The sequence below is a fragment of the Nuphar pumila genome, chromosome 2, assembly GCF_984573655.1.
Source record: "Nuphar pumila chromosome 2, dmNupPumi1.hap1.1, whole genome shotgun sequence".
NCBI lineage: Eukaryota > Viridiplantae > Streptophyta > Magnoliopsida > Nymphaeales > Nymphaeaceae > Nuphar > Nuphar pumila.
Genome location: NC_143250.1, coordinates 8,540,357 through 8,612,445, shown reverse-complemented (window position 1 = coordinate 8,612,445; position 72,089 = coordinate 8,540,357). Strand labels below are relative to the sequence as shown.

At 37.7% G+C, this 72,089-nt stretch overlaps 3 protein-coding genes and 1 long non-coding RNA gene across 4 annotated transcripts in view; 2 read left to right on the top strand and 2 right to left on the bottom strand.

Moving 5' to 3' along the window:
* LOC149844662 (uncharacterized) overlaps positions 1 to 3,412 on the top strand; it is a 3,445-nt gene extending 33 nt beyond the window's left edge. The window contains exons 1-3 of the long non-coding RNA XR_016429943.1: positions 1 to 166; positions 2,890 to 3,167; positions 3,267 to 3,412. The exon at positions 1 to 166 is cut by the window's left edge and continues 33 nt beyond it. This is a non-coding gene — a long non-coding RNA (uncharacterized LOC149844662). The remainder of the gene's footprint in view (positions 167 to 2,889; positions 3,168 to 3,266) is intronic.
* Positions 3,413 to 26,441: 23,029 nt separating this feature from the next.
* Positions 26,442 to 27,026, bottom strand: LOC149844661 (cysteine-rich repeat secretory protein 38-like). Its single transcript, XM_089985765.1, has one exon. It carries the CDS (start codon positions 27,024 to 27,026, stop codon positions 26,442 to 26,444), a length of 585 nt encoding a protein of 194 aa, XP_089841891.1.
* Positions 27,027 to 31,921: 4,895 nt separating this feature from the next.
* Positions 31,922 to 56,557, top strand: LOC149844660 (uncharacterized). Its single transcript, XM_089995023.1, has 12 exons — positions 31,922 to 32,223; positions 32,464 to 32,723; positions 34,572 to 34,647; positions 51,186 to 51,282; positions 53,351 to 53,453; positions 53,575 to 53,708; positions 53,788 to 53,965; positions 54,043 to 54,197; positions 55,257 to 55,466; positions 55,540 to 55,887; positions 56,010 to 56,136; positions 56,211 to 56,557. The coding sequence occupies exons 2-12, from the start codon at positions 32,480 to 32,482 to the stop codon at positions 56,360 to 56,362; spliced, it is 1,824 nt and encodes a 607-aa protein (XP_089851149.1). The 5' UTR covers positions 31,922 to 32,223; positions 32,464 to 32,479; the 3' UTR covers positions 56,363 to 56,557.
* A 13,614-nt stretch (positions 56,558 to 70,171) lies between these two features.
* The window catches only part of LOC149844659 (ADP/ATP translocase-like), a 5,856-nt gene continuing 3,938 nt past the window's right edge, over positions 70,172 to 72,089 (bottom strand). Inside the window, exons 2-4 of the mRNA XM_089995018.1 lie at positions 71,458 to 71,982; positions 70,932 to 71,306; positions 70,172 to 70,820 (exon numbers count right to left, since the gene is read on the bottom strand). Coding sequence (XP_089851144.1) covers positions 70,521 to 70,820; positions 70,932 to 71,306; positions 71,458 to 71,964 — 1,182 coding nt within the window. The 5' untranslated portion in view covers positions 71,965 to 71,982 and the 3' untranslated portion in view covers positions 70,172 to 70,520. The remainder of the gene's footprint in view (positions 70,821 to 70,931; positions 71,307 to 71,457; positions 71,983 to 72,089) is intronic.

The window sequence follows — 72,089 nt, the reverse complement described above, 5'->3', positions numbered from 1 at the left end:
CGGCATCCAAAGCCGTCGCTGATCCTCTATGTGAAAACCGAAGGGTTAAAGCCTGCGTGCGGCACGCTCTATTTTTCCTCTCCCACTGCTCTTGTCGCCCCTCTCTCCCTTCCGACGGTTCGAGATTGCATTGAAGTGAACGGCATCTGAGAAGCTTGCGTTGAAGGTCTCTCTCTCTCTCTCTCTCAATAATGTTTTCGTAGAGGTTTGGGTTGAATAGAAATAATAAAAAACAGGTTGCAGCCATGATACAATTTGTTGTGTTGTCGTGCTAATTCGGTGCATTCATCCGGAGGCTTTGGGTGGTATATATGGGTTTTAATCTTAGATTGCGAAAGTGGGGTTTGGTTGCTTTAGTAGTGGTGGTGGTTCTGGGTTTTAGTGGTCACATGACTTCCCTCTTGTGTTCATGTTGCACATGGGTATCGCATGATTCCCATGAGCCGTGCTTATGTGGATACATGCATCCTTATTCAGAAGGAAAGACTCAACTTTGGGGATCCAACCCATTTGCAGCGAAGCCCTTGGTTCTCAAAATCTCACTGTTCAAAATACAATTCTCCTACTAGTTTTTACTTCAGTGCCCATATCCCTTTCATGGCTCAAGTTGCATCCTATATTGGTTTTCCTTAAGTAACACCCTAACTAGGATAACTAGCCTTTACTCTGTCATTTTGCCCTGCCTGATCCCCTTCGTGTCTATCTTAGATGTAGAGGAATTAATGCTCCCTTGATGCGGAGCACACCCTTTGCTGTCATATTTCACTAACTCCTGACCTTCATGCTTGCTTTTGTACTCAAACTAGCATTCCTGGCATTGCCATTTGCCCCTTGTTGTACCAACTTGAACACATTCATTTTCCTCCTCATATACATGATTTGTACTGGCTCTTGTCCAACAACTTGGTGTAATCAGATACTTCTCAACAGTACAAAAGGAGTCTTAAGACAACTGAAATAAAAATAGAGGTCCAACAATGCCCACAAATCACCCAAGAACTTAGATATGAGTGGATCAATGTTCCCAAGAAGTCCATGACATAACTTCAGTGGGTTTTTTTTTCCCCTTTTCTTAGTGACATTCTATGATGATTTCCTGCTAAAAGATGAAGAATTCAAAATACCATTTCAGTTATGTCTATTTCTGTATAGATATTCAGTGTAGCTAGTCAGTCTCAATTGTTATCCTTCACACCATAGTTGCTAATTGTCACTTTTTTCTCTGAGTGCTCCAGTGCAATTTGGTAGTCTGAAATAGACATTTAGATTCTGACAGATTTTGACAAATAGAATGAAAGAACAGGAACCGTCACATAATCAGCATCTCTCATTTTCCAATAGACTGCTGTGTGGTCCTTAACTTAAATTGGACTGGTAGTTCTGTTGTCAGTGTAATTGATCCTCAGTTCCTATATCATACACATTGTTTCTAAAAATTTGTAAGGAAATGATTATTGCAAAAAAGGATTTGCATGTGGTTCTCTAGCAGATGACACCTAATTTATGTTGTTATGTTCCTAATTGTTTGCCTCGTTTAGATAATTGAATCTATGCGGTCTTGCCAAACCTATAAATGTATTTGCTTTTTGACATCTGTTTGATAGTGAAGCCTGGCGGAATTTAAATGAAAGACACTTCCATTTAGGTGGTGTAACTGAAATTCTGTTTATGTTCGAATTGGTTGGAATCAGAACTTTTGAAAAATTTGGCTGAACCAAGCACCAACTGCAATATTGTATCATTACTGCAGTGGTATGAATTACCTTGAAGTTGAGCCCTAATCCCATATTCTTTAAGCTCCACTCTATACATGATGTACCATTCCACCCAAGCTTCGACAACTATGTTGAAGGTTGATTTTGTTAAGCTCACTACTACAGCTATATGCGAAGAGGATTTTTACATGTAAACTTTGTCAAGGTTTTTGCAACAAGATTTGAACCTACGAGCTTCATATTTCAGATGAACACTTGGCAATAATGATATGAGTTTTCTTGACTCTCTATATATATCATAACCTAAGGCTGAAGCATAGTAACAAATATCACTGAGATTTGAAACTCTTGCGATATTATCACAAAATATTCGTAAAACGCAATAGATCTGATAATTTTGTGAGATTTTCAAAACCTTGCCTACTTTGAATAGATCACGATATTATAGTGATTTTTTTTTCGCGACTTCTCAAAGGACGAACACACATAGGAAAATAAACTTAAAGGACGGCATAATAGTAACTCACCTTTTAATATTTCAAAAGGTGCTGGCCACGTTTTGTCATCCGACATGGTCACCACCATTTTAATTTATTACCCTTAAAGCATGGAAATGCCCTATAAATAAAGGAGGGAGGGGGTGCTCCTTCCCCCTCAGCTTCGATATGGGACTAATTTTATACCACCCACACAAGACGCATCCATTTCCCCCTGGTGTTATTCCTAAGTTCTACATTAAAGGAATATTTTGTAACTTATTTTCGTAAGTTTTTATATTATATGTTTATAAATTTTATTTTTTGAAAAACTGTTTTTTTTTTTGAGATTTTCTCGAGAGAACAAAAAATTTTAAAATCTCCCAAGAAATTCCATCACCAAGAACGAATTTTGTGACTATGGGCCAAAGTCACTATTTTCTTTATACATTTATTTATATTATTTTTCTTATATTTGTAACTATGGATATTCTATGGAATAATAGACATGCTCTTTCCATAAATATATTTTGGTTATTGTTATTCATAATCCAATCTTTTTACTTTTAGTTAGAGGTTACAATTTTCATTACTATTTCCTGTAGAATTTGTTATGTTTAGTATATTTGCCCTTAGTAATTTAAATGAGCTACTCCTCCTATTGGCATCAAAGCTAAACATAAATAATGCATATGCAGCTACTCCTATGGGTATCACAGATCCACGTGGGCGTGTATGCACATATGGTTTAGGTCCCAATTCTAAAGATGTTTATGGAGAATTGTGCAGTCGTACTAAAGCTGCACGAGTAGCTGCGGAGTTAACAAGAAGAATTGAAATTGTTGAAGAAAGATTTGCACGCCTGCAGGATGATGTGATAGCATTGCAGCGTGCAAATGAAGAATTGAGAGAGCAAATGAGAGTGATCATGGGTTTAGTGCTTTCCAGACAAAATGGCAACCATCCTGCATCTTAGGTACACTAGATTATACCTTTTTATTTTTTAAAAACAACCAAAGGAAAGATGACTAGATCCTAAAACGTCTCATTTACGTGAATTGTTTATTTCTTGTAGGTTTTGGAGGACTTTGGTGTTGCTGGGAACCCTTGATGTTAGTGGAGTCACTTTTAATACATCTTTAAAGAGAGTAGATGTTTTTGTGTCTCATTTGGATTCACTTTTTGTAAATACTATCTATTTTTTATTTTGTGGACTTTCTATCTTTTGATTTTGTGGACTTGCTTTGTTATCTATCTTTTGATTTTATGGACTTGCTTTTTTTTGAGATGCAATGTAGGATTTGTTTGGTTCCTATATCATCTGGTTGCCATTTTGTAGAAATGTCTTCCTCTTTTATATATCTTTGTATGTGGACCAATGCTTTTATTGTCACGGGTATGTCTTCTTCTCTCTAGTTGTCTTTTGTTAGGAGTAAAGAAGGCTGCTATGGTTAATGTGTGGCTGGTTTAGAGCCAACGGCAACTGTGTATATTTTGAAAAACCTTATTTTATTGTTGAAGGATAGCCCTATAATGAGGTATGTCCACTGTTATCGTAGCTACAGTGAGTGACCAACAACTTTTGGAAATTTAATTTTCATTTATATATTTTTTTGTAAATAGTCATTTTTTCTTGTGCTTGCTATGCAGTCACCATGTAATCAGCTGTGCTGTATATGCAGTCACGATGTGGGCAATGGAGGTACAGAGAAGAATTGCAGCTCTTCTAACAGTTTCTAGTAAGTACATTATGAAGGTTACTGTTCATATTCGTTTTATAGGTGGTTCAGTTTATTTGTTGGTGTGGTTACAGGGAAGAATATGTGTTGCTGCCATACCGTGTGATGAAGCAAATTATAATACCTTTCTAATATATGTGGTTCAGATTCTTCTTCTTCATCTTCTTGTTGGTGGTGATGGTGGTTGGAGATGATATGAGCAGTAGGAAATTTGAGCAGTGCTCATGCCAACTCAATAGGACGAAAATGGCTGAACCTGCATCTGTTCATGGATCAATTTATGCATGATTACTTTTTAAAGAATTATAACAAGGACTGTTTAAAAAACCCATCCTAGCATCAACAATTCTCTTGTTTTTTGATGTATAAATTATGAAACTGATTTTAGAATGATTTTCTCTAGAAACATGCAGCCTTTCTTTGTTTTTACACAAAAAAAACAGTTGCTACACTAGGAAACTTCAGTACAGCCTCACAAAGACTAGCTTAATTTGATAGCTGGCACATGTGTTAAATTGTATAGTCACTTTATATACATACATATGTATATATATTAAGATGTATATTCTCTTAGGGTTCCCATGAATTTTTCTTTGTTTTGTATTTGTAATAAGTCATGCCCATTAGGGCATTTTTGTCTTTTTCTTTTATTGTAATAGGTTATGCCCTATGTCACATGGGTGCGGGTGCGACACAGGTGCTGCGCAATTTCAAAATTTTTGGACATGGGGACTCGGCTATATATATGTATATATATATTTTTAAATATATATATATAAAACTCGGTCAAAGGTGTGCTCATTAGGTGACACGTGATGAGTTGTGGAGCCTGATTCTGAGTTTTTTCCCTTACAAGAAGGGGGGTCCGGGGGTTCCCCCCGTCGCAGGTCCCACTGCACGGTTAGCGGGCAGGGGTCCAGGGGGGGCGCCCCTGGCGGGGGGCTCGGGGGCAGCGCCCCCCCCCCCCCCCCTGGACCAATTTTTTTCTTGGGCTCATGTTTGAGACCCGATTTCTTATGGATCATACCCGACTTATCCATAAGACTTGGCTATATATATATTTTAAAATAAATATCTTTTTTTTTTTTGCCTTAAAAATGGATAAAAATAGATTCGATCAAAGTTGACTGAGTCCAAAATATGGATGAGCTCGACCCCGGTGCGTTGACCGAGTTCGACTCTTCATTGACCGAGTCCGAGCCGTGTCCGCACCCGTGTCGACGCAGGTGCGATGCCTCCCTAGCCGAGTCCGTGTGACATAGGTTATGCCCATTATGGGCATTTTTGTATTTTTTTGTTTTCTTTCTGGCCATTGGGACTAGCCCAACGGCTAGTTAAGCTCATAGTCACCTGTATCGTTAAAGGTAATTTCTCGACGAGGGTATTTCTGGGTGAAATTTTCAAATAAACCTCGGAAAAATCTTGGGAGTTTAAAAAATTGAAAAAAATATAAATAACAACAAAAAAACTAAGAAAATAATAAGTTTGGCATTATTTTTCTTTCAAAAATATAAAAAACATGTCTTAAAGGTTTTAAAATTTAACAACAACTACATCTTCATCCCAAAATAATTGGGGTCGGCGATATGAACCAAAAAAGAAAATCATTATGGGTCTTCCACATGAATCCTTCTCCTCCAATCATTTCTATCCAATGCCATGTCCTTGGTGAGGTTCAAAGCATTCATATCCTTTCCTATCACCTCCATCCATGTCTTCCTAGGCCTACCCCGACCTCTTTTAACTAATATATTTTTCCATTTCTCCATCCTTCTAACTGGAGCATCATTAGGCCTTCGCCGAATATGTCCAAACCACCGTAAACGATTCTCTCTCATCTTATTTTCAATGGGTGCAACGCCTACCTTCTTACGTATCTCCTCGTTCCGAATCTTATCTTTTATTGTATTTCCACACATCCATCTCAGCATACGCATCTCAGCTACACTCATTTTTTGAATATGATGTCTCTTGGCAGCCCAACATTCCGTACCATATAGTAAAGCATGCCTAATAGTCGTCCTATAAAACTTTTCCTTCAACCGCAATGGCATTTTACGATCGCACAACACTCCAGTTGCACTTTTCCATATTATTGACTACCTTGAAATAGTTGATAATATCACAATATTTTCAAAATATTGGCAATATCAGTGACAATGGTTAGGCTAGCCTCCCTTTGTTCTCTCTCTCTCTCTCTCTCTATATATATATATATATATATATGATCTCTCCCATATTTCTTTTTGTGCTTTTCTTAAGCTATTAACAGTGAATAAAATATTATTTTTTATATTGTTTGTGCTATTGTGAGTGTGCCTTAATGGCCTTGTGTTTGCCCATTAGTGGTTAGTGTTTTGCCTTTGTGGGCTTGTGCTTAAGCACTTACTTGTATGCTCTTAGTGGTATTGTGAGTGTTCTTTTGATTGTGATTTCATTATGTGGCGAGGCTCTTAGTTGAGGTATAGGAAGAGGACTTCTTCAAGTGTTGCTTGTAGCTCTCTCCTCCAAAGATGGTCGAGAAGGAACCACATTTAAGCTCAACAATTTCAACTACCTTATGTGGGCCGCCACCATGTTAAATCATCTCAAAAGAAAGAAGCTTTGGGGGTATGTGAGTGACACTCATGAGCCACAACTCATAGTCACAAAGAAAGATGGTTATCAAATTAAAGCACTTGATGATGATAAATGAGAGAAGGCTCTTAAAGAATATCATGTCAAAATTGAGGATTGAGAGGCCGAGAATGCTCAAATTTTGTCTTGGTTTTTGAATAACATAGAACTTTAGATAGCCTCAAATATTGTCAAATTTAAAAAGGCATGTGATGCTTCGATCTGTGACATTTAGCATGACAATACTTTCTCCAAGAGAAGATTCAGACTACGAGACAAGGAGACAAGAGCGTGAGGGACTATTATGGAACCCTCTCCCCTTTATGGGATAAGTTGGCCTTATTTGAACCCAAGTGGGAAGGCCCGACCATTGAGATGAGGCAAAAGCAATTAGAGAAAGAACATTTATTCACTCTTCTCTTCAGGTTAAGACCCAAATTTGAACAAGTTAGGCCCTCTATATTATATAGGACCATGACTACTTCTCTTGATGAAGCACTAGCCGAGGTATACCACACAAAAACATGGCTTGTCATGTCCAAAGAAGAAGAGGAAGTTCTTGTTGTATCATGGCTCGACAATAACATTAGAACATACAAGCCCCATCACTTTGGAAGAAAGAACAATGGTAGAGGAAGAAGAATCATGTCATTTTTGCAATGAACTATGACATATCAAACCAAAATGTCCTGAACTTAAGAAGGAGGAGATCTTAAGGATATGTTCATCAACCAACTTGCGGAGGCCCTTCAACAATTTCTTAAGTCATCTTCAACTCATACTTTCGGAGCTACAGTCTCCTCATCTTCCCTCTCGGTATGTGCTCTTGGATACTTGATTTTGGTGTCTTCTTTCATATGACACCCTTAGAGTCCCTTCTATCTAAGTGCACTAAACCTTCTTATAACTCTTGTGTTTCTACCGCGGATGACCATTTTAGAAATTAAAATCGTTGGGACTTTTAAAAATATTTCAAAAGAATTTCAAGTTCCTAAAGTTAGAGTTATTCTCAAACTTAATTTAAACTTATTTTCTGTCTCTCAAATTTTGGATCAGGATCCCCAGTTAGGGAAACTGATTGGGAAGACCATCGAAAGAGAGATCTCTACTACATGATTTTTTTTCACATTTCCAAAGAATCTCTTTGTAATTTTGTAAAGGAAAAGGATATTGATTTACGACACAAAAGATTAGGTCATTTGAATGTATGTAAAACAATTCTCTTTCCTTTTTTAAAGGATTCTTGCATTGAAAAAGAATTTGTGTGTAATGATTGTATTCTTGGGAAAATGAAATCCATTCTTTTTGGTTCTAAAACCCTTGTCTCTTAAAAACCTTTTGAACTTGTGCATTTGGATGCATGGGGACTCACTCCACTTGTATTAAAAGGTGGGTTTTTTTATTATGTTGTGTTTATTGATGATTATACTCTATGTACTTTGATTTATTTTCTTAGACTTAAATCTGAAGTGTTCTCATGTTTTAAAGAATTTCATAGGCTTGTAAAAAATCAATTTGAAACAAATATTATTATTTTTTGAACTGATTCAGGAGGAGAGTATTTGTCCAATGATTTTAAAACTATTTGAAAGAAAATATAATTACCCATTAAAGATCTTGTCCAAAAACTCTACAACAAAATGATTTGGTTAAAAGAAAACATCGTCATATCATTGAAACCACAAGAACTTTACTTATTTCTAAAAATGTTCCAAAGAACTTTTGGGCTGAAGGTGCACTTACCGTGATATACCTTATAAACAAAATGTCTTCATCTTCTTTACAAAATATTTCTGCAATTAAAAAACTCTACCAAACCACTCCTGATTTAAGTAGACTAAGAGTTTTTTGATATAAATGTTTTGTACTTATTGAAGGAAAAGATAAGCTCTCTCCTAAAACCATTGAATATGTGTTTCTTTGATTTCAAAATATCAATTCAAGTTGAATTGCAAGTTCAAAATTCGAATTCAATTTAAAGCCCAACTTAAATTAAAATTCAAGTTTTGATTCTAACTTAAAATTGAAATTCAAATCTGAATTTGAATTAAAGATCAATATGTAGTGAAATGTTGGCTCGAGTGCTACTCTATTGAAAGCTGGTCAATCCCCCTAACCCTTCCTCTCATTTCAACATTGTTACTGGCCATCCAACAACTCATTGTGATGACCTATGCTCAGGTTCTACACAAAACCCCTAAGCCTCGCAATTAGTATAGAATCCCAAGCACCCAACATCGAATTATGTATTTGAATTCAAAAAATAAATTTCAATTTGCATACTTAAATTCAAATTTAACATCAAAGATCAAATTTAAATTAAAATGTAACTTGGATATTTCAAATCAAATTAGAATTTCAAATTAAAGTTCAAAGCTGAAATTGAATTATAAACTCATATTTAAAACCAAATTAAATCCTCAAACCTAGAGTTGAATTCAACATGCAAACTCAAAATTAAATTCAAATTTGGTTCCAAAGTGAAATTTAAAGTGAAAAAATCAATGATGAATTTTGAATTAAGATTTGAATTCAAGCTTGGATTTTGAGTTTGAATTCCTGTTGAAATTCAAATTCAAATTCAAATTTCATCCAAGCTTAATTCAAGCCCCAAGTTAGTTCAAATAAATGTTGTAAGTATCGTATTGTACACTATGTATTGTTACTATGAGGAATATCGATAATACGAGTGTGTATCGTATTTGCATCGTACGATATAGCCTTGTATCATATCATATTGTACGATACAATGTCGTCGCACTTAAAAAGGGCTGAATCATAATTTTTCATTTTTGAGTTTTAAAGGCCTCTTGAGGGCCGACTCTCTCATTTGTGTAGAAGCCATTAGAGAGATATCCACGCATCTTAAGACTCGTGAGAGCGATTTGGGAGTTTATCCATGCGCAAGGGAGATGTCTTTTGCAGTTTATTCAAGAGTGCATTTAAACAATTTTTTCGCTCAAGAAAGTGGGTTAAGGTAAAAAAACCCTATTCTTTGCTTCTTATTGAATTTTTTTTGGGAAGATGGCATCCAATGATTCGGCATAACAATGAGGCACTCAAGTAATGAGTGGAAACTGATTGAAAATTGAGTGCAACTATTGCCATATTGTTTTTTCAGATGGTATCTCTCGGTTGAAGCAACATTTAACCGGGACACATCTCAATGTTGTGGCCTGCACGTCAAGGAAATTGTCAGATGTTGTGAAATGACAATGTCAGCAGTTATTTACTGATATGAGAGAAATAAACAAGAAAAATAGATGAGTGAGGCAAAAATGGGGTATGTGCAACCCTGAAATGAGCTTCACTACTTCTGGTTCTATAAGCCTTAGCATAGCATCAAAAGTAGGAAGTTCTGCAGTAAATGAGAAAGGTGTAGTTGATGCTAGTAGTAGTAGTGTCGCGAACACAAAAAGAGGAGGAGAAAGAGGAGTATGAGGGAGTTCTTCTAAATGAGGTAGAGCTATAGGCTCTATTAGGGGTTTTTTCCCTCTTAAGATTGCCTCTGAGGCGCAATCCGACATTCGTACCGCTATGACTCCTTAACATTTAGTTGAGCAGGCGAATATCGTAGTTGGAAGATGGTTCTATGATTCATATATTCCTTCCAATTGTGGTAAATTCTTTTCATTATTGAAACCATAAATAAAGAAATAGATTGAAGCACAAAAGGCTCAATAACCTCGTCTACGTTCGCTACAACTTACAGTTAAGGGAAAGGTATATAAATTTATAAAGTTTATTTATCATTTTTGTGTGTTTATTTAAAGTTTTTTATATCATACAAAACTCAATTAATTTTAATTTTTTCATGTCATCTTTTAGGCAACTAGAAAAATTATCATCAAGTAGACACAAAGAGCAATTTTATCCCATTAGTTTGAAAAAATTTGATGTATTAGATGCATGGGTTCAAGAAGCAAACATTCTAAATGAAGAGGACATTCAGTGGATAAACGTGAAATGAGTTCATGACATAGATGATGATGAACCCATGTCGAAGGAGGAGGAGAAGAAGAAGATTGTGTCTTAAATGCTTCATATATGATTTTATAATTGTATTTTGTGTAATTCATCATTGTTTCATGTATTATGATTTTTTTAGAATTTTTGCTAATTTTTAATAAATTTTTTGGATTTTTTAGAAAAAAAATTATTAAAAATCTATGATTTTTTATGATACATATCTTATTATCTTATTTTGAACCCGACCGATATGGGTAACGATACGATACTTACAACCTTGGTTTAAATCCCATATCCGAGATCTAGTTCAATTTTGAACTCAAACTTAATATTAAAATTTATGTTTATGTTAATTGAAACTGAATTTCAAATTTGATGTTAATGAAAACTGAAAAAGGATATAGATGCTTGAAATGAAGTAATAACAAAAACAATAGAATGCCACCAAGCGCTACACGAGAGCACAAATACATGAAGACCACTAATGGGTCAAATACAATCTCACTATGGAGACAATCACCAAGTACAAATCTCATGAGAGACACAATGTAAAAAATATATCCTTTATAAATCTCAAATATGCTTGCAAAAAGCTTAGTTTACAAACAAGAAGAATGGCCCTATTTATAGAGAGAGCAAAGGGAGGCAGTCCATCCAGTAGTTGGACTGACAGCATTTTTTCTGGCTTGTGCCGAGACCTTTGCCTGAAAAACTCTGCAGTCTAACCTCGCCTGAAGGAAGGAATTTGATCTCCGTTACCGTCCTGAAGTGGATGATTTAGATCTTCTTGAGTGGATGTTAAGTGGGCATCTCATATATCTAGTCGGGACTCTGAGCGGATCAAAGAGAGTGATCACGATCATTATGGATGATGACAAAGAAAAAAATATTAGATTGCCCTAACAAAAGTCAGTCAAGGGGGGGGGGGGGCTGAAGATTGGGTTCCCGCTTCTGACATCAGTTGAATTATCTTCTCCAATGGGTCCACCATGAAATCAAGAAGGATATGCATAATGATGACTACTTCATGTTCACTTCCATCATAAAAATCTTGTATCCATTGAAAGGGTTCGTATTGCTCCTTGCCTTACACAGTTTGTTATTTTGGTGAACTTGGCTTATTTTATCTGCATTATGGGCAATCCAATGCTGTCAAGTCTTGTATAGAGTGACCCTTCGAAATTGTTCCAAATTTAACCTTGTTGGATCTACAACAAATGAAAATGGATTTGGATTTAGTCTCAGATCAGATATTTGCCCATTCAAATACATGTTGCATTTGATAAAATTCAGATTTGGGTTCCTCTTTAAGCACTTGTAAAAAATGCTATTGGTTCAACCTGTGGGGATCTAAAATCAAATCAAATCTTAGAAAAGTTTGTTTCTAGACAAACTCACCATATTATAACATAAAATGAACATGACAAACTTGACCATGTCTTATTTCATATTTTAGAAATATAAACAATAATTCATAAGATCCTAGATAATGGGATTCACTTTTCATATGTATTTACTTCCATTTGTGTAAAAGGAATTCTTTTTTCCAAAATTTTCCATAAATGACTGATTTGGCTGGGTTATGTTTGCAGTTTAAATGGAAGGGACTTCAAATGAAAGGCCAAGGGGGAATTTAAAAAAGAAAATCACAACTTTATATCTCTCCATGTGAAAACTATAAATTTAATCTTTACAATTCAAGGTGGGTTAATGGAAACCTAGTTGAATAAAACTTGTATATATTGATCAACACAGAAACATTAAGCACTTTCTTGGCAATTTGAAAACCTTAATTAGGTGAGTTTATTATTTTATAGTCAATTGATTTCCTTTTTATTAATGTTAAAAGTGTGGAGAAAAAAGTTTTTCAATTATCCAAAAAAAACACTTCTCAATTAGTGCAATTATATGCACTAGCCCAAGACTCGATCAACCAAACCACAAGAAGCAAAATACAAAATGGAAAGCAAAATAGAAGCTACTAATTTATTTCTTCTTCAAAAAGCTCAGGGTATAACATAACTGCTACGGCTAAACTCCACTTACCTTTGGACACACAAGTTAAAGAGAGCTAACGCTTGCACCCTCAAGAGGCATAAAACCTCTATAAGATAACTAGGGACCAGTGTTATAAAAAATGCGCCTTGAGGCGTGGCCCTCTGTGCCTCAAGGCGCAAGCCTGAGGAGCAAAAAAAAATTTTTTTTTTTGCTTTCCAACAAGAATTCTGAGACATAACCAGCAAAGTTTTTGTAGGTTAATCTCATATATTTTTCAGTTATTTCAGTTATGTAATAAATTTCTTAGTATATTACTATATTTTAACTTTTGTTGGTTAATCTCGTATATTTTTCAGTTATTTCAGTCATGTAACTAGTTTCTTAATATATTTTAACTTTTGTTGGTTAATCTCATATATTTTTCAGCTATGTAATCAGTTTTTTATATGTTAATCTCATATTTTTTAGAATAATCTCATATATTTTAACTTTTGTAGGTTAATCTCATATATTTTTCAGTTTTTTCAGTTATGTAATCAGTTTCTTAGTATATTTTAACTTTTGTTGGTTAATCTCATATATTTTCCAGTTATGTAATCAGTTTTTAGTTACTTTTATATGTTAATCCACCATTTTTTAGAATAATCTCATAGATTTTAACTTTTGTAGGTTAATCTCATATATTTTTCAATTTTTTCAGTTATGTAATCAGTTTCTTAGTATATTTTAACTTTTGTTGGTTAATCTCATATATTTTTCAGTTATTTTATCAGTTTTTATTTACTTTTATATGTTAATCTCATATGTTTTAGAATAATCTCATATATTTTAACTTTTGTAGGTTAATCTTATATATTTTGCAGTTATTTCAGTTATGTAATCAGTTTCTTAGTATATTTTAACTTTTTTTTGGTTAATCTCATATATTTTCCAGTTATGTAATCAGTTTTTTAGTTACTTTTATATGTTAATCTCATATTTTTTAGAATAATCTCATATATTTTAACTTTTGATGGTTAATCTCATATATTTTCTAGTTATGTAATCTGTTTCTTAGTATATTTTATCTTTTGTTGGTTAATCTCGTATATTTTCCAGTTATGTAATCATTTTTTAGTTGCTTTTATATGTTAATCTCATATTTTTTAGAATAATCTCATATATTTTAACTTTTGTAGGTTAATCTCATATATTTTCCAGTTATTTCAGTTATGTAATCAGTTTCTTAGTATATTTTAACCTTTTTTGGTTAATTTCATATATTTTTCAGTTATATAATCAGTTTTTAGTTACTTTTATATGTTAATCTCATATTTTTTAGTACTTATTTGAGATTTTCTATTTCTTATTGGTTGTTATTTCATCAATAAAGCATTCCTTTATTTATTTGTATTTATATATATATATTTTATAATGTTTTTAAAGTTTACAACAACAACTACGCCTTCATCCCAAAACAATTGGGGTCGGCGATATGAACCAACAAAGAAAATCATTCTGGGTCTTCCACATGAATCCTTCTCCTCCATTCATTTCTATCCAATGCCATGTCCTTGGTGAGGTTCAAAGCATTCATATCCTTTCCTATCACCTCCATCCATGTCTTCCTAGGCCTACCTCGACCTCTTTTAACTAATATATTTTCCCATTTCTCCATCCTTCTAACTGGAGCATCATTAGGCCTTCGTCGAATATGTTCAAACCACCGTAAACGATTCTCTCTCATCTTATTTTCAATGGGTGCAACACCTACCTTCTTACGTATCTCCTCGTTCTGAATCTTATCTTTTATTGTATTTCCACACATCCATCTCAGCATACGCATCTCAGCTACACTCATTTTTTGAATATGATGTCTCTTGGCAGCCCAACATGCCGTACTATATAGTAAAGCGGGCCTAATAGTCGTCCTATAAAACTTTTCCTTCAACCGCAATGGCATTCTACGATCGCAAAACACTCCAGTTGCATTCTTCCATTTCATCCACCCAACCTTTATCCTATGATTTACATCTCCATCAATTTTTCCATACTTTTGAATGATAGATCCCAAATATTTGAAAGAATCATCAACCCGTATTTCTTGCTCACCAAGCTTCATTACACTCCCATCACTACTTCGTTGCTTACTAAATCGACATTCCATGTATTCTGTCTTACTCTTACTCAACTTAAAACCTCTTGCTTCCAATGTCTGTCTCCATAATTCTAACTTAGCATTAACCCCAACTCTAGACTCATCAATCAAAACAATATCATCAGCAAACAACATACACCACACCACATTTTCTTGAATTGATCTCGTAAGCTTATCCATCACTATAGCAAATAGGAAAGGGCTTAAAGCAGATCCTTGATGTAACCCAACCAACAACAAACAACAACAACAACTACGCCTTCATCCCAAAACAATTGGGGTCGGCGATATGAACCAACAAAGAAAATCATTCTGGGTCTTCCACATGAATCCTTCTCCTCCATTCATTTCTATCCAATGCCATGTCCTCGGTGAGGTTCAAAGCATTCATATCCTTTCCTATCACCTCCATCCATGTCTTCCTAGGCCTACCCGACCTTTTTTAACTAATATATTTTCCCATTTCTCCATCCTTCTAACTGGAGCATCATTAGGCCTTCGTCAAATATGGTTGTCACCCCTCCACAGGTGCGGACATTGGTTACTACTCCTACATACATATCTTTAATTATACTAATGTACTTGAGAGAAACACCTTTCTTCGTCATTGTCCACCAGAGAACGTCCCTAGGTACTCTATCGTAAGTCTTCTCCAAATTAATAAAAACCATATGCAAATCTTTGTTCCTCTCTCTATTTCTCTCAATAAGTTGTCTAAGAAGATGTATAGCTTCCATAGTTGATCTTTCAGGCATAAAACCAAATTGATTCTCCGATATCATGACAACCAACCTAGACTCAATCATCCTCTCCCAAAGCTTCATAGTATGACTTATGAGTTTTATACCACGATAGTTTGTGCAATCTTGTATATCACCCTTATTCTTATATAGAGGCACCAAAGTACTCTTCCTTCACTCATTAGGCATCTTATTTGTCTGCCAAATCTTATTAAAAAGATTTGTCAACTATTCTAAATCTTTCTCTCCCAAGCATTTTCAAGCCTTGATAGGTATACCATCTAGGCCAACTGCCCTTCTTGATTTCATTTTCTTTAAAGCCTCTGCAATTTCTTTCTTTTGAATCTTGCGCATGAAGTCACGATTCATCTCATGAAAAGAAGTGGAAAAGTCTTCAAGATCCTGAACATGACTTTCATTAAATAGCTTATCAAAATAATCTTTCCATTTCTCCTTAATCTCCTCATCTTTGACTAAAACCCTTTGCGTTTCATCTTTGATACATCTATCCATACCCAGATCCCTCGATTTTCTATCTCTCATCTTTGCAAGCCTATAAATATCCTTCTCGCCCTCTTTGGTATCCAACTTGTCATAAACCTCCTTATATACCTTATCCCTCGCGTTCCGAACTACTTTTTTAGCTTCCTTCTTTGCTATCATATACTTCTCCAAATTCTCATTATCACGACTTTTACTTAGATTTGTATAATACTCTCTTTTAACCTTAATAGCTAATTTGACATCCTCGTTCCACCACGATGTATCCTTACCTAGCGGTGCACCGCCTTTAGACTCACCCAATACCTCCTTAGCCATCTTTCTCATGCCACCCGCTATCTTATTCCATATAGATTCTGAATCCTCCTCGAGACACCAATCAACTTCCTTAACTACCTGCTCTACAAACATTCCTTGTTTAGCTCATTTCAGTGCCCACCACTTAATTCTAGGATTTATTCTATGTCTATCCCTTTTGCGGCATTGTCTAATTCTAAGATCTAAAATTAAGACTATGTTGTGTAACTACACTTTCTCCCGATATAACCTTACAATCGATGCAACAACCCCTGTCTCTCTTTCTAAGTAGGAAAAAATTTATCTGACTCGTATTAACCCCACTTTTAAATGTTACTAGGTGAGACTCCCTCTTCCTAAACCAAGTGTTTGCTAAGATCATATCATAGGACAAACCAAAATCTAAAATCCTTTCTCCACTTTCGTTTCTTTCTCCTATACCATAGCCTCTATGGATACTCTCAAATTCATCCCTACTAATGCCTACATGCCCATTAAGGTCACCACCGATGAAAATCCTTTCTCCATGAGATATCCCTTGTACTACTTCATCTAAATCTTCCCAAAATTAACGCTTAATGGAATCATCTAAACCTACTTGAGGTGCATAAACACTAATAATATTAATAATATCCGTACCTAATACTAATTTAATAAGTAAAATCCTATCACCCTTCCTACGGACCTCAACTACATTATCTATAAACTCACGACTCATAACAATCCCTACTCCATTCCTATTCCTATTTATTTTTGTATACCAAATCTTATATCCCCAAGGTTCTATCACTTTTGCTTTCTCACCTACCCATTTGGTCTCTTGTAGACATAAAATATCAATCTTTCTCCTACACATAACATCTATTAACTCTACCAACTTACCAGTTACAGATCCTATGTTCCAAGTGGCTAACCTAAATTTATGGTCTTGGACTAACTTCTTTACCCTCACCCGTCCAACAAAGTGAGGGAACCCTTGCCTATTCGACACCACACCCGGGCGCCGGTGTGAAGCGTCGCTTCCGGGCGACGACCAAGCAACCCTTGCCCATTTATCACTGCCTCCGGGCCTATAGAGTACAGCGCGTCGCTCAGTAGGGAACGCCCCAACGAAATTCTCATATTGGTTCATATTCATAGGGTATGACTAAGTTTTTATGTTGGCTGTCACAGGCCTACCGCAACCCTCCTCCTTTATCCGGGCTTGGGACCGACAGTGTATAACTAAACAGTTATACACAGGCGGAGTTATTAAAGTTAAAAAAAAAATTGAGGCTTACGCTTTACACCTCGAGGCTTACGCCTCGCCTCGGTTTTTGATGGAGCGTCTCGCTACGCCTCAACGCTTTTCACAACACTGCTAGGGGCTCTTATAGGAAGGGATACTTAACTCTCACACGAAAAGAAATTTAGACCCTCTAGAATAGGAAGGGACTCCTTGTGAAGAACGTATGGGAAGGACATACTTTTGGTTGGAGGGGAATGGGTATTTATAGGGAAGGGTTGAGCATGAATTTGAATAAAATATGATAAGGTAGGTTTGGGAAGGGAAGTAGTTGTGGGTTGAAGCATGTTCAAAAGGATAGTGGGTTGGTGGAAATAACAGAGTAAAAAAAAGAGGGAGATGGTTTTGGACGGTAGAAAGGATTAGTCAAGGAAGGAGGGTGATATCTTTTTGGTGTGTCAGCGAAGCCTACTAACAATACATTCAATAAAATAAAATAAAATTACAAGATTATGCTCACTACAATCACTCAAATAAAAAAATAAATGTCACCTAACCAAAATCTAGTAAAACCTATGTCACACGGACTCGGCTAGGGGGTCCACGCACTCGCGTCGACACGCCTCGACACGGGTGCAGCTTTGGACACGGGGCAGACTCGCTCAACGAAGAGTCAGACTCGGTCAACGCACCGGGTTCGAGTTCGTCCATATTTTGGACTCGGTCAACTTTGACCAATTCTATTTTCGTTTATTTTAGGGCAACAACAACTATGCCTTCATCCCAAAACAATTGGGGTCGGCGATATGAACCAAATAAAAAAATCATTCTGGGTCTTCCATATGAATCCTTCTCCAATCATTTCTATCCAATGCCATGTCCTCGGTGAGGTTCAAAGCATTCATATCCTTTCCTATCATCTCCATCCAAGTCTTCTTAGGCCTACCCCGACCTCTTTTAACTAATATATTTTCCCATTTCTCCATCATTCTAACTGGAGCATCATTAGGCCTTCGCCGAATAAGTCCAAACCACCGTAAACGATTCTCTCTCATCTTATTTTCAATGGATGCAATGCCTACCTTCTTACGTATTTTAGGGCAAAAAACTAAAAAAAATCAATTTTTTATATATGTTTATATATATATATATATATATATATATATCATAGTTTGAAAACTCGTCGGGTCAACCTGCTGGCTCGGATCGTTCATGTACTAGGTTAAAAACCAGTACAACTCGCCCACAAAACTCGACCGAGTCATGGGTTGACTAGGCCGAGTCATGGCCGAGTCAGCCAAGTTTTAGCATGACTAAGCCGAGTTTGCCTATGACTCTGCCGAGTCATGCATATATATATACATATATGATATATTATAAACATAATTGCTTATATTATATGAAATATAATATAAATACTATGTATATTACATATAAAAATATAGTTATACATGCATTAATAATATTATATACTATGTCACATGGGTACGGGTGCGGGAGCGGGTGCGAGTGCGGGGATTCGGCACTTCCAAAAAACCCGGGTGCGGGGGTGCGGCAGGGGCAAAAATGTAAAAAAAAAAAATTATATATATATATATATATATATAATTTTGAAGTTTTAACAGTTTAACATTTAACAGTAACATAAACTCATAATATGATTCATCATGCATGCAGTATATCAACCTAAATATCAAATTATCAATCAAATAAGTAAAGCAATTACATAAATCGACCTAAATATCAATCAAATAAGTATTGCATAAAAGAACTAAATTACATACCAAAGTATATCCTGATGAAGTAATGGATGCTAATAATTTTCTTCTTCATCATCAAATGCATCATTAGAAGGAATACTGGGCTCAGCTAAATCCATGTTTGTTACGTTGAATTCATGTTCTCCCTCGAAGTCACACTCTTTTCGGTTTACATCACAAAATTTGGATGTTCCTTGTCTGCATTATAAACCCAATTTGAAAATGATAAATACAATACAAGTATATTTAAATGAAAACTAAGAAATAATCAAATAACTAAGAGAGCAAATTAGTACCTGTATTCATCATTGCTTCGCGAAAGTAATCGAAGATTTGAATGAACATATACTAAATCCTCTGTACGCTTGCTGTTGAGTTTATTTCTATTCATGTTGTGGATTTGAGAATATGTGCTCCAATTTCTTTCACAACAAGATGAACTAGCAGGCTGCGATAACAATCTTAATGCAAGACGTTGCAGAAGAGGTGTTTCTGATCCAAATGTTGACCACCATGTGATAGGATCTATATTATTTTCTTCTCTCGCGAATAATGCCGGTGCATATAATCTCGAAGATGAAAATTTTCCAAACTTTTGTGTGACTTGACGTAGAAGATATGCTTCTGGAAAAAGTCTTGTCATACACATATTTCTATGTCTTGATAGCTCTGGGTCTAAATTTGGAAGGACACGACCAATACCACCAGCCCGCCACTTATTTGCATAATATTTTGGATTAAGAGAATATGCCATGCAATGCAAAGGAGTGTTGCTCTTATCCCATCTTCTGACTAAAATTGAATGAATATGATTAAAAAAATCTGAATCATCCAATGCAGGATTTTTTTCTTCATGCATGAAAACTATAACTTGTATTTTTTCAATCATATTATCCCACATTTCATAAACTCTGTGAAGCATGGGTTCATCCTTATCAACTTCTCTTAACATTTCCCAAATAGGTTGCGTAAATTGAAGGAAGTATACCACTCTGTCCCAAAACTCATCATCAAGAATGAATTTCTTAATTTCTTGAGCCTTCATATCATCATCAACACGATAGAATGTCCAATTTTCATCAGTCACCATGTTAATCAAAGCATTCTTCACTCTTTTAATCCTCTTTATCATCACAATGATGGACGCAAAACGTGTTTCAGCGACCTTCAACAATTTCAATTCAGAATGCCTGTTAAATATAGCATTAGCACGATGGTGGTTAACAACAAAATTCCTAATGCTTTTGACATTTCTTTCTAAATCTTCAATCCATGAACATAAAGCATATGCTTGTGAATTTTCTTCTTCTTTGGGGTTGCATATGCTCTTTAGGGCTAGATTTAAGTTGTGTGCTACACAGGGAGTTCAAAAAATATGAGGGTACTCACTCTCCAAACTCAACGTTGCACTTTTACAAACCGGAGCGTTGTCTGTAATGATTTGTACCACTTTCTGATCACCCACTTCTTTTATCACTTTTATAAACAATCCCTTCAAATACTCTGCATTTTTATATTCCCCAGATGCATCAACTGCTTTCAAGAATATTGGGCCACTAAGCGAACAAGCAATGAAATTGATTAATGGACGCCTTTGAATATCTGTCCATCCATCAGACACAATGAAAACTCCATTTTGCTCCCATGAATATTTTTTAATTTCTAGCAACCTCTCCACGTTTGCCCTCTCTTCTGCAAGAAGTGTGGTTCGTATTTTTTCTGAACTTGGAGGCACATAACCACTCAAATTACAATTTGCCAAGGATATTACTAAATCCTTCCAATAAGGATTTCTAGCCGCATTAAATGAGAGTGAACCAGAATAAAAATACCTCCCAACTTTTCTATCTAATTCTTCTCTTCCATATGTATTGAATGCTGCTTGTATCGTTCCTCTACCTCCTAGATTGACTTTTCTTTTTTTTTCAGCATCTTCTTGGTGGCTTGCAAATGGCACACTGACTGCAGAAGAATCAACCATTGCCTTTCTCTTCTCATATTCTTCTTGTATTGCCTTCGCATTGCCTCATCAACTTTTCTGCAAGCTGAAATGCTATGTCCTGGTATCTTCAACAAATGAGCCATCACTCTTGTGTAAGACCCAACAAAATCTCTTTCGCAGAGCTTGCATCGAAATCTTTTGTTTCCACCACCTCTTTCTTCAGTTTTTGCAAATTTATCTACATGTATCCATAGTGGCCCCACATCATCAATCCCACTGCAACTATCAACAATACTAGCAGCAGAACTCACATGTTGGGATGAGGATGACGCAAGTCCTTTCTCTTTATCCGTCATTTTTATCTTGAAAACACAAAAAAAAATACATTACAATTTTCAAATCAATTCGAAAACACAGGGAGAAGGGGGGCTCAGCCCCTCCCCTGCCAACCCAACAAGAGAGCGAGAGCGAGAGCGAGGGGGGCTCGGCCCCTACCCTGTCGACCCAAAAAAAAAAACAGATGGGGGAGGGCCCCCCTGTCAACCCAAAGAAAAAAAACAGATGGGGCTCGGCCCCTCCCCCGTCGACAAAAAAAAAAAGACAGATGGGCCCCTCCTCTGTCGACCCAAAGAAAAAAACAAACAGATGGGGGAGGGGCTCGGCCCCTCCCCTGTCGACCCAAAGAAAAAAACAGATGGGGGAGGGGCTCGGCCCCTCCCCTGTCGACCCAAAGAAAAAAACATATGGGGGAAGGGCTCGGCCCCTCCCCTGTCGACCCAAAAAAAAAAAAAAAAACAGATGGGGGAGGGGCTCGACCCCTCCCCTGTCAACCCAAAGAAAAAAAAAACAGATGGGGGAGGGGCTCGGCCCCTCCCCTGTCGACTCAAAAACGAAAAACATAAAGGGGAGGGGCTCGACCCCTCCCCTGTCGACCCAAAAAAGAAAAACATAAAGGGGAGGGGCTCGGCCCCTCCCCTGTCGACCCAAAAACGAAAAACATAAAGGGGAGGGGCTCGGCCCCTCCCCTGTCGACCCAAAAAAGAAAAACATAAAGGGGAGGGGCCTGTCGACCCAAAAACGAAAAACATAAAGGGGAGGGGCTCGGCCCCTCCCCTGTCGACCCAAAAACGAAAAACATAAAGGGGAGGGGCTCTGCTCCTCCCCTGTCGACCCAAAAAAGAAAAACATAAAGGGGAGGGGCTCGGCCCCGCCTCTTGTGCCGAAAAACGAGGGAGCAGGGGAGGCTCAGCCCCTCCCCTGCCGACCCAACAAGAGACCGAGAGAGGGGGGGGGGGTGCTCGACCCCTCCCCAGCCGACCCAAGAAGAGAGTGAGAGACATACCTGCGAAAGGAAAGGAGGAGCTGGGGGCGGCGGAGCTGGGGCGGCAATGGGAGAGCTCGAGCTCAGGGGGAGAGAGAGGAGAAATTAGGGCAAAAAAAATTTTTTTGCCCTAATTCTCCTCCTTTTCATCGGGGGGAATTTTTTTTTTCGCCCAAAATTGTGGACAAAAATGACCCTGGGTGCGTTGATTGCACCCAAGGTCGTGTTGACCGCACCCGGTGCCGCACCTGCACGCGATCCCGCATCGCGTCGGGTGCGGCATCTGTTTTGCCGAGTCCCTGTGACATAGATTATATATTAAAATGTTATAAAAAATATCATATAGTGCATATAATATATAATATATTGATAACATACTATAAAATATACATAGTATATATACATATTTATATATTTTATATAAAATATAAACTTAACATGAGTGACGAGTCAGTGGGGTTTTAAAACCATGATATATATAACCCGCGTTGGGGGGAACCGCCCTCCTGTAAGGAAAAAAACTCTAAATCAAGCTCCACAACTCATCACGTGTCCCCTAATGGGCACAACTTTGACAGAGTCTTATATATATATATATATATATATATATATATATATATATATATATATATATATATATATATATATATATATATATATATATATATATATATATATATATTAGCCGAGTCCCCGTGTCCAAAATTTTTGAAATTACGCCGCCCCCGCGTCGCACCCGCACCATTACCCATGTGACATAGAGTAAAACACTTAAGTTTTTAACAAAAAGTAGGGTTCTTTTTAGGCTGTGTTTGGGAGCGTGTCGTCGAAGGAGATGGGATGGCATCGGAGGTAGTTAGTTGAGCTGGGCTACCCCCGATGTAGTGGAGGCTTATTGGGATAAGGATCTGTGGGAAGCGTGAATTACGCCTGGTAATCTGCCAGCTCCAATTCCCCAATATTTCAAATATCAACTCCCCTTGTAATGAGGAGGTATTTAGGACTCCTTGAGTCACAGGGAATCTGGTGGGTCCCTAAAATTCTGATAGTTCACACTTTTTTACTGCATTTACCTGAGTAAATCCCATTTTGAACATTGAAACAATTTTTTTATCTATATATGTTGACGCTCCTCCATGTTGCTCACTGAAAACTGCTGCAACATTGTTTTTCTCTGGTTCTCAATCTCAAAAGGAGAACAGGTAAAACAATAGGTTATTCTTGTTTTTTCTCGGAATTTTTTTTTTTGAGTGTTTATTTGTGTTTATGGTTAGAATCTGCTTGTTACGTAGTTTTGTTTTCTTGATATTGAATTTTTTGGGTGATATTTGGGACCATGGTCATCACCACCATGGAGTCTCTTATGTACCTCCATCTGCAATCTCAAAGCTGCAGAGCTGTGTAGAGTCATGTATAAGTTTATGTTCATCAAAATAATGGAGAGAGGCGGGGGGAGGGGGGGAGAGAGATAAGATACTATATAAAAAGAAACCAAAAGACTTTAGGCAAACAAAGATGAAAGATACTTTAGTGTTGCAGTCGGTATTTTGTCAATGTTTTAATAGTTCAGGATACATGTAGCTCATGTTTTGTATTAATTTGTGTATTGGCTTGCGTTATTTTCTGTTGACCATACTGGTCGGTCTGTTGATGCTTTACTATACAAATATTCTGAAAGTGTAGTTCTTGAGTATGAATTTTCAAATGTTCGGGTACTTGGTGTCTTGAATCCTAGGCTTGTGCAGAGCAGTTGTTTGCTTATGTACAAATGAAGCAAGAGTATGTCCGATTATTTGATGAGTGATGAATTCTAAAGGAAATGTTTAAAACTTGCTGTTTTTGATCGATTGATACTTGCAGACATAACCAACTTTTTGTTATGATAGATGTAAGGGTGTGTCAGACTATTGATTGTACATTATTATAACACTGGTCTATGCTGTTTAGTTGAAGAGATAGTGTTTTGGTATGTCAAGGAACATGTTTATAATTTTGTGAGGGTTATTGTTCTCTTGACGAATTTTAGGCATAATTGGATTGCTGTCAACTGTTATTTCGAGTTCTTGTTCATGTGGATATCATTACTTTGTAAATGTCCAAAGTAATCTTTGAAATGGTGCTGGACAAGTTTGGTGAGGTTTTGAGTTTTGTACATATGAAAAGTATCGATTTGATTTGCATCTGGAAACGGGATTCATTGATCTTCTAGATGCAATGATATTTGATAATCGGTATATGAAAGTTAGGTGCGGATTCACATGTAGAAAGGTAATTCTTTTGAAATCCATTTCCCATGAAATCCAGTATTTGCGCTTCCCTCTACTCCTTGCAAATCCTTCCAATACACACTAATTTCACAATCTATTCAATCAATCCATTACACACGAATTTCACTATAGGATATAGGTTTCTCTTTGACTGATCCCTTGTGACACCAACCAATCAGCAGCATTCCATAGGCCCCACAGCAACAGAATGCGGGCCCCACTCAATTCTCACTGGCCACTCTCCCGGTAACAAGAATGTATGAAGAATTCAAAGATGTAGTGCTGCTGCAGACAAGAATGAGATGATGGTGATAAGAAGATCCCTTCTGAACAAGCGGGTGTTGGTTCCTGTTATCATTGGACAGGTTGAACCATGTTAAATTCTGTTAATAATTCTCAGTTCTGATGGGGATTGCAACTTTTCTTAAGAAATCATGCATGCTGTGTCAAAAGGCAGAGAGGTTTCCCATTCACTGCTTCCTCTATTCATTTTGCTCGGGATTTAAGGATCAGACAAATTGTCATAATTTGTGATCCACTGGACAAGGGTGCTGGGTTGTGGTTAATGACATGTGGATTAAACTCAGGCTGGCCCTAACCCTGGTTCAAACAAGGTCTGTTTCTATGTCCCACCCGAGCCATCCTTGCATACCAAGCAGAGATGAGATCAGTTGATAGGCTTATCACCATCAGTTGGTGATAAAGCACAGTCACCGTCCAGTGTAATGGTACTTAATAATGTCATCCGTGGCTCGCTGAGTGCTGTCATGGGAAACGATGGACCGTGATGCTTATCACCTGATTTGTCCTCAACCAAGCCAGGGCTAAAGGGAATGGAATCATGTCTTAACAAAATGTATGAAAAAAATGAACTGGAACAATTGAGTGAATTTGTTGGATCTTAATTTTTTGGTGTGCATCGAAGCCTGGTTCCGGTCCACTAATATAGAATGCAACCTGATTGGATACTGCCTAATCAGTTTCAATGTTGGATTTGGATTTGGATGGAAAAAACTAATGCTGAATTTGGATTCAACCAGCTTAAATGTTTAATTGAATGTAGCGTTTACATGTTTTCGGGTTTTGATATCCAGCAGATTCGGACTTGTTTCTGATTTATATTCAAATTGAATGTATTCTATACTGAATCTTAATCCCATTATTAATTGAATATTGTTCGTTTTACTGAATCCATGGATTCAGACTTGGTCAGATCCCTGACTTGATTTGAAACCACTGACATCTGCTGTGGCAAGAGAGGCTGGATCAGATGCAATTACATTGCACAAATGTAATGTGCGGCTGCATTTGAGTGCGCTCCATGGGCCTGTGAGACATGGAACCCAACAACAGATGGAGAGTGCTCGGGTGCAGCGGCATGTTACAATTGTGCAATGTGATTGCACCTGATCTTGCCTCATGGCGAGAGCAGTTACCGTCATATTGTATATGGTGTTATATTCTATCACCACTGGCCCGATCCTCACATATCTCACGGTAACCAAGTAAGATGTATGGTGTGGATTGAATATAACCAACATTTGGTTATATACGATATGACAGTAACCGCTCTTTGAAAGAGAATCCTATATTCTGAAGAAACGAATATTGACATAGAGACGCGGATTATATACCTGCTGCGTTTGAAGAGAGCAGTCGGTACCTCACGAGGCAACTCCCCACGCCAGACACAACCTGTGTGTTCCCGCCGCAGCATGTCTTAAGCCCGGAGGTCACGTTAGCCAAGCAAGTGCTGCAGTTGGCGGGGGAGATGTCCCTTGTGCATTGAACGTAGCCCTGAATCTTCTGGGAAGCATTGAACTCGATCTCTCCTGTCGCGAACATCGGCGATCACAGTAAGTTTGTTGAGGAGGAATCCTACCTGCCGGTTGAAGAGAGCTGGGTCTGATCCGATTTCTTTGCGGATGGAGAGAGTGCTCATGGTGGTGTCCATTGTCCCTATGAAATTTTCAGGAGAATACCTCAGCATGCAGTGGTCGCGCTTTATGATCGGCATCTCGCAGCCCTCAAATCTTTGCTGAGAGACGCATTCTCTGCAGTCCTCTTGTGACGCATCGCCATAGCAGAGGGCGAGGCCATAGACCTGGTCGACGGTCGCTGTGGCGAAGCCTGTAGCAGGCGTATCGATGCTTAGAGCGAGAAACAGGTTGTTCGCGCTCTGTTCGAAGGTGCTGGTTGGCTTGAAGCCTTTTGTTTTCACGTAGCATTGAGTAAAAGTAAAATAATCTAGAGCTATGGTACTACGAAACATGGCTGCTGCTAATGCTATTACAAGGGCAACGAGGAGAGGTTTTACTGCCATCATTCTCAGGAAGTTAAAGTATCTGAGCCTCTCTCTCTCTCTCTCTGGGATATGATGCTGCCAATTACCCTTGGGAGGCTTTTTCAGGGTGAATATCAGCCAAGAAGGTTGGACCTGTAGCTATTGGAGAGAGCAGGGTTTTAGGGGAGAAACCTTTGAAGTTTTGCAAGGAAGGTTAGGAAGAGGATCCTGCTCAGTCGCTGGCTTTTATGAACTGGGGAGGAGAAAAGAAGAGCGAGGGATTCATATTGATAGATGGAGGGGGAGTTGACCTTTTCATTCCCTGGATTACAGAGATGGATTTGACGAGCTGGCTTCCACCAAAGTTGAAGAAACCTTGGTTGAAGCCGGGAAGGTTGACCAAAGCGAAATCTTAATGAACCTTCTTAGGCGACAAAAAAATATTTAAAAAAATTTGTTTCGTTCAAGGGTCATGATGTGAAGTCAAAATACTCTGTTCTAAAATATCATTATGGCGTTTTTGGATTGTTCGGATTTCGCGGGAGTTTTGATCTCCCTCGTTGATTCTCAGATTAGAATAGAGAACACGTGAATGTGAGAAAAATTTAACGGGGGCCATTTTTTTTTCATGCATTTTCCTATGAAAGAGGCTTGCTTTCATAGAAAATAAGGCATCTTTCTTACAAAGGGTGAAACAAATATATGTTTATAAAAAACATATGGTGGAACCCAAATGAAAAAAAAAAGAACTTTCCTGCAAAAATGTGCACTTTTCCTACAAAGTGGTCCTTTCAAAGGAAAGAGGCTTCCCTTGAGTGAGAATGTTACAAATGCCCCTTTGAGTGCTGTTTAAGTAAAGATCTCGATCCAACACCATTTTCTTCTCTTAAATCCAAGGTTCACAAAAACTTGTAGGGGTAGGTGGGGTAAATGGGACTCATTAAATTCTCAACTTCCCTTTGATGCAAATCTGTTACTGGATTGGCAAAAGAATATTGTCTACAAGCTACAATCTATGCATGCGCTGCTTAAGAAGATACATCTTAAGAGCCTGCATCTCATATTCAGAGAGCCACTTATGTGCGAGGGGCTCACGCACAGATCTAAGACATTTAAACAACGTATTGATGATTTGAAGATACACATTTTGAAAAAAAAATGGTTCTTTCTCCAAACCTGGCCAGAGATCATCCATTCTCAAACTCCTATTCTTCACATATTCACAGGGCATTCAAGTATTTCTTTAGTGACGCTGTCTCTTTTCTCAATCTTTGAGGGGTTACCCATTTTAAAAATTGACTCAATATGAATTGGTTCCTTTTCTTTCACTGGGCAAAGGAAAATCCTCCATCATCGACCACACATTGACAGGCGAATATAGGATTCACAATTTTTATGAGGTTGTACCTGCAGATGCTCTGTGCTCCACGAAAACTGCATGCACATCACTCTTCTGAGGTTCAAAATACATTTCTTATCCGGGCATGCACACTTTCTTAGGGTTTTGCTACAAATGTTAGAAAAACTAGCGAGCCCCTTTCTCACTAATCAATTTACCCCCTGTTTGAAAGACATTGCTCTTTCAAACATTCACGATTACTTGGGGTTTTGCTGTGCGATGTGGCCCAATCCTCAATCTGATCACTGACGGTGATTTTTTGGTGACTAAACTATATTCTTATTTTGATTGACTGCGCAAAATTCATCACTCTTTCAGCACTCAGACAACAAATCACTCTGACAACACGTCATTGGCTAGTTTTTTGCCTGTAAGCATATCGTCTACATATTTTTTTCATAGAATGTGAATCGCCATTTCCCGCTTTGCTTCATCTTGAATCACTCTCTTCGACCCAACTGCCCTAACCCCTTGGTTCATCATCAGTCACGAGGAAAAAGCCTGTATGGCTGGTGAAAATAAGAGTTCAACAAATACTTTGGTTGCTCCCTCAAAAGCATCTGCGAGCAAGGTAATTAATTTGTTTTCTCGTTTTCACAGTGAATATTCACAATGAATGAGCATCGCAAACTCGTTACATTTGCATTCAATCCAAAACGTTTAGTCGATTCATTATATGAAACAATATGTAAGGAGATCAATGAGTGGATTGAAAGACCAACTCTACCTTGTCCAGATGCATGATGTGTTGCACAAAAAATGTAGCTACAGTAAGGTAAGTCCAAGAGTTTTGAGATCAGCACAAGAAAATTGACTCCCGTGCTCTAAGTTTCAATGGAAGGGAAAGATAGTAGCATAGGAAAAGCTATACCGGTGCATGTAAACGTGGATGTCACAACAAATATGAACCTTGAGGCTTGTCTCAAGGTGGCAGCAAGTAGAGAAACTTGTGCTTCAGATGAATTAAAGAATGTGGAAAACCACCGGGATTTTTTGTATTAAGTTTTTGAAGAGTGTTTGTGTGCATGTCCACACATTAAGTGAGGTTCTCCATTTTCTTCAAAACACTTGTAGCTAGTTTGGTTTTTTATTTTAATATTTAATATTTAATATTTAATATTCTCACAGGTGTCTTTTTAATCTTTAGAGCATAGCAAATTTTTTGTGTGACACACACACACACACACACACACACACACACACACACACACACACACACATATATATATATATATATATATATATATATATATATATATATATATATATATATATATATATTAACAACGAATATACATGTGTCAATGAAAAAACATAGTAATTTAATTATCTATTGTCAAATACTAATATATGGCCAACAAATATTTTAGTACATATAACAACTATATGAGCAATAGTGTCTGTTAAATGCACTTGTAACAAAATTAACAAGGATATTGCTGAAAATTTTCATACCCAGTTAGGACCCAACTTGGTTTCTACTTGAACCGAGCCCAGTCCAGGCCCGAGGCCTGTGACAAATCAGAACCAAAGTGTGCCTGAGCAGCTACGTAGTCACAGCATTTATCACCCAAACCGTTAAGGACCCGCGGATACTATAAACTCAAACCCATGCGTCAACTCATATGTCGGTGCGTATTGACCGATACGTATAGCAACGGCAGAAAATTGATACGCTTCACCCCTGAATCAGCTATTTTTAATAAATATATACTTAAATTTATTTTTTTAATATTTTTTAATGGCTTTAACATTTCATGTATTAGCACGTAATATTTTTTTAATTATTTTTTGGCCAATTCAAAACGATTCATTTGAGTATCAGTATTGACCGATTCACCTAAATGGTTGGCCAAACCATACAAGGCCAAAACCCATACTGGCAACATTGGCCTAAAGGGATTATCTATCAAAACCAAAGGCAGACCCCTTTCATATTGATTGGTTTTTATACGTAGCGTGGACTGGACACGGACAGGATGCATGAATATGCAATTGTTTTTCTTTTTCAAAATTTTTGAAATTTAGGACAGGAGGACAGGGATTTCTCTTTTAATTTTTTAATTGAGAAAAGTATATTTTCTTATAATTTGGCATATAAAACTAATTTTATGATTGAAGATAGCATAATAGTATGAAAATAATATTAAAATATTGTTGGACATTCCACAATGAGAGAGGGAGAGTAGAAGAAGCAAGTTTTTTAATTAGATGATTGAAGTTAAATTGACTTTTAGTAGTGGCACGTACCTAAAATAAATGTGGACAAAAGTCACAAAACACGTACTTTTTGAAATAAGGTAATTTACATTTAGATGCTTAACATATGACAAATTCGCTTTTAGTCACTTCAGGTTTCAAATAATTAAGATAGACGCTCAACCTTTTAGAAAATTATTCAAGCTCACATGGCATTAGAGTTGCTTTCTCTCTCTAAAAGTTTGCTTATTTACCTTTAAGTATAGGTAAAAAAAAGTAAGGCTACAAAAGTGACATTATATAAGTTAAAGAAAAAAGGTTAAATTTGTTATTTTCAAGAGTTAGCTGGAGTTAGGTGAATAAAAGTGCAACTCAAGTGGCCACTTGAGCAATTTTTTACAAAGATAAAATGACAAACTAAAATATTTAAAAAGTGAGGCCGCTAAACTTAAATTTCTCCTGCAATAGATGCTTGTAATGTAAATTACTCTTTCAATTATAATAAAATAAACTCTCAATAACTTGTTCAGGGACTCTTAGGACATATTTGCTTTGGTCATGAGAAGGGATGAACAATTACACTGAAAAAGTATAAGTTGTGATTTTGTGATTGCTGGTTAATGAGTCAACTTGTGATCAATGGGAGTGAAGTGAACCAGGGCGGGTGTGCGGGGGACAAGCTCTCCACTCTCTTCTCGTCTCAAAATTTTGCCATCATCCCATGCTCATTCTTGGTTTCATGTCCTCCATCTTCGCCTCAAATGGTTCTCTGTTTTCTCTTGGTATATGATTTAAATAATTTGAGGCAAAACCAATCATAAGCTCATAGCTAGCTAACAAATCTTTTACTTTTCTCATGTTTTACTAAATTTGAGAAAGTGGTGTGATTAGTGGTAAAGAAGTTAACTTCTCATCAACTTTCACAAGATCAAAACTAATTATAACTAGCTATCACAACTGCAACTTGTATTTTTTTCATGCTTTGGTAACACTAAGAAAGTGTTGACCAACACGGCTAAGTCTTTGTTCTTGAGAGTGACATTTCAAGCGTGGCTACTCCATAGAGACTTGGTAACATAAAACTCTGTGAGCTTACTCCTTGTTCTTAGGGAGTCACCTCACTCACCTCACTTAAAACCTATGAGATTTGAACACAGATCGCCTGCCTATCGACCTAGGCCCCATCCCACTACGCCACACCTCTTTGGGCCGTGATGGAACCATTTAAAACATGTTTTTGACTCAGTAAATCATATAGATTATATTTATAAAAATTAACTTTTAAAATTAAAAAAGAAATGATGAAACAGACCGTTTATGTTTAGAGGATACACTTGAGGGTAGCCAATATTTATGCGCATGACTGCATTTATCAACAAAAACAAAAACAAATTATGTGACTTTTATGATGAAAAGTGCTCAGGCGACAATCTTTGGATGCCGACACTCGGTTTTAGCGTTTCATGCGAAAATCGAGGAGATTTGCATTTTTGTGCATTTTGTACCCATCTCCGTTCACTGAAGCCCTAGCCTCTTCGCTCCGTTTGAAGCCCTACTTTTCCGGCGGGTGAGACTTCTCCGGCAGAAGCAGCCCTATTCCATCCTCGGCGACGTCCCTCCGGCGCCGGCGACTATCTGGTATTCTCTCTCTCTCATCGGAATAGGATTGTTCGGTTGTCGTTTCTCTCCAGCGACTGTGTACTCTACCCACTCTCTGTTCTCACTCTACCCACTCTCTGTTCTCACTCTTTCTGTGGTCGGAAAACCTCCCTTTTCCGGCCGTGTTGCGGCTAACGCCGGAAAAGGGAGTGTCTCCTGTGAACAGCTGGTCTCTCTCTCTCTCTCTCTCTCTCTCTCTCTAACACTGCAGGGTTTCAGGTAAAGCAGCGGCACCATGCTTTTGGGCGTTACGGGTTGCAGCAGCAGCGTCAGCGTCAGTGGAGGGCATGCGAGCCATCGTTTGTGGCACCTTGATCATACTACTCTGCATAACACACACATTCGCAATCGGCAAGGCCCACAGTTGGTTCCCCTCCCTCTTCGGAACGGTCTCGTATCGGTGAGATCCATGGCCGATACTGGGACCGCGCCGTTAGCAAAGATCTCGGCGTCTGCTCAGCCAAGCACTAGAAATCCAGGTATCCCTTCCCGCACCCTTTTGTTGTTTCTAAAGATTTGATTTTTCTTTTTCCCCTTTGTCTCTCTAATACCATTGTTACTACCCTGTGTTCATTCTTTTCAATATCTGGATGTGTTTCTGGTCTCAAAAGGGCCATACAGCTTGCAATAAGTATTGGTGATTCTTGTTCTTAAAACTGAGAACACCAACAACTGAAACAAAGGTTTTATATAACATTGCACCTTCCTGCAAAGGTGGTCTTTTGGTTGGTAGTTGATGGTAAGCCATAAAATATGTTGTTCTCATGTTCTATTTCTAATTATTTTGAACAACTCAAGGCATTTGATGCCTACTCTGATTGAACAAAGCCTCAATATCATTTTGAACAATGTAGATTAGTAGATTTTTTAATAATAGGTGCTGGCGAAGTGCTTATTTTACAGCTGGGCTTTTATCACTTGTTCCTCTGTTCCTTTCTTTAAAGCTACGATTTGTGTTGAGGTTCTTTTTTGTGAGAACCATCGAACCATGTGAATTTTGTAGCATTACTCACGGAGTCTGTTTTTAGGTGCAAAACAGTAATGCATGATAGAGTAGTGTAGGCACAACTCTAGAAAGCAGGGCAAGGAGGCTTCGTAGGAAACTTAGGGCATGTTTGCATCACCTGTGATTTTGAAACTTTCACAGGTTTATTGTGAATGTGATTCACAATCTCTGAACTTTCATAAGGTGTTGCAAACATGCGAAAATGCACCCTGTTAAAGTGATTCCATCAGTGAATGTTGAAGCCTCAAAACTTGTGAAAGTTTCACACAAGTCTAACCCTGTGTATAATTATCACAAACAATAAATGCTTTTCTGTGAATGTGATAAAGCAGTGACATGACATGGCATGACACATTCTCACATGATAAATTTTTGCACAAGTCAAATTCACAACCTAAAAGCAAACATGAGAAAGTTGTGTATGAGAATGTGAATCATGTGATGGACATTCACAGGGACAAAACTTTCACATCCTTTCCTAGCTGTGCTCAAAACAAACATGCCATTAGTAACAAAAAAATCACATTGATTTTTCTAAAACCATAATATGCCTTATTTATATCACTTCATATCTGCCAATGGGTCAAATGTAGCGTGGACCCAGAAGACCTGGATCCCACTTTGAGGTGCCAATTCCAGGCCCAGGTCTGGAATAAACCTGGCTTAGGCAGGACAAAGGTAGGGAGGTATAAAACTGATCTTCGTTAATTGGGCAAGTTTTTAAAGTAATTTTCAAGCCTTGGTTCTGGTTTGGGAGCACCTAGATGCCTATACCTGAACCAGGACTAGGGGTGGACATCAGGCCTGATTAGGGCCCAACAGGCCCGACCCCGGCCTGACCCATTATAGTGAGGCTTGGGTCAGGCTCAGACTCAGATCGGGCTGGGCCCTTTAAGCCCGACTCAATTAACAGGCCGTGCATTTTTCACATGGGCCCAGCCGAGCCCAAGATCAACCGGGCCTAGGCTTTAAAATGCAGCCAGAGCCCGACCCTAACCGGGCCAGGTGCCCAACAGCCTGCGGGCTACCTGGGCCAGTGTCCAACCCTAACCAGGACTGTTACTACTCAAACCCTATAGGACTGAACCTGATAGCTAATCAGATTTGCTTCTGTGAGTCCTATTCGGTAAGGCCTATTGACAGTCCTACATTACTTGTTTGTTGTTTGGTTAAAGCTGATTACAAATGCTTTCAATCGTTGGAAGGTGTTCTCTATAGCAACAAATTCATCAGCGATTATGTATGGTTTATGAACTTGATATCTTTATGAGTTAACTTATGACAGTAAAATAGTTGATGATTCTTTCATATATATTGGTAGGTAGCAAACAGGCACTTATATCACTGTCAGATAAGCGGGATCTTGTTTTTCTAGGCAATGGACTTCATGACTTGGGGTATGTGTATAAAATTCATTTATTTCTTATTCATCACTCATCAGAATGTTCATATTTCATGCCAAAATGGTTTCGTTTGAATTACTATTTGTTGTTGTACATCATTTGCAATCCTTTGCTTGTTGTAGGCTGATATGTGCTGGGAAACTTGAGTATTTAAGTAGTACTGAAGTCTTAGATGGTTTGAAGCTTCAATATTTTAATAAGTAATAAACTCCCGTTTAACTATAGGTGATCTCGACACACATCAATGTTTCTCTATTCTAAGATGATAATTTCTCAAATTTGCATGCTCAACATCTGCTGAATCTGTCACAGATAAATGACAGGCATAACATAACTTATGGCCTATGTCACATGGGTGCGGGTGCGGGTGCGGGTGCGACACGGGTGCGGTGCAATTTCAAAAATTTTGGACACGGGGACTCGGCTATATATATATAATTTTTTTTAAATATATATATATATAATTCTATATATAACAATAAATTATTAATAAGATTATAAATTTTAAAGCAAAAATAAAAAAGTAATTCTTAACAACACAAACTTACCAAAATATAACACATAAAGAAGCTTGTGAGTGTGATAAACAACAAAACTTACTTATCATAAATCTGCCTCATCGTCTGAATTAGATGGAAGAACGGGATTGAGGTAGTCCATGTTGAGAGTATGCAAATCATGTTCTCCCTCCAAGTCAAAATATTCTGGATTTACATCCCAATATTTGGATGGTCCACAACTGCATCAAAAAATGACTAACTTAGTATCTAACTTCAAACTTTGAATACAAAAGAAAAAAAAGTACCTCTACTCTTCTTTGGTGCGGCGAGAAATTAATTGTAGATTAGAGTGAACATAAACCAAATCCTCTATTCTTTTACTAGTGAGTTTGTTTATTTTAATGTTGTGAATTTGAGCATATGTACTCTAATTTCTTTCACAACACGATGATGTAGCAGGTTGGGATAACTTCATTGCAAGACGTTGTATATTTGGTGTCTCTGATCCATATGTTGCCCACCAATTAAGAGGATCTTCCTCGTCCCTTGCCACGAGTGCTGCTAAAGAATCAAATGTCTTAGTAGAGAACTTTCCAAACTCACTATTTACAACCTTAAACATGTGAGGATCATTAAAAAGTCTTTCCAAACATATCATTCTATTCCTTGATATCTCAGGATTTTCATTTGGAGAAACACGACTAACACCTGCTCTCAACCATTTTTTTGCATAATATTTTGGATTGAGAGAGTGTGCCATGCAATGCAAAAGTATATTGTTTTTATCCCATCTTCTCACTAAAACTAAATGGACATGATTGTAAAATTTTGAATCATCAAGTGCAACATCTTTCTTCTCATGTTTAAAAATGATACTTTGAACTTTTTCAATCATATTGTCCCACATTTCATAAATTCTATGAAGCATGGGTCCATCTCTGTCAACTTCTCTCAACATTTCCCAAATAGGTTCTGTAAATTCAAAAAAATATGTAATTTTATCCCACCAAAAATTATCACAGATGCATTTTTTGATAACTTGAGCCTTAACATCATCTTTAGTACGATAAAAATCTCAATCTTGATCAACCACCATCATTATCAATGCATTCTTGAGTTGCTTAATTCTTTTCATCATAACAATGAGAGAAACAAAATGAGTTTTATCAACTTTCAGTAACTTGAGATCATAATGCCTATTAAATATATAAAGGACATGATGATGGTTTACAACAAAATTTCTAATATTTCGAACATCATGCTCTATTTCCTCAATCCATAAACACATTTCATGTGCATGTGCATCATCTTTTGATGGATTGCATATACTCTTAAGTGTCAAATTTAAACTGTGTGTTGCACAAGGAGTCCAAAAGATATGTGAATATGCATCTTCACTTGTCAAATTCATTCCTGCATTACTGTAAACTGGAGCATTGTCAGTAATGATTTGCACCACACTTTCTTCACTCACTTATTTTATCACTTCGACAAATAATCTCTTTAAATATTCAACATCTTTATACTCCCCAGATGCCTCAACAGTCTTAAAAAAGATTGACCCATTAAGTGACTAAACAATGAAGTTTATCAGTGATCGCCTTTGTATATCAGTCCACCCATCATAAACAATAGACACTCCATGTCGTTTTCATGCATTTTTTTTGGGGTCTCTAACAAGTCTTCAATTCTATTTTTTTCCTATGCAAGAACGATTGTTCTTAGTTTTTCTGAACTAGGAGGCACATAACCACTCAAATCACAATTAGCCAAAAATGTAATCATATCTTTCCAGTATGGACTTCTAGCTACATTAAAAGGAATTGAGCTTGAGTAAAAGAATCGACCAATCTTTTTATCAATTTCTGCTCTTGCCATGTTTTTGAATGACACTTGTATTGTTTTATTGCTTTTCATCTTTCTTTTCTTCAAAAGCTCTTCTTGTACATCACTAGCAATAGGAAAATGTAGATTAATCGAATCGTTTCTCATCTCTGCAATTTTCTTTTTTTCAACTCTCTTGTTCTTTCTTTAATTGTTTTAACACGTCTTTGTCAACCCCCAAACATGCCCTAATTCCTTGACCACGAATATGCAAAAGATGTACTTTCACACCCGTATAAGAAACTGTGAAAGCAATCTTAGATAGATTACAATGAAACTGCACATTCCCACCACCACCACTAGCTTTTATCCCTTTTGTCACAAGCTTCCAAAGTGGTTGAAAAACTTCTAATTCAGGGTTAGAACTTGAAGAACTGTATTGACACTGCCACTAGAACTCGCCATTATATCTGCAAAGTTAAAACTGAAAAGAAAATACGTAAATAAAGTTAATAAACACTTCAAAAAAATAGTAACAGCCATCCCTCTCACTATGTGCCTAACAAAAAATAACAGAGGCGCCTCATGCCGAAAAACTGCTTGTGGTTGCAGTGAGCAACATGTGCCACAATCGCTGCTGCTCTGTGCCGCAGCTGTGCGCATCAAGAAGCGCACACAAGCGCATGCTGCAGTGTGGCCTGCCAAACCGCATGTCCAAACCCTCTGGCAAGATGCACAAGGAACCTTGCAGTTGAGCTGTTAACACCGAGTAGGGACATGATTCCGCTGCGGCAAAGGGAAAGCAAACACAGAGACCCAAAATGCACCAATCGTGCAAACAAACATGTGCAAGCCCTCTGTGCAAGATGCACAAGGAACCTTGCAGTTGAGCTGTTAACACGAGTAGGGACACGATTCCGCTGCAGCAAAGGGAAAACAAACACAGATCTGAGGTAGGGGAGCCTCGTGTTGGAAAACAGATCTGAGGCAGGGGAGCCCCCTACCGAAAAATAAACTGAGGCAGGGGCCTTGCGGAGCCTCCTACAGGAACACATATCTGACGCAGGGGGCAGCCCCCTACCGGAAAATAGATATGAGGTAGGGGAGCCCCCTGCCGAAAATAAACTATGGCAGGGGCCTCCGCCCCCTGACGGAAAACACGAACGAGGCAGGGGGCTCCGCCCCCTGTCGAAAAATAAATCGAGGTAGGGGGCGAAGCCCCCTATTGGAACACATATCCGACACAATGGGCAACCCCCTGCCGGAAAATAGATCTGAGGCAGGGGAGCCCCCTGCCGGAAAATAAATTATGGCAGGGGCCTCCGCCTCTTGCCGAAAAACAAAAACGAGACAGGGGGCGAATCCCCCTATCGAAACACAGATCCGACGCAGGGGGCAGTCCCCTGCCGAAAAACACGAACGAGGCAGTGGGAGCCCCCTGCCGGACGAAGAGGAAGAAGAACAGAAGAGGGAGGCTGGGCATACCTGAGGCTGAGAGGACTGGTGGCTGGGGGAGAGGGTGGTTGGCGTCGCCTGCAGCTACGATCGTCGGGGTCTGGGTCGTCGGTGAGACTGAAGGGGATGAGGACTGCTAGACGACTGGGGGAGAGGGAAGGGTTTGTCGTAAGCCCCTTCCTCTGTCGTAAGCCCCTCTTTAGGGTTCGACCCCGATGCCGATAACATTTTGGATTCGGACCCGACCCGACCCGAGTCCAAAATGAATTTCAAATATGGACTTTTATAGACTCGGTCATGTCAGAAATGTCAACCTGCAAGGGTTAGAGATGAGGTAAAGAGAGAAGAGAGAGAAGAGAGGAGTCGGCGGCAATAAGGTTTTCCCTTTTCTTTTCTTATTTATAAGTGTTATACAGGGTATAACATTACACAAGTAATAAAGTTAAATTACAAACATGCCACCACCCACGCATCCCGAGGTGAATCCTTGGAATGTGGTGCGGGTCGGATCCATGATCCAAACTAACAGCCTCCCTCAAGTTGAGTATGGTCTTTGATCATGCTCAACTTGTCTTTGAGTGCCCAAAACTGATGAGTGGATAATCCCTTGGTAAAGATGTCGGCAACTTGCATATCTGACCGAACATATGCAGGTTCAATTTCTTTTTCTTCCACCTTTTGTCTAACAAAGTGTCGATCGATCTCGATATGCTTCGTGCGACAATGAAGGATGGGATTGAAGGCAATATTAATAGCACTCTGATTATCGCAAAGAAGCATAGAGGACGAGATCAGTTCTTGTAATTCTTGCAGTAGGTGTCTCACCCATGTAACATTGGCTGTTCCTGCTGCCATTGCACGATACTCTGCTTCAGTACTAGATTGCGTCATTGCCTTTTGCTTCTTGCTACTTCATGTTACAATATTATTGCCGATAAGAATGCAATACCCCGAAACTGATCTGCGCTCGTCAGGATCACCAACCCAATCCGCGTCTGTGTAGGTGAATAGTCGATGCCCTGACATATAAGTTGTGTCCTTGGTATACATCAAGCCATCTCCAATCGTACCCTTTAAATACCGAAGGATCCTTTTTACTCCTTTCATATGTACATCTGTAGGAGCATGCATAAACTGTGAAGCCTGATTGACAGAGTATGCTATGTCCGGCCTAGTGAATGTTAAGTATTGTAACATCCCTACAACTCGACGATACAAAGTAGGATCATGATAAGTAATGCCTTCTTTAGCACTTAGCTTATGATTTAGAAGGCAAGGTGTGCTGATTGGTTTACAATTCTCCATCCCTGTAGCAAGTAAAATATCAATGGTGTACTTATGTTGGCTCAATGTAATAGTGTCATGTCGACTATCAACTTCCACACCCAGAAAATATCGCAAGGGACCCAAGTCTTTCATCTTGAATTTAGCCATCAGCATAGACTTAACCCAAGATATGTGATCCTCATCACTCCCGGTAATAATGATGTCATCAACATATATAAGCACCCAAACAATGGCTGAATCACTTTTGAATATGAACAATGAATGGTCTAGACACTTTTAGTGAACCCATGATGCTGGATTTCCGTGGAAAAACTTTCAAACCAAGATCGAGAAGTTTGTTTCAGGCCATAAAGAGAGCGTCGAAGTTTACAAACCCAATTTGATGAATCATGCATGCTATAACCAGGTGGTTGCTCCATGTAAACTTCTTCCTTTAGTTCACCATGCAGAAAAGCATTTTTAACATCAAGTTGACTGAGTGACCATCCATGTTGTAATGCCAATGCAATGATAATCCTGACGGTGCCCAATTTTACTACTGGACTGAACGTTTCATCGTAGTCCTGCCCATACTGCTATGTGAAGCCTCGTGCAACCAAACGAGCCTTATAGCGCTCAACACTACCATCCGGTTTGTGCTTGATCTTGTACACCCATTTGGATCCTACAACATTCTTGTTATCTGGCCTTGGTACAATTTCCCATGTGTTGCATTCATGCAATGCTTCCATTTCCTCATTCATCGCCTTTACCCAGGCACGGGAATAAACAACCTCATGAAAGGAGGAGGGTTCTGTTTCCTTGGACACTCTAGTTAGAAATGTTTGAAAATCCAAAGAGAAATTGTTATAACTTACCCATCGATCTATAGGGTGTCTAATCCGAGTGGAATGTCGTAGAGGAGTCTCATCATTAACTGGATGAACTCTACGAGAATAAACAAGACCAGAAAAACGTGAGGATGTTGTTGTAGGAGGAATGTCTTCCATATGTGGTTCCACATCAAAGGTATAGGGTTCATTGTCTGTTGATAAAGTTGAATCCTCACAAGGCAACAAGTCATATAAAAGTGAGCCATTGAGCCAAGGATCATAACTATCCTGTGTATCTATGGAAGATGAACCCAGAGTGTCAAAGTTTTCATCATCAAAAACAACATTTCTAGATACCCGAATTTTGCCTGTACGAGGATCATAACACCTGTATCCCTTATAGTCATCTGCATACCCAAGAAACTTGTATTGTACAACTCTGTCTTGAAACTTATTTCTCAATGAATGATCAATATGAACATAACATACACAACCAAAAGGATGTAGCTCTTCATATGATGGATGACAATTATAAAAAACAAAATATGGAGAATTATCTTCAAGGATGGTCATGGGCAACCTGTTAATAACGAAAACAGCTGTATGGAAAGCCTCTCTCTAAAGAGAGAAAGGAATACCCACAGTGTGCATCATGCTCAAGGCTGTCTCAACAATATGCCTGTGTTTTCTCTTAGCTACTCCATTTTGTTGAGGGGTATAAGGGCAAGAAATGTTACGTGTAATGCCATGCTCCTTCAAATATTCACTAAAATCATGGGATATGTATTCTCCCCCCCATCACACTGGAAATATACAACATTGGTATTGAATTGGTTTTGGACTAGTGCATGAAACTGTTTGAACAACTTGAAAACTTCATGTTTGTTTTTCATGAAGTAAATCCAACTAAAACGAGTGTAAGAGTCAAGAAAGAGTACATAGTATCGAGATCCAGAAAGAGAGGCAGTGGGCGCAGGACCCCAAACATCTGAGCATATAATCTCAAAAGGCTTTGTTGCTCTTTTATTGATACTATGAAAGGGAAGTACATGACTTTTGCATAAGTGACAACTTGGACATTTTGACTGTAAACTGACTGCGGGTATTAAACCTTTAGCAGACAACTTGTCAAAAAAAACTTGACTACAATGACCCAAACGAAGATGTCATAAGTCTGGCTTATTAAGTTTCAAGACTCTAGATGAAGAACTATGATCTGTAGATCGACTCAAAAATGTTGGGAAGGAAGAAGCTGAAGAAGCCACGACTACGGAAGACGACATGAGATTCTTCAAAGACGTACATGTTCCCGCGCCAGTCACCTTTAGCGAGCGTCTTCTTGGTGTGAAGATCCTTAAGATAAACAGAAGGAGTAAATTCAACGAAAGAATTTGTTTCATCAACTAATTTTGACACAGATAGAATATTCTTTTGAATAGCAGGTGTGAGTAAGACATTTGACAAGGGTAATTGAGATTCAGGCAAAGAAAGGGAGACATTTCCAGTGTGAGAGATGGGGTGGTGAGATCCATCTCCTATGACTATAGTGTCATTTCCAGTGTAAGGAGTCAAGTGAGAAAATTTACCTGCATCAGAAGTAACATGTGCTGCTGCCCCTGAATCAATATACCATATACCTTCATCATTTTGGCGCAAGTTCATCTGATTGAAAGTAGTCATAAGGATATTTTGTACGTCCTGTGGAAGAACCTGTCCCTGAGAGGTGCGTGCAAACTGATGAGTTGCCTTCTGCCCTAGCCTACTATCTGACCTCCCCGTTTTGTTCCGGTTCTGAGGATTGTACCAGCAATTTGCTTTAACATGTCCCCGCTTGTTGCACAGAAAACAAGTAGGAACACGTCCCCCTCGTGGTACACTGCCTGAACCAATACCTCCTCCACCTGGTGTAGGTAGTAATCCTCCTTTGTTCATAGGTGTTCCATTGGAACGAGGAGGAGTAAATAAGACTCCTGTTTGAATAGGCGTATGTGCCATCATCTGACGCGTGTTCCTGATTTAAACTGACCTCATATTGCAAAAGTTTAGATTGAAGATCATCAAAACATGGAAGAACTGAAACAACCTGGAGTGCCGTGCAAAACATGCGATATTCAGGTCCAAGGCTACCTAATACCTGTTGTACCATATCCTTATCTGATACAGGACTTCCAATTGCAACTAACTGATTTGTAATCACTCTGACATCCCCCATGAACTCTGTAATGGATTTGTTTCCTTTTTGCATGGATTGAAATTGCCACTTGAGTTGTAAAGCCCGAGATTCGGAAACCTGAGAAAAGGAATGAGCTAGTCCATTCCACAACTCGGCAGCAGATTGATCATCAGAAATAGTTTGTAAAACACGATCAGAAAGTGTGGAAGTTATGTAAGCAACTAATGTCTGATCCCGTTGTACCCATACATCATAAGCAGGATTGGTGATTCGAAGTTGACTCACCTTCCCATCTTCACCTGTTATTTCTTGCATGATATGTGTAGGTGGGGCGGGTGATCGCCCATCTGGATGCCCATAAAGACCATGACTGCGAATAAAGGGCACAATCTGACGTTTCCAAAGTAAGTAGTTATCATGGGATAACTTGTGGGTCATGAGGTGAGTAAGAAAACTAGGGTTCAACTTGGAATCCATGGGTTATATGAAGAATGAGATGCCAACTGTACCAACAGTGTATTGAGGGAAAAAACAGCAATGCTGTGTGCTGAAAATAATATCAGCACACACGTTACACAAAAGAATAGTGGTGTGCGAGCCAGAAAAATATTGAACAGAAATGTTTTGGGGAGAAAAACAGAGATTCGGCAGACTGAAAACAGAATATTAAGACGTGCGTACCAGAAAATACTGAAAATGAAAAGAATCGAAAGAGAAACTGGAATGACGTGAGAGAGGATTAAGAAAAAGAGGAAAAAAGCAAATCTGATTAAGGAAAAAGGGACAGAAATAAAACATACGTCCTTTAGCAGCACGTGCTGGTCTTTAGAGGCCTTCTAGATGATTGATTTCCGCGCCTGTGCTCTGATACCATGTCAGAAATGTCAACCTGCAAGGGTTAGAGATGAGGTAAAGAGAGAAGAGAGGAGTCGGCGGCAATAGGGTTTTCCTTTTTCTTTTCTTATTTATAAGTGTTATACAGGGTATAACATTACACAAGTAATAAAGTTAAATTACAAACATGCCACCGCCCACGCATCCCAAGGTGGATCCTTGGAATGTGGTGCGGGTCGGATCCATGATCCAAACTAACATGTCAAAGTTGACCGAGTCTATAAAGTGGACGGACTCGACCCAGGTGCGTTGACCGAGTTCAACACTTGTTGATCGAGTCTGCCCTGTGTCCGAAGTCGCACCCGTGTCGGGGCGTATTGACGCGGGTGCGTCAACCCCCTAGCTGAGTCCGTGTGACATAGCTTATGGCATGTTTCTTGCTTTTCTGAAGCTCCATACCAGTGTTGTGAAAAGTGTGCCTCAAGGCGCAAAAAGCCTGCCTCGCCTTACGGCGAGGACCTTTGTGCCTTGAGGCATGCATGTGTAGTGCAAAAGGTCCAAGGCGTCCGCCTCAAGATAAGGCACATGCCTCAAACTGATTGGGTCAAATGGGGTCAAAAGGGGTCTCGTCCCTCTTCTCGCTGGGCTCGTCCCTGCACCACTCCCCTCCGCTCGACGGCGTTGTCGCTGAGCGTCCACGACGAAGGGGAAGCGACAGAGGGGATGGTCTGGAATAGCAAACCGAAGACCTTGTCCACCCTCGCCTTGAAATCGTCGGCCATGGCCGCTCGCTCGGAATGAAAAAAAGGGGGAAGGGGGAAATGATCGGTGGAGCCCTTGCACAAAGATAGCACACAGAGAGAGAAGGGCACCCCCGTCGATGCATTTTTTTTGTTCCCTTCGTTCCTGTTCATTTTGTAATAGGGGGGTGGGAGGTGGAACGAAAATTACATAGAATTATGGACGCAGCGGACGCGTGGAACGTCGTCTGCCGCATCCAACGTTTGTTGAAAATCATTGTTCCCAACGTGATTTTCGTCCGAATCACACTGGGAGCGACACATCAAACGTACCCTAATGGACCAATTACAATCTCAAAAAAGATAAAATACCAAATAGCAAAAGAGGCGTGGCATGAAAGCCTATAAAAGAGAAATCACAAATATAGAAGCCCACTAATGCTTCTAAGAGCATGACCATTAGCAAGGGTAGAGCCTCACCCAAGCTAATTCCAACGGTCATTATTATGACTGTTGGGTGTTGGACTGCCACCCAATAGTCATAATATGACTGTTGGAAAGCAGACTGCCATCCAACAGTCATATTATGACTGTGGAAATGCCTTTTATTAAAAGTCTAAAAACCTAAAAAGAAAACAGAAATTATAGAAATATCCTTGAGGGTATTTGAATACAATTTTAACAGTTCTCTAATGCTTTTCACAAGCATTTGGTGTGTTAATATAAAAGTATTTATTTTTATATTGTTCTTGTCAGATTGTGATATTGTGTGCCTCCTTTGTGAGATTGTATTAGACTCAATAGTGGTTTTTGTGAGTCTGTGATCTCTTGTAGCCCTTAATGGCATTTCAGTGTGATTGTTGTTTACTTCATTTGATGGAGCTCTTGTAGTGGTGAAAATTATCTTGGGTGTGCTCTCTTTGTGGTGGTGGTCTTCAAGCTTGGTTCTTCAACCTCAAGCTTATTTTTTCAACATATGTGAAAGAGAATCCACTTCCATCATCTCCAACAAGTTCAACGAAAGCAACTACTTGATGTGGGCCACCGCAATGGATAACCATATCAAGGGGAAAAAGCTTTAGGGTTTTGTTAGTAGAACCATTAATGAACCCCAACTAAAGCTAACGAGAAGAGAATGAGATCAAATTAAAGTTCTCTCTAAAGAAGAAAAGAAGAGATCTTTGCATGAATATCAAAACAAAATGGAAGATTGGGAGGCCAATAACGCTCAAATACTCTCATGGTTTACATGGAATTCAAGATTGCCACCAACATTATCAGTTCAAAAGGCATGTAATGCATGATTTTTTCTTAAGAGCACATTCATTCAAAAGGATATGGCAAGGCTATATTATCTCCAAGATGAGGTATCTACTACTAAACAAGGGGATAAAAGTCTAAGAGATTTTTATAGTTTCTTATCTCCGATTTGGGATGAGATGGCTATGTTGAAACCAAAATGGGAAGGTTCGGATATTGAGATGAGAAAACAAAAAGTTGAAAGAGAAAATATCTTCTCTTTCCTATATGGTCTTCGATCAGAATTTGAACAAGTTAGGTTCTCTTTACTTCATAGGACCTTGACTTCTTCCATTAGTGATGCTCTTGCTCAAATATGCCAAGAAGAAACTAGACTTGGAATGTACAAATCTAGTGATGAGGTCCTTAGCGTATCAAGACTTGAAAACTTTGTAAAGATTTATAAACCCCTTCATTTTGAGAAAAAAAATCAATGGAGAAGGGTATAATAGCGGTGGATACAATGGGGGAGGATATAAAGGAGGATACAAGGGTGGTAAACTTACTTGCCACTATTGCAAAGAATCGGGGCATATAAGGCCGGATTGTCCTGGACTAAAAAAAGTGGTCGCAGTAAGTAAAGAGTCTTCAATACATGAAGAAAGAAGAAAAGATGACAACTTCAATGATTTGACTATTGCCCAAATTGCGGAGGTTGTTTCACAAATCCTAAAAGCCACTCCCTCTAGATCTGGTGCTGCCATCTCTTCCTCTTCTCCTCTAGGTAAGTCCTCTTGGATTTTGGATTCATATGACAGAATGAGTCATTACTATCTGATTGCACTAAATCATATTTTCATGTGTGTCAACCGCCAATGATACTCCTTTAAAAGTTAAAAGTATAGGAAATTTTTACAAAACTACAAGTGATTCAAATAAGTTCTTTATTCTAAGTGTTAGACTTATTTCAAAACTTGACTTAAACCGTCTTTCAGTTTCTCAAATTTCTGATTATGGGTGCAAGGTCTTCTTCTCATCTAAGCCTTGTTGGGTGCAAAATCTCCAGGGAAGCTGGTTGGCCCAAGCCATAGAAGTGAAAACCTTTACTATATGGACTCTTTATATCTATACAAAAATTCTTGTTGTAATCATGCCCAAAAAATTGATTTAGATCTTTGGCATAAACGATTAGGAATCCAAGTATATCCAAACTTTCTCTCTTTCTATTTTTTGAAAAAAATTGTAAGGAAAAAGAATATGTATGTAAAGATTGTATACTTAGAAAAATGCAAATGTTACCTTTTGGATCTAGAACTTCTTTGACTAATGAAAATTTTGAATTGGTGCATTCGAATGGATGAGGTCCCGCTCTCATTATGTCAAAAGGTGATTACTCATATAATGTTACATTCATAAATGATTTTAGTAGACATGGATTTACTTCTTTAGACTCAAATTTGAAGTTTTTTCATGTTTTAAAGATTTTTACAATCTCGTTAAAAATCAATTTAAAACAAATATTAAAACCTTTCGCTCCGACTCCGGAAGAGAATTTATTTCAAAGGAATTTCAATCCTATCTAAAAACCCATGGTATTTTACACCAAAAATCATGTCCTAGGATTCCTTAACATAATGTAATTGCTGAAAGAAAACATCGTCATATTATTGAAACTACTATAACGCTACTTATTTCAAAGGAAGTTCCAAAGAAGTTTTGTGTCGAAGCCGTTCTCACCGCGGTCTATTTGATAAATAGAATGCCTTAAATTTTAGAAAACAAATCTTCAATTGAAATATTTGTTAACACTACTTTGAATTTGAAAATATTAAGATTTTTTTTATGTAAATGTTTTATGCTTCTTGAAAAATACAACAAACTCTCCCCTAAAGCTATTGAATGCATTTTTATTGGTTATGTTGATAATAAAAAAGGCTATTGATGTTATGATTCAAAAAATGATAAGCTTTATGTATCTAGGAACGTTACTTTTCTTGAAAAAATAAACAGAATTTGATTTTGAAAAACCTAAGAGATTCTGAGTATGCTTTTTTGTTTGACTTATTGCTTAAGTTCAATTATGACAGTAAGAGTGATATAGTTAGTGATAATGTTGAGTAAAAGAATGAACCAAGAGAAGAAAGAGAACCAACTCATAACCTTATCCAATACTTTAGACCTGACAACGGGAAGCATCCATGTGCTTTTGAAAAATATAGTCAACCACACAATGAAGAACTTAGTGTTAGAAGATTTGAGCTAATAACTAGAATTCCAAAGCATGTTTGTTTCATATGAATCATTTTCTTCAAACTATAGGGCATGTCTTCTAGTAATTCCCTCGTATCATGAACCATCCAACTATAGAGAAGCCAAAGATATAAAAGAACGTGTTGAGGCTATGAAAATAGAATTAAATGCATTGTATAAGGCTCATATTTGGGAAGTTCAACATCTACCCAAGGGAAATAAGACAATAGGATGTTGATTATGAGAAAACCTTTGCCTCATTAGTTCGCATGACCACAGTTAGGACTGTAGTTGCAACAACATCTATTAGGAAATGGCATATATATATATGTTAGATGTTAATAATGCTTTCCTAAATGAAAATTTAAATGAAGTTTACATGGATTCTTTTCATGGTCTGACTATTGAAAATTGTATGGTTCCTCATCTTTAAAAGGCTTTATATGAGCTTGAACAAGCTCCTAAAACAATGTATGATCGGTTTAGTGGAACTATGATAAATTTTGGATCTAAATCCTGTTATACTGACACTTCTCTTTTTGTAAGATCTACAGATACTTCACTCGTCATATTGCTCTTGTATGTTGATGATGTGATCATTATTGAAAATGATCTGAAGGAAATTGAAGAAATTAAATTTTTCCTTAAGAAATCTTTTGATATGACTGAGCTTGGTTTTTTGATATATTTTCTAGGTATTAAAGTAATATATTCGCCAAGAGGATACATTTTGTCTCAAATAAAGTTTGCAGCTAATATTGTTGAACGATCGAAAATCACAGACACAAAATATGCTGACACTCCTGAAGTAATAAATGTTAAAATGTGAGCTGAAGATAGAGTCTTATTAGATGATCAAACTCCTTATAGGCAACTTATTGGATCACTAATGTACTTATCTATTACTAGACTGGATATTGTGCATGCAGTATGTACTGTTAGTCAGTTTTAGCATGTGCTTATATCAGTTCACATGAGTGTTGTGTTAAGAATAGTTCGATACATCTAGAAGACTATATCTAAAGGGTTATTTGTATCCTCTTCTTCATCTTTAAATATCATTACTTATATTGATTCTGACTAGAGAGGAGATCCCAACAATGGACACTCAACTACAGGTTTTTGTGTGTTTGTATATGATTCCCTCATTTTTTAGAGATGCAAAAAACAACAGAAAGTGTCTTTGTCTTCTGCAAAAGCTAAATATAGGGTGATGACTACAACAACAACCGAGGTCATATGGATGAGATCATTGCTTTCATATATGGGGTAACTGTGACAAAGCATATTGAGATGGATTGACATTATGTTCGAAAAAAATATTTGAAGGGGACTATTACTTTACCATATGTTCAATCTGAGTTTCAGATTGCAAACTTCTTCACCAAAGCTCTTCCTCTACCAAGATTTTTGTCTTTTCTTAACAAACTTTCAATGATCTCACTGTAAGTTTCAGGGAGAGTGTTAAAATATAGCGTATATTCTTTTATATTTAACTGATATACATGTATCTATACAATATACCTATATCAGGGGTATTTTGGTTATTTAATGACCTGTAATAGAATACTGTCCACTAGGGACTATAGAGTCCTTTTTTATTTTTTACTTTTTTACTTTTTATATTGTATGTCAATATGCTTGTTGGGAGGTTTCATAAATATGATCGTTAGAGGCAGTTCAACCCTCTATTGCATGTAGAGCCTCACTACCTCTTGTTCTCTAATGCTTTTCACAAGCATTTGGTGTGTTAATATAAAAATATTTATTTTTATATTATTCTTGTGAGATTGTGATATTGTGTGCCTCCTTTGTGAGATTGTATTTGACCCAATAGTGGTCTTTGTGAGTTTGTAATCTCTTGTAGCCAATGTTGTGAAAAGCGTTGAGGCGTAGCGCGACGCTCCACCAAAAACCAAAGCGAGGTGTAAAGTGTAAGCCTTAAAATTGTTAATTTTTTTAATAATTTTTTTAACTTAAAAAACTTTAAAAAATATCTAAAAATACAAATAAATATAAGAAATGCTTTATTGATGATCGAAAAATGTGAGATTAACATGTAAAAGTAACATTAATACAAAAAAAAGAACCATACCTATCGGCAGAGTGAGAGAGGGAGAGAGGGAGAGGAAGAGAACAATCTTCTTCTTGTTACTCCTTGTATTGGCACTTGGCAAAAATAAAAAAACAGTGGCTAATACTAAAAAAATAACTAACAAAAAAAAAAAATATTGTCCCTACCAATCAGTAGAGAGGGCCAGAACAACCCTCTTCTTCTTCTTGGCAAAGAGAGAGAGAGAGAAAATAAGGAGGCCCCACCCTAATTAGGGTTGGGGCTTCCTTATTTTTCCCCTAAAATTGAGTCAAATGGGAGATTTGACCCATTAATAACAGGGCCGCACCTCACACGCCTCATAGCGTATGAGGCATACGCCTCAGGTAATTTGTGTTTTTTTTATCACCTCAAGGTGAAATGGGCCTCTCCTTGGGGCGAGGTGCAACTTTTGCGCCTTGAGATGCATTTTTAACAACATTGCTTTTCGAGGCGCACCTTTTGCATCTTGAGGCGTGTTTTTAACAACATTGCTTATAGCCCTTATTGGCATTCCGGTGTGATTGTTATTCACTTCATTTCAATTTTCTATTTTATATTAGTTGTTGCTTCATGAATAAAGCATTTTTTTTATTTGTATTTAGATATTTTAAATTTTTCTTAAAAAAATTAAAAATATATTTTTGAGGCTTACGCTTTACGCCTCGGTTCATTTTTGGTGGAGGGCTTCGCTAAGCCTCAATGTTTTTCACAACATTGCTCCATACCATCCATTTACTCTATTTTAACTGATGAAATATGCAAATTGGGCATGTCTATTTCCTAGTTTCATGTTATGCCGAGTCTTTAGGCATAATTTGTAAGATTTGATTTTTCAAATTAGATTCTTAGGGGGAAAATGGTTGGTGGCAATCATAAACAGGTAACAAAAACAACCCTACAAATAATATGTATAAACTAATTGATTTGTGTATGAGATGGTCTTACCTTGGGACAAAATGGATGCATAAAGGACAAAGAAAGGTTATGGGCTATGTCACAGGGATTCGACCAGCAGGGTGTCGCACCTGCATCGACGCGACACGACGCGGGTGTGGCACCCGGTGCGGTCAAGCCGAACGCACCTATGGTCATAAATGTCCAAATCCGCACCCAAGTTTTTTTAAAGTGCCGCATCGCCGCACCCGCACCTATGTGATATAGGTTATGGGAGAACATATGGAAACAGCACTTTCTTGTGGCATAAAATTCACTCATAACTTTGAATCTTTAACTCTATGATTCACTTATCTTTAATCAAATTGTCCTTTATATTGTGTATTACCCCCTCTTATCACATGGTTTATGTACCTTTTGTAATTGTAGGTATTCAATTGTCTCAACTGGTGGGACAGCTACTGCTCTAAAAGATGCTGGGATATCTGTGATCAATGTAGAAGAAATTACCAATTTCCCAGAAATGGTAATGTGACTATGCTGATTTTTGCCTCCTAAGCTGGCACTGCTTAGTTACGGGAGTTTTCTTGTTTGTACTGCGGTTTCTTGATCTGGTATCAGATTTTCCTATTACACATCTGCACTTCAATATCTGGAGGACTCTCAAAGCCTGTGATCGATTGCAGTATGATACTAGTTAAATTATTTTTTTGGGATGCGTAGGCTATAAAAAAATGATGGAATACATGGAGCAAATTTAAGGTGGAATATTGATAGAGATTCACATACTTAAATAAGTAACAAATAGTCTGATTATAGATCAAACAGATGAGGCAGTAGGATATGAGATATAGATATCTTCATAAGGTTTTCCATTAAAAATAGAAAATAATGAGGAAAAGGTATTGTAGTGTACGAGAGCTGTCTGCATGATCTGGGTTTTATTTCTGCAAAATCTAATGTTATTTATTATAGGGTCATGGATATCAAAACAAGAAGTTTTCTGCTCCAAGAAAACTTGGTACCAGCCAAGTTCTATTAGTGGCATGGTAGATTTCTAGTGGAGGTGGTATGTTATTTATTCAATATTTTATTGTACGTCTGTATCAGGTTCCTAATATGTTATTCTTATAATGCATATGATGTTTAGTACCGTTTGGAATCTTAGTAATCAAATGTGGTACACAGCGCCTAGGCATCCCCCTCTCACCCCAACAAACAACCCTACAGAAAACATAGGAAATTATCCACAAATATAGGAAATTATCCACAAAGATGGTGATACCACTGAAATTGATTGTATGGGGTGGTTGTTTTGTAGCTTAGTAGAAGAGAAGCATTGTAGAGAACAACGCGGGCAAGCAGAGGAAGGGGTATTAGAAGGAGAAGAGTTGTCTTTCAAGGGCAATCAAATTATATTGATACATGGATACAAAATTCATTTCTCTATTATTGGCTTGGAAGATGCAGGAAAAGGATTCAGGAAGCCATTGGTCTAAGGAGGAAAGGAAGAAAATGTAAAAGAGAAGATGGAGGGGAAAGGAGAGGGAGATTATAGAGCAACAGATGAGCATGTAGAAAAATCATGTCAAGATGGAAAATGTTTGGTATTAGATAAGGAATAAATTGAGATGGATGAACAGGGGCAGTTGTTTGTAGACTCAACATTAAACTAAGAAGGCTCTTTATAAGATTATCCTCTTTTTAATTTTTTTGTTATTTTTTATTATTGAAATGGATATTGTCAGCCATCTAACAAGCTGTATGAATAAGTTAAGTCTGTCACAATATGAAAAAGAATGGCAGCATAAAAGTTTGCATCCGCCCAGACCTAAAGTAATTATGCTTGAGACGCTAATCATTTTGCCAAATTACATAATGGAGTCTCTATGTGAGACACTAACTTTAGTCAGGTCCTTCTCCAAGAAATCAATTCTCTGCTTATTTAGATCATTTTTCTCGCTCTATTTCTATTTTTCAATGTGACAAACTTTAAAAGGATAAAGATAAAGTCCCTGGACTTCAGTAAAGCGAGTAAATAAATTATAAGCTTACCAGCACTGGGTTGTCTTGATGATGATCAATGACAGCAAGGCCCTGCCTACTGTGGATTTGGTTACTCTAGACTCTTAGTTGCTTTAATCCCATTCTAGCATCATAAAGACAAAATCCAAATTGGTCTTAGTTGAGACTGACTCAAAAATAAAGAAAAAAAAGGTGGTTGAGGTACAGTATACAACTCTTTGACTGTAAACCAAGAAAAATTGATTCATGGATCAACTGAGTGCCATTTTATGTATCAAATGATCTTTTACAAGGTGTTTTCTTCATAAATCTCATTCTTTATCCCCTCATATCTTGCTGCAAATTAGATTTGTTACCCCTTTATTATTTCTGCTATGTAGGTTCACTTCATGGTAGATTTTCTTGCACTGGGTTATTAAAAATATGTTGCATCTCGGCTTCTGTGTATTCAACATTTTTCTCTAAAATTATTACTTTCAATCTTTATTGCTCATTTTCTTTTTTATGATGGAGAATCTGGCCTGATTATCTGTAATGTGAATTCTTTTCCTTTTATAAAAATTCTGCAGCTTGATGGTCGTGTAAAAACTCTGCATCCCAGCATACATGGAGGCATTCTTGCCAAAAGGGACCAGAATCACCACATGGAAGCTCTATCTAAACATGGAATTGGTGTGTTGCAGTAAAATTTTGCATATGGAATCTGATCTTTTATGTTGTGGCAGTCCTTGATATAAGAAAAATTATACTTATTCTATTGAATCATTTATTTCTGTAAAAACAATTTTATCAGGAACTTTTGATGTGGTGATTGTGAATTTATACCCTTTTTATGAGCGAGTTTCTGCTGGTAGTGGAATCACTTTTGAGGATGGCATTGAGAACATTGATATTGGTGGTCCTGCAATGATTAGAGCTGCTGCAAAGGTATTGGTTTTTCTAAATTGCTGGTTGATTTAGTTATTAAGCTTTTATGTATTAGTCTCTCAGTATGTTGCTTGTGCAGAATCACAAAGATGTTCTTGTTGTTGTTGACTCCAATGATTATCCTGCTTTACTGGAATATCTACGAGAGGGCAGTGGTGGTCAACAATTCCATAGAGAACTTGCATGGAAGGCATTCCAGCATGTTGCTTCCTATGATTCAGCGGTGTCAGAGTGGTTATGGAAGCAAACTGGAGGAGGTAATGGTCATTATTCTAGTACTTTTAGAGGGAACCTTTTAATATTTTTGCTGAATAACTTCTAGTTGTGTTTCCAGATAAATTTCCACCCAACTTAACTGTGCCACTCTCTCTCAAATCCTCACTTAGATATGGTGAGAATCCTCATCAAAAAGCTGCATTTTATGTTGACAAAAGCCTTGCAGAAGTTAATGCTGGTGGCATTGCCAGTGCTATACAAGATCATGGAAAGGTTGGTACTAACTTGTATGTTTGTTGCCACCTGATAAACTATGGATCACAATTTATTTCCTTGCTTGTTTTTGATGTTAGTGGAAAGTTACCGGAAGCTTCTTAGGTAGGTGGGAAGTACGCTTTCCGGAAACTCGTTTCCTCGCTTCCGAAACTTCATGAGAATCTCGATTCTCCCACGCTTCTTCTGTGTTTCCCACATGCGTGGTCTATGCTTCCTATATGCTTTTCTCACGTTTCTTTTCATGTTTTTCATGTATTTCCTCTCACGCTTCTACTCACTCCCCCATGTACTTTCTCCAAATTGATAACCATCATTGTTAGATTTTAACAAAATTTTAAATCTTTTACTGAAAATCATGAAATATAAGAATAATCAAATTTTATTTTAGTTTTTATTTGCTTGTTTGATTCCTATTCAGTTATTATATTGTTGCATTTTTTTATTCCTATTGCGCTTTCAAATTGATACTTCGCTTGCCGCTTCTTATAAATTTTAAAATGCCTTGCTTCCGCTTCCCGTATCGTTTCCCGCTTCCACTTCCTAGTTTGGCAACCTTGGGTTGGTGCTTTCTTACCATTCCTATATGTTTGAAAAGAGGCAAAAGATTGAATTTTGTCACAAAAACTCCAACCATTTTGCATTAGGTTATAGCAGTCATAGATCTTGATGACCAAGGCCGAATGATGCCTGAGATTTACACAATTAATTCATGTGTCATATCTGTATCGCCTCATGATCCTGTGGGTAGCCTTGTTAATAAATTTGTTTAGGTACCTAATAATGGTTATCACAGATTTATTGATGGTTTATTCGTCCTAATGAATTTTTCTCCAGTGGTTCAGCCACATATTGGATGTGAAAATAGTGTTTTCAGCTTGTTCTTAGCTATACCATTTATTTAGATGTATGCTTTTCTGGAGAGAACAATAGCGCAACTTTTTGAAATTAAATTATTTATCATGGGAACTTGTGATTTCATTGTTTGGAGCACGTGGTTATTATGTGCTCGTTCAGAGATGGGTATATGTATTATTGATATCTATTTGTTGGTTGCAGGAAATGTCTTATAATAACTATCTAGATGCAGATGCAGCATGGAACTGTGTCTGTGAATTCAAGGGTCCGACTTGTGTGGTTGTCAAGCACACAAATCCATGTGGAGTAGCATCACGTTCTGATATACTAGAAGCATACAGACTGGCAGTAAGAGCAGATCCGGTCAGCGCATTTGGTGGCATAGTGGCTTTCAATGTAGAAGTTGATGAGGTGACTTACATGAAGACTTTGCATATTATCGTGGCCTGGGATTAACCACTTGTATTTTTGTGCACGGATGCAGGCTCTTGCAAGAGAAATCCGAGAATTCAGAAGTCCAACAGATGGTGAAACACGAATGTTCTATGAGATTGTGGTCGCACCCAAGTATTCAGAAAGGGGACTCGAGATTCTCAAGGGCAAATCGAAAAATCTTAGGATCCTCCAGGCAAACAAGAACGAGAAAGGAAAACTCTCCTTAAGGCAAGTTGGTGGAGGATGGTTAGCTCAGGATTCCGATGATTTAACCCCAGAAGAGATCGAGTTTAAAGTAATGTCTGAGAAACTTCCTGAAGAAGGTGTGCTTCGCGATGCAGAGTTTGCATGGCTTTGTGTCAAGCATGTCAAAAGCAACGCCATTGTGATTGCAAAGGTTAGCTAGAAAACTGCTATAAAGAGTTGCACTAAAATCATGATAGCTTGAAACAATCTGCAGAACAAGGTTACGACACGAACAAGTTTGCATCTGATGTAAAATTTCTTGTTTAATTCAAGGATAACCGTATGTTGGGGATGGGGAGCGGGCAACCGAATAGGCTGGAGAGCTTGAGGATAGCTATGAAGAAGGCAGGAGAAGATGTCAAGGGTGCTGCTCTGGCAAGCGATGCATTTTTCCCATTTGGTAAGCAAAATCTGATGCCAACTGCATGTATCCCACTGTTTGTTCCTGTTTTCTAATTTTCTGCTGGACAACAGCTTGGAATGATGCTGTCGAAGAAGCATGCAAGAGTGGCATTGGAATCATTGCTGAACCTGGTGGTAGCGTCAAAGATCAGGACGCTATTGATTGCTGTAACAAATATGGTGTCTCCCTTCTCTTTACCAATGTTCGTCATTTCAGGCACTAAAAAGGGTGGCCAACTTCAGCTTTTCTTATTGCATTGTGGAGAAATCTCACTCATAAAGGAAATTTGTCAGAAAGGCATGCTATACCCAGAGTGCCAGGATGTAGGTGAATATTATAGCCGAGCTGTTTATCCTATTTTCAGCGATCTACTCTCTGGAACACTATATATATGTTTGAGCAATTTTGTTGAATGGCATGCTACCCATGTGTGCGTGTGCGTGTGCGTGTGAGTGTGTGTGTGAGAGAGAGAGAGAGAGAGAGAGAGAGAGAGAGAGAGACCTGATCTTCGGCTGGGGATGTCAATGAGCTGGATGGTATCCAACATCTGACTTGAGTTTGAACCCAATTAGCTCGATTTGGTAACCAAATCAGTAATAGGATCTGGGCTTGGTGCTGAATGTTGCATCCCAACTAAATCTGAATTGGAATACATGAAAATGTTGGATTTTAACCTATGGGATGCAGATTCCGTTTGAGCTTGTCCCATCTGACTTCAAATCCGGTCAGACTCGGTATTGCCTAGATCCGACCTGAGTCCAGCCAATACAGTGATAAAAATGGATCAAGCTTCTGGCAAATACTTCATTGGTATTCTTGAAAATGTGTCTGGATTTTTATCCAAATCCAACTTAAATATTATAAAGAAACCGTGGATTTATGTGAGTAGGATATAAGCTTCTTCGGTTCTACGGGATTCATCCAAAGAAGTCATTTTTTTATACAGCGGCACTGCTGATGACCGTCCATCTCAACATTTCTCAAGATGGACAACCATCTCGAGAAATGCCAGGATGGGTGGCTGTCAAGCAGATCACTGCCCCACCATGCAGTGGCCCTGCATATAATGGTGAAACCTATTCCATTGCATATGGAAAATCTTGCCAACCAGATTTCTTATGGTGAGAACCGAAATATCATGTCTTTTCATGTTGCCAGTTGAACAAGATTTAAGTTGTACTAAAAATCCAGATTCAGATTCTGATTCAGTTTGGAAACATGAAGTTTTTATCATATGGGTTTTAACGCTTTCTTATGTCACTGAAACAGTGCAATCTCTCTCTCTCTCTCTCTCTCTCTCTCTTGTATCTGTTTCATGATCGACCACTGAGATACTACGGGCTCTGGGTTACCATGCCTGCCTACCCTTAGAAGCCCTTCAGTCTTAGATAAAGTTTAAACAAAACCGGGCAAGATCTTGGTGAAGAGAAAGTAAGCTCGGCCTTACGACTGCCAAATTACGATCCCGAAGATATTGTTTTTTTTTTCATGTCTAAAGGCCGCTAGGGTTATTCATGTGCCTGTAAATTCAGGCCACAGATACGTTATAAATAGGCCAAATTGCTCAATGAATAGTGATACCCAAAAAACAAACAAACCATGTTCTCAAATAAAAGTTGATGAATTATTGATGCAAATCAAGTCCACAATTCGCAAAGAAAAGCCACGTTATGCTACTCCTATGCACAACAATTGAGAGAAAATAGAAAAAACTATGTTACGCAACTCTCTGAATTAAGCTCCCTCATTTTTAAATAGATGAGATTTTGTAATTCTAATTCAAGTAAACTTCTTAATCTGATAATCCTGTTAAAAGATAAACTTATCATAATCTAATAAACTTTAGATATTTGATCAAACACATAATCTAATAATATCTATTATAAATGAACCAAATACTAAAATGATAAAAATAATCTAAAATATAAATTGGATCTAAATGGATTCTTATGGACCTGCATCAATTATAAAAAAGTTTCATGTGTTAGGATTTCAATTTGAAATTTGTAGAGAAGATTAGAATTATTTTCAACCATTTCTCATGTTAAAAATTTCCTTCCCCTCTTTTCTCCCTTGTCAAGAAGTTTTATTTTAGTATGCTTTTGTTTTTATTATTTTTCTTTGAAATTTACGTGGTTGTTTCCTTCATTTCACTAGGTCAAGAGGGCTTAGAGTTTAATCATCTTAGCCAGATTAAATGTATTAATGACTAATTTGGATCAGTTGGATGTTAGCGGAGTTAAGCCTATGATGTGATGATTTAATGGATTGTGGGCTTTGCCTAATGGGTCCAAACTGGTGAGGTAATTGCTCTTATATTTTAATTTGATTTCAGATTCAAACTTGTCGGGGCCTTCCTATCTCCATGTTTATACTCAAATTGGTGCAGGTCTATATCATAGTGGAAAGCCTTGTTTAATTTCCCAAGTAGCACATAGTTGTAATATGATATTGACGATTTCTACTTGAAGCAAGTCACGCCGCACGCTAAGTTGCCTGTAACATTGGCTTGTGGTTATTTTCCAAATATACACCCATACAATGTGCATACACTATAGACAAAAAACCTACGAAAGATGATCGAATTGTCTTTTAAAAATAGTGTGTTCTTGCAAAAACTCACAAATATGCAAAAAATCATCCCATGTCCAAAATCATTGATTTGACTTAGAACCAGTTTACCGTTCGCAACATATTTGTGCAGACTTCCTGACATTCCTACAAATATGTTGTGAACCTCCCGATATTTGCATGTTACACTCCTGACGTTCCCACAAATATTATTTGTTGCCAACCTTCAAATATAGTTAAAATTAAACTAAAAAGATTCACATGATATTTACGAGACCTTCCAACATTACTCGCTTTAGAGAACCCAAACTGTGTGTTATCCTTCCGCTCTGTAATTCTTAGGTGATTTGTGTGAATGTCGGCAAGTCTACACAACTATTATACGAATTTTTTCAATGATTTTGTTATAGATTGACCTGGATTTTGTTCATTTTATTTGGATCAATCAGATTCATTTCTTCTCATTCCGTGTATATCTGGGTCGACTATTTGCTTTGGTTTTAAACTTGTTTGCTTTGTTTGTGTGAGGTTGAATCCATCTTCAACTGATCCATGTTTGCTTTGATTTGGATATATTTGTACTGGATCAAATCCACACTGAACTCAATCTATCCCAAGACTGCATATTGGGGACTTAGTATCTTGAACATTTTTTTATAAAAGTCACTCATCTGATATCACCCTTTCCTTTTCTGCATCTTTTTCGTTTTTAGATGGTACCATTATTGGGATTGAGAATCTCCCTTTGGTTGAATTCATCGCCTTCAATAGTTAGGAACAGGAACGTATTCTTCATATTTGTGATTCTTTGAGCTTCATGAACGCATCAACGGGGGCTCAAGTCCTTCACATTTTTTGAAAAATTTGACAGTGCCCTATCAGATTTTTAACATTTTCAGAGGTTTGCATGATAATTGTGTCGATATTGGAAAGGTTGCAGTAAGTGTGAATCTTCGCAATGAGTTTCGTATTTCAAAGGTTTGCAATATATTGGTGTGAACGTGAGTAGGCCTAAGTAAATAAATTACAAATCTTCTTGGAGATTTTTACCGTATTTAGAGGTTCACAACATATTTAAGAAAACATGAGGAGGTTCGCGCAAATATGTCACGATTCTCCTTAGTGTTTTTAACCGTATTTAAAGGTTCTCAACATATTTGTGTGAACATTAGGAGGTTTGTTTAGATATTATGCAAATTACTTGAGTGATTTTAACAACATTATAAGGTTCACAGAATATTTGTGTGAACGTTAGGAGGTCCACGCAAATATGTTATGAATCTCCTGTGTGATTTTAACTATATTCGGAGATTCACAATATATTTGTGCGAATGTCAGGAGGTCCGTGCAAATATGTCGTGATTCTCCTCGATGATTTTAAGCATATTTAAAGGTTCACAACATATTTGTGTAAATGTTAGGAGGTCTGTCCAGATATTATGCAAATCACTTGAGTGATGTTAACAACATTCGAAGGTTTGCAAAATATTTGTGTGAACGTCAAGAGGTTCATGCAAATATCTTATGAATCTCTTGTGTAATTTTAACTACATTAAGAGATTCACAATATATTTATGTGAATGTCAGGAGGTTCGTACAAATATGTTATGAATCTCTTGTGTGATTTTAACTATATTCGGAGGTTTACAATATATTTATGTGAATGTCAAGAGGTCCGCACAAACATGTCGTGATTCTCCTCGGTGATTTTAATTATATTTAAAGGTTCACAACATATTTGTGTAAACGTTAGGAGGTCTGTCCAGATATTATGCAAATCACTTGAATGATTTTAACAACATTCGAAGGTTCACAAAATATTTGTGTGAACGTCAAGAGGTCTGCGTAAATATGTTATGAATCTCCTGAGTGGTTTTAACTATATTCGGAGGTTCGCAACATATTTGTGTGAACGTTAGGAGGTCCGCGCAAATATATTGTGATTCTCCTCAGTGATTTTAATCATATTTAAAGGTTCGCAACATATTTATGTGAACATTAAGAGGTTTGCTCAAATATTATGCAAATCATGTAAGTGATTTTAATAACATTTGAAGGTTCGCAAAATATTTGTGTGAACGTCAGGAGGTTCGCACAAATATATTATGAATCACTTGTGTAATTTTAACTATATTCGGAGGTTTGCAATATATTTGTGCGAACATCATGAGGTCTGCATAAATATCTCATGATTCTTCTAGGTGATTTTAATCATATTCAAAGGTTCACAACATATTTGTGTGAATGTTAGGAGGTCTGCGCAGATATTATGCAAATCATTTAAGTGATTTTAACAACATTCAGAGGTTCACAATTTATTTTTATGAACTTGAGGAGGTTCGCGCAAATATGTTATGAATCTCTTATGAGATTTTAAAGGTTCACAATATATTTGTGCGAACATTAGGAGGTCTGCACAAATATGTTATGAATTTTCTCAATGATTTTAGTCATATTCAGAGGTTTACAACATATTTGTGTGAAGTTCAGAAGGCCCGTACAAATATTTGTGCAAACATAATAAGGTTCTCAATATATTTGTGCGAACATCTGGAGTTTCGCGCAAATATATTTCGAGGTTCGCAAAATATTTGTGTAAACGTAAGGTGGTTCAGACAAATATTTGTGCAAACGCTAGGAGATTCACAATATATTTGTGCGAACATAAAGAAGTTCGCAACATATTTGTGTGAACATCAAGAGGTATGTGTAAATATTTATAGCAATATCAAGAGGTCTACAACATATTTGTATGAATGTTAGGAGGTTTGCATGCGAACGTTAAGAGGTATACAATATACTTGTGCAAACGTCATGAGGTCTGCAAAAATATGTTATAAAGGGTAAAATGGTTCTAAATAAGTCGAGAATCGATGATTTTGAACATGGGAATTTTGACAGATTTGTGGTTTTTTCGGAAAACGCACAATTTTTAAAAGACTAGTTATTTTTTGAAAAAATTATGAAATATTCTAATGCATCCAATAAGCCGCTCTAGCGGTCAACAATGTTAGACAACCAGGTACAAGCTCAAGAAATATGCTTCTCTGAAGCCAAATCATGGTTGAGATACGTCTTCGTAGCCACACGTTTGTGCATAATTTAAAGCCACAAACTATTTCAACAAAAACTTTTCCAATGGAATTAGGAGGTCAGCCTAATCTGACTTGACAGTGAAGGCCTCAATGATAACCTGGATAGCCCAACAACCCTACTCTTTTAGAGAACAGGTGGTAGCGGCCTACCACGTTTCTGGTTTTAGAGACTAGGTAGTAGCTGCCTACCACGTTTGTGGCCTATAGCCTGCTTACATTGTTTTTAAAGGGTTAATCTGGCCATTCAGAACCATCTAATAAACTTTTCATAAATATTCAAAGCTTAAAAAAAATCTTTATCCAAATATCATTTATGTGATACTTGCAAAAAAATAACATGAAAAGTGGCAGAACAACTACCACTTTTCCTTCTTACAGGTAGTGGGCTTTGGTAATGTGTCGAAAGCAGACTTGGGACATCGTTGATGATGAAATGTAAACATTTGTATGGGTAACCTCAGCCAGGGATCATTGAAAGCTTTTTTGTTTTTCACCCACAGAACAACACCATGCTTATAGAACTAACTGTTGGAAAAAATAGTCTGGGCGTACATATGATAAGTCACGCGTTAGATGTTGTCTATGGTTTAGGCCCTTTTTAAGTGATCTAATTCAGTTGAACCATATGATATCTTATATGGTGTGGTGTTATATGTGAAGAGACCTCTTATGCTCTTTTTTGTCAATTTTCAATTCTATGATGGGCTGAATTAGAAATGAACACCTAAGTGGTTACAATTAAGTTACGGTCTCCAAACCTTATATAATGGATCAACAAGAGAAATCAATCTCTCTTTCATAAGGTTTAGAGAAAGGCAAGGGCCACATATACAGGTTTTAGAAGATCATACCCGTTAAAGATCTGCCAGAGCACCAATGGATTTAGGTACACTTCTACATTAAGATTTGGTTTCAGTCTTGCTTTCAACGATTTAGCGCAAACATGTTTGACGGTCCTTTTAGTTTTTTTGTGGATTTAAAATCCAACAATTGGTATCAAAGTGGCTTGTTCTCGATGAATCATTGAAATATTCAATTTCAATATATATATATATATATATATATATATATATATATATATATATATATATATATTTGTGACGATGATCCGTCATGATCGGATTTGAGGCGAGAGCGGAGAAGGGCGAATCGGCCTTTTCTTGCGCCATTCGATTTTGCCTGAATCCAGGGAGGGTTGATCAGCCCTCTCTCTTGTGTGTGTCGGACCGCCATCGGTTGGCAAAGGGGGCTCACCCCTATTCTGGTTGTCAGACGGGAAGGGCCGTCAAGCCCTTCCCTTCTCTTGTTAATCGAAGGAAAAGGGTCATTCGACCCTTCTCCAATTTTTTGGGTTGGCCGGATGGCGTTCGGCAGAGAGCCCCCTATTTTTTAGACCACTGGACGGCGGAAGAGGGCCCTCTGTCACCTTGGTTGCCGAATGCCAGGCGGGGGACTGTCGCCATTCAGATCTGGATGCCGACAGAGTGTGTCACATTCGGATCATCGGCCGACGAGGCGTGTCACCATTAAGGATCGCCAGACAATGCAGGCGGGCAACCGGTCAGTCCAGATGTTCTCAGTTCCAGCGGCATTTTAGAGCCATTTTGACCAACGTCGGTGACCTTCGATCCTCTGCCCGGCAGACATCCGCCTCTAGATCGGATCTCTGTCGGCAGGATTCAATGTAGGGGTAGGTGTTTAGGCGCTTCAGTCGATCGGCGTAAGGGCCCTATTTGATTGACATTCAAGGTCGGGTTTTTGGCCGGCATCCAGTGATGGGTTCGATTGGTAGTCGAGGCCATTTTCGGCTCTTCAATTGGTGTCGAGCCGTGATCGGCATACGTAGGGGTGCCAGGCCGTTTCAACCATTTAGGTGGTACTGGTTCGTTTTCAGTCGACTGAATTGAGACTAGTTCGGTCCCCTGTCGACCAAGTCAACAACCCTTTCATCACCCATTGCCGACTTTCTCAGGCAGGGTGGTTCAGGTATCGATCTCAGACCGGGTCGGGTTTTCGGTTTAAGGTTGGTTCGACCGTCTGAGCGATTCGGTCCTTGTGCACAGGACTGGTTCAGTCCTGTGTTTTACTTGGTACGGGCCTCACAAGTGACCCGATCAAGGTTCAGCACCCAGTCTGGAGCCAAGCTGACTTGAGTCACATTCAGTGTGGGGAGATTGGCTGACCCAATTCAGTCCCATTTGGTTTTTTGGGTTGAACCGAGTTGGGCGGCACTGCTATGTGGGTCGGGCCAGGTTAGACCCGACCTAACTGCACGAGATCGCACCCAACTGCAAATTGTTGGGTCTGACTCGATCCGAGTCAGACTAGTTTTTGACCCACACAGGTGGGTCTGGCCAAATCTGATGGGCCAGACCCGTGCACATGCCTTGAAATTAAAAAAAATTGAAGACTTTATTATTTTCGAGACTATTTGGTATGCATTAAGGGTCCCTTCATAGGGTCATATTCGGTTATTTTTTAGCCCTATACAAATTGTAATTGTGTTTTCTTTTCAGAATTAAGGGTCCGATATTCTAAATTGAATTGATTGAAACAATATATTGCCAGAATAACCTCTATTGTGTAGATTAACTCATTTTAGAATATTATGATGTTTATATGTATGTGGTTCATGTGAATAGTGATCAACCCAAAGGAAGATTATTATTTGGCTGAGCCTAAATATATAATTTTTTCAATAATAAATATGTGACAATTATATAATTTTTCATGTGAATAACGAGTTAGTCTAAAGAAAGGCTCATTGTTTGACATGATTAATTCTCCATGTTTGATTACTTTATTAAGAGTACCACTTACAAGTTGACATTTCTATCCAAAGACTAAATGTCAATATTATGTTGGGTATTTTGTGATCGGATTCATCATAGTTTATATATGTTATTTTATGTTAATGCATGTGAAAATATATGTTAATTGTGAGTCTGTTTTATTCTTGATTCAGTTAATACTTCTGCTTCTTCGATATCTGTAATCATTAATTTCATCCTTATTTTGAGTGGTTCTAATTTCTAAACTGGAAAGAGAACGTTATGATTGTTCTCGAATGTATAGATTTGGATCTTGCACTACGAGAGGATCAACCACCTGTTCTTACAGATATGAGTTTCGCTGAGGATAAAAGAAACTCTGAGCGATGAGATTGATCCAATCACATGATTTTCATGATCATGAAACGTGCAATTTCTGAATCCTTCAGGGGCACCATGTCTTAAGAGGTTAATGTCAAAGGGTTTCTTGAACAAATTAAAAAGCGTTTTTCTAAAAACGAAAAGGCTGAGACAAGCACCCTTCTTTCGAGTCTTGTCTCAATGAGGTATAAAGGAGAAAAGAACATTAGAAAGTACATTATGGAAATGTCCCATCTTACTTCAAAACTAAAGGCACTAAACTTAGAATTGCCTGAGGACTTACTTGTGCACTTAGTTTTGATATCATTTCTTACACAATACAACTAGTTTAAGATCAATTATAACTGCCAGAATGATAAATAAACTCTTAATTAACTCATTTCACACTGTGTGCAAGAAGATGAGAGGATAAGGCAAGAAAAGACATAAAATGCTCATTTGGCAGTAGTCTCTAACAACAAGTTTAAGAAAAAGAAATGATTAAGGAAACTGCAATAGACTCTCAATCGCAAAAGAAACAGAAAAGATATCAGGATCCAAAGTCGAGTTATTTCTTTTGTAAAGGGGAGAGACACAGGAAGAAGGACTATACCAAATATCACGTTTGGCGTGAAAAGAAATGTACGCTTCTTGCTTTGGTTTGTTCTGAGGTTAATTTAACTTCTATACCCAAACACACTTACTAGATGGATTCTGGTGCTACCACTCATATAAGTGTATCTATGCATGGTTGCTTAAGTTGTCGAACGTCAATTAATGTTGAAAGATTCATCTATATGGGCAATGACAAATCAGTTAAAGTTGATGCAATAGGGACATTTAGGTTACTTTTAAAGACTGCAAATTATTTAGATTTGAAAGAAACATTTATTGTGTCATCTTTTAGACAAAATTTGGTTTCTATTTTCACTTTAGACAAATATGGTTATTCTTGTTTATTTGGAAATAATGAATTTAAATTGTTTCTTGATTCAAATCTTACTGGGACTGGTTCTTTATTTACGGTTGATAACCAATATTTGCTTAATATTGTTATCTCATATAATGAAACCTTGCATTTAAGTTCTCATGCTAGAAAATGAAAATTAACAAATGAGAATTCTGCTTTATTATGGCACAAGCACTTAGGTTATATTTCTAAACAAAGAATCGAAAGCGAATGAAATTATTGATTCCCTTGATTTCACTAACTTTCAGGTTTGTGTTGAGCGTATAAAAGGGAAACGAATAAACATAAGAAAACTGGGGGCCGAAAGGGGAACAAATGTCTTAAAACTAATTCATGCAGATATTTGTGAGTTATTATCTACGACTTCTTGGAATGGTCAATAATATTTTATTATGTTTATAGATGACTATTCTCGTTATGAGTACCTATATTTAATTCATGAAAAGTCTTAATCCCTAGATGTGTTCAAAACTTTTAAGGCTAAAGTTGAAAACCAACTTGGCAAATGAATCAAGGCCGTCAGATCTGACTGTGGTGGTGAGTATTATGGTAGATATGATGGATCAGGTGAGCAACGTCTAGGGCCCTTTGCTTAATTTTCTAGAGAAATGTGGGATCATCCATCAGTATACCATGGCAGACACTTCTATTATGAATGTTGTTACTAAGAGACGAGACAAGACCCTTTAGGATATGGTAAGGAGTATAATTTCTCATTCTACCTTGCTAGAGTACTTTTGGAGAGAGGTATTAAATGCTGCAACTTATGTATTTAATAGGGTATCATCTAAAGCAGTAACCAAGACCCCATATAAATTATGGACAAGCAAAAAGCCTAATATGAAGCATTTTCATATTTGGGGATGTCCAACCGAGGCCCTACAGGCCACATGAAAAAAAACTGAATTTCAGAATGGTTGGCTGCTACTTTGTTGGGTATTCTGAAAGATCAAGGGGCTATAAGTTTTATGACCCTGTGAATAAGTTATTTTTTTAAACAGAAAACACTTGTTTCTTTGAGGATGCTGAGTTTGGGGGAGTGATAAAATAAAAGACATTACTTTTGAAGAAGAGTCTTTTTATCTTCCTACAATTGTAATTGACAATGATCAAATTTATATTCCTAACATTGTTCTCACATATCGAGATTAAGGCAATGCTTTAGATCTTCCCATCCAAAATCAAGTTTTTACTTATAGAGTACAAACTCAACAATCTAAAGAAACGCCTCAAGTAACTCAAGAACAAGTGCTACTAAAGAAATTCACTAGAGAGAGAAGAAGGGCAATTTCAAAAGATTATATTGTCTTTCTACAAGAACATGAGGGTGATACTGGCCTAAGGGAAGATAATCAAATCAATTTTCATCAAGCAACAGAAAGTTTTAACTCTCAAAAGTGGATTGATGCAATGCATGAGATTAAATCCATGAGGGACAATGACGTGTGAAATTTTGTTTCATTGCCTGAAGGTGTGAAACCCATTGGTTGCAAATGGATATTTAAAACCAAAAGGGATTCAATGGGTAATATGAAAAGATATAAGGCTCGTCTTATTGCAAAAGGGATTACTCAAAAGGAAGACATTGATTACACAGAGACTATCTCTTTGGTTTCTACAAAAAACTCTTTTACGATTATGATGCTACTTGTGACTCATTATGATTTGGAGTTGCTTTAGATGGATGTAAAGACTGCATTCCTTAATGATGACATTGACGAGACAATATATATGGTTCAACCAGAATATTTTGTCTCATGTGATGTCAAGAAAATGATTTGCAAATTAAGGAAATCCATCTATGGACTTAAGCAAACTTCTTGTCAGTGATATCATAAATTTCATCAAGTTGTCTTTCCATTTGGTTTTGAGATGAATGTGGTTGATGAATGTATATACCATAAGTTCAGTGGAAGCAAATATATTTTTCTGGTTTTATATGTTGATGACATATTGCTTGCTAATAATGATATAGGCATATTGCACAAAACCAAGAGATTTCTAACAAAAATTTTTGAAATGAAAGATATTAGGGACGCCTCTTTTGTATTAGGGATTCAAATATATCAAAATCGTTCTCAAAGTATTCTTGGATTATCACAAAAGAGTTGTATCGAAAGAATTCTAGATAGATTTGGCACGAAAGATTACAAACAAAGTGATACTCCTGTTGCTAAGGTAGACAAGTTTAGTCTCGCTCAGTGCTCCAAACGCCAGTCTAAAATTAAGGATATGGAACAAATTTCCTATGCATCTGTTGTGGGGAGTCTTATGTATGCTCAAGTGTGCACACGTCCGAATTTAACGTACATTGTTGGGATGTTAGGCAAATATCTTAGTAACCCAGGTATGGATCATTAGAAAACAACCAAATGGGTTATACGATATTTGCACAGAACAAAAGGTTACATGCTCACATACAACAAGTTAGATCAGTTGGAGATCATTGGGTATTCTGATTCTAACTTTATTAGATGTCAAAACAGTCACATATCCACGTCAAGTTATATTTTTTTGTTGGTCGGGGAAGCTATTTTCTGGAGAAGTGCCAAGCAGATATTCATTGCATCTTCCATTATGGAGGTAGAGTTTGTAGCCTGTTATGAAGCATCCAATCATGGAATATCGTTACACAATTTTGTCACTAGGTTGCGGATCTTATATAACATTGAAAGATCATTAATATCTATATTTCAATAACAACAAGAGCTCATAGAAGTCGAAGCATATTAACATTAAGTTCCTTGTTGTTAAAGAAAGAGTGCAGAATTGTCAGATATCGATAGAACATATTGGCACAAACTCCATGATTGTAGATCTGCCTATTAAAGGTTTGTCACCCAAGGTCTTTCATGAGCATACTGCTCGAATGGGTGTTTTATTATTTTATGATATGCAGATTTAGTGGGAGTTTGTATTTGGACATTCTATGATATAATAAAGTTTATTTTACTACTTTAAAATAAAGTTAAAGTTTTGGTTTCATTTTGTACTTATATGTTGTGATTTCACTAAAGTTTAAAGAATGACCAGTTGGAAATACGCATGTTTGGATCACATTACATGTAATTTTCATGTTTCACATCCATACTTGATCCATGTCATTTGTTTATGTCAATATACGTAATCATTGATGGGTCCAATTGTTAAAAAAAATCGCAAACAAGAGATAACCAAAGGAAACAATAAACAATCAAACCACAAAGAAGACACATATTTACGTGGAAAAACCTCTCCTTAAATCCGAGAGAGTAAAAAACCACGACCGCCCAGAGAGAAATCTTATTGCTCTAATGACTGTTCCAAGAGTGAAGGGAGAAAATAAAGACTTAATACAAGGCAAGGGCGACAACCCTAAACCTAAACGAATCAGGTCTGATCTATATGAAACCGGGTCCCAAACATAAGCCTGAGAAAAAAATCTCCTGGATCCCCCTTCTGAAAGCGCAACGGGACTCGTGCCGGGGGGAACCCCCTGAACCCCCCTTCTGAAAGGGCAAAAACTATGAATCAGGCTCCATAACTCATCACCAATTACATTATTTGTAATGAATACCGCTTTGGTTCTATGTTGACATTATCAATAAATCGGATTGGTAGAGATATCAATTGATAAGACAATGTTTTTGAGCTCATAAAGTTATAATGTATGATTATAAGGATACATATGTCACTCAAGTGAGAGATTACTGAAAAAAATCGTGTGAGCCTACATATGTATGTGATGGAATTATGTAAGAAGACTTATTATGTCTTTTTCTGTCAATTTTCAATTCTATGATAAGCTGAATTAAAAATAAACTCAAGTAGTTACAGTTAAGTTATGACCCCACATCAATTTTCAATTATCTTCAAGCTTTCCATCATCAACAAAAAAAATCAATCCCTTGTAAGATTTAGAGAAAGATTATACCCTTCCAAGATCGGCCAAAGTACCAATGAATTCAAGTTCTCCCCCATTAAGATTTGGTTTTAGCCTTTCTTCCAACGATTTAGTGCGAACATGTTTACCAATCCTTTTAGTTTTTCGGTGCATAGATGAAAGAGCCAGGATCAAGTGCCATTACACTCGAAACCTGACTGCCCTTCGTCTACTTTGGGGCCTAACTTATAGACTGCCAAAGAAGAAGGGCAGCCAGATGCATAGGCACACTCAAAGTATGATCATGGCTCAACACGCAATGGACAACTTGATTGATGTCAGTTTGATATGGACAAAAAATACATTATCAACTACACCACGGGGTGAGAAATGGCACAAAATGCTCAATAAGTTAAACAAATCCAATTTGCAATATGGTAAGAAATCATATGAGACAGATTCATTCAAGAGTCTCAATCATTTCGGACAATATTATCCTCTTAGACAAAGTGAAAAAAAGTAAGATTGCCGGCAAGACACTCTCCTGGAGTAATCACGCGGGCAATGAAGAAAAAAAAGGTACCCAACAAAATGTCTGATCAAATTATTCAAAAACAAAATGCCAACAAAGGCATAGAACTTTCTAATAATTGGAGGTAAAACAAAAAATTAACGTCGAATTGTAAAAATGTTCGCTTATAGGGCTTATTTTTCATCAGTATCTGTGAAATGGGTGATAGGAAGAACACCCATTAGCCACCACCACCAGATCCGTACTTCTTACCCAAGACGATCAGCTGCAGCTTGTCGTAGCCTGCGAGCACACCAGCACCGGCCACAGCACGCAGAATGTTAGCACCAGCACCCTTGAAGAGCGACTTCGCACCCTCGTTCTTCAAGATAATCGAGAAGCACTCAAAGGAACTCTTGTACTTGACAGCCTCACCAGAGGTCATCATCATCCTTCTACGCACCGTGTCAATAGGGTAGGACGCAAGTCCGGCTCCAATTGTGATTCCCCAACCGAGGAGGAAGCTTGCAAGGAAACTATCCTGCAAAGATCACACAAATTCACAAGATCAAAACATCAGTAAGACGGATATTATTGAATTTTGAATACAGATTAGCAGACTGAAAATTCATGTGCAAAACCGTAAACTGACCTGCATTTGTCCAACCAGAAGCACAGGCTTCAAAGAATCGTACATTCCAAAGTACAGGCCACGGTACACGATGATTCCAACACAAGAGATGTTGAACCCACGGTAAAGCCCAGCAAAACCATCTGACTTGAGGGTTTTCCTATAGACGTCAATGAGGCCATTGAATTGTCTTTCCCCTCCTCCCTTCTTTGAGGCCTTTGCATCATTTGCCAGACGGGTTCGGGCATAGTCCAAAGAGTACACAAAGAGGAGAGAAGAGGCACCAGCAGCTCCTCCGGATGCCAAGTTTCCGGCAAACCATTTCCAGTATCCATCCCTGTCCTTTTTGAAGTTGAACAGGCGCTTGAAGTAATCCTTGAAAGCAAAGTTCAGTGCCTGGCAAGCCAATAAATTTGTGAATCAGCGAAGACCCAAAAACAATCAACAAATTTGAATCGTTTCATAACTAATTCCTGATACATGAACACTAAAAATGCTGAAGCAAAATGTAAAATGCAACAAATTCCGGAACTCATTGGTGAGGTACCTGAGTAGGGAAGTAACGAATCACATTGGCAGTGTTCCCTCTCCAGAGTGCAAGCATGCCTTCATCTTTGATTGTACGCCCGAAGCAATCTCCAATTCCCTTGTAGGGTTCAGAAAGACGGCCAGCTTTGATCATCTCATCCTGGTTCTGGATCAAGAGCTTAACCCGCTCAATGGGAGCAGCTGCTGTTTTTGATACAGCAGCAGAAACTCCACCCATAAGAAAATCAACAAGGAAGGCACCAGCCCCCTTCTCCGCCGGTGCCTGGACAAACACAGGTGATACAGGCATTGCAGGCAAGAGGCTAGGAACACCACTTTGGCTCCCCTGCAAGGCATTCTGCAAACCACCATTGCCGTAAATACCTGCCACATGGCTCATGTTATGCCCAGAGACTTGATGCATGTTGGCATTTCTGTTCTGCAGATTTGGAGAGAGTGTGGAATAGAGGTATGATTGCCCAGATAACATCTGAACAACAGAGGGGAAATGCTGCTGTTCAGCCATTTTGTTTTTTCAGCAGACCTGCAAGAACACGTCCAATTATAATTTATGGCTGGACAGAAAACACCAAAATTAACATCACAAAAGTGCTAACATGGCTTCAGATTCTATACATCATCCTCATCCCA

Excerpts from the sequence above, each read along its gene's own strand:
- LOC149844661 (XM_089985765.1), bottom strand. The coding sequence starts at position 27,026 with ATGGCAGTAAAACCTCTCCTCGTTGCCCTTGTAATAGCATTAGCAGCA.
- LOC149844660 (XM_089995023.1), top strand. The coding sequence starts at position 32,480 with ATGCTTTTGGGCGTTACGGGTTGCAGCAGCAGCGTCAGCGTCAGTGGA. Across the intron at positions 32,724-34,571 it reads GCCAAGCACTAGAAATCCAG|GTAGCAAACAGGCACTTATA; the intron begins GTATCCCTTCCC and ends ATATATTGGTAG. Across the intron at positions 54,198-55,256 it reads CTATACAAGATCATGGAAAG|GAAATGTCTTATAATAACTA; the intron begins GTTGGTACTAAC and ends TGTTGGTTGCAG.